Source organism: Gossypium hirsutum, chromosome A03, assembly GCF_007990345.1.
Source record: "Gossypium hirsutum isolate 1008001.06 chromosome A03, Gossypium_hirsutum_v2.1, whole genome shotgun sequence".
In the NCBI taxonomy this organism is placed as follows: Eukaryota; Viridiplantae; Streptophyta; class Magnoliopsida; order Malvales; family Malvaceae; genus Gossypium; species Gossypium hirsutum.
Genome location: NC_053426.1, coordinates 19,526,817 through 19,598,905, shown reverse-complemented (window position 1 = coordinate 19,598,905; position 72,089 = coordinate 19,526,817). Strand labels below are relative to the sequence as shown.

The 72,089-nt window shown below is 34.2% G+C and overlaps 2 protein-coding genes, 1 non-coding gene and 1 pseudogene across 3 annotated transcripts; 1 reads left to right on the top strand and 3 right to left on the bottom strand.

The window, feature by feature from the left end:
* Positions 1-976: 976 nt before the first annotated feature.
* Positions 977-1,083, bottom strand: LOC121226652 (small nucleolar RNA R71). Its single transcript, XR_005924393.1, has one exon. It is a non-coding gene; the product is annotated as a small nucleolar RNA R71 (small nucleolar RNA).
* A 31,548-nt stretch (positions 1,084-32,631) lies between these two features.
* Positions 32,632-33,057, bottom strand: LOC107887836 (uncharacterized). Its single transcript, XM_016812061.2, has one exon. It carries the CDS (start codon positions 33,055-33,057, stop codon positions 32,632-32,634), a length of 426 nt encoding a protein of 141 aa, XP_016667550.2.
* Positions 33,058-58,074: 25,017 nt separating this feature from the next.
* On the bottom strand, positions 58,075-62,168 carry LOC107887102 (chaperone protein ClpB1-like; annotated as a pseudogene).
* Positions 62,169-64,203: 2,035 nt separating this feature from the next.
* On the top strand, positions 64,204-67,471 carry LOC107887103 (uncharacterized protein At2g39795, mitochondrial). The gene is made up of 3 exons (XM_016811243.2): positions 64,204-64,590; positions 65,308-65,642; positions 67,044-67,471. Exons 1-3 carry the CDS (start codon positions 64,402-64,404, stop codon positions 67,204-67,206), a joined length of 687 nt encoding a protein of 228 aa, XP_016666732.2. The 5' UTR covers positions 64,204-64,401; the 3' UTR covers positions 67,207-67,471.
* Positions 67,472-72,089: the final 4,618 nt, after the last annotated feature.

Here is a 72,089-nt window from a genome sequence, read left to right as displayed (position 1 = left end):
AACTTTTCTCTTTACTTTAGTTTAATTAGTTAATTATTTTAGTTAATTAGTTTAATAAACAACCCCTCTTTATTTCTAGGTTAGATAATAAAAAGATAGTTATTACTAGTACTTTTGGTTCCCTTGGGTACGATATCCCGGACTTGCCATTACTATACTATTGTTCGATAGGTGCGCTTGCCTTTTCGTAATGATAATAGTTACTCTAGGTTTGATCTTCATTATAAATATTTATTACTTGTTATGAATCACGTGATCAAGTTTTTGGCACCGTTTTCGGGGAACTGAAATATTAGGAACGCTAAATTTTTATTACTTTAGCCATTTATTTTTCTTGCAATTTTATTTTATTTTATTATTTATTAATTTACTTTTTCTCTCTCTTGGCAAGTTTTTATAGTTTATGACTAGAAGAAACCCGTCGGGACCATTACTTTTTGACGAAGTAATCAATCGTATAATTCATAAAAATCAAAGAGAAATAAGGCGCAGCTTAAGATACACAGAGATCGAGCAAGAAGACAATATTCAACCTCCAACTGACGAGATGGCTGAAAACCAAGGCAATCAGCTACCTTCTGCAATTGCGACTAATCAAAATCCTACTCTACGTACTATGTATGATTATGCTAAACCTTCTTTAACAGGAACTGAATCTAGCATAGTTAGACCTACTGTAGCTGCAAATACTTTTGAACTAAAACCTAACACTATTCAGATGATACGGCAATTCGTTCAGTTTGATGGTTTGCAGGATGAAGATCCCAATGCTCACTTAGCAAATTTCCTGGAATTTTGCGATACATTCAAAATCAATGGCGTTTCTGATGATGCCATTCGTCTTCGATTATTTCCCTTTTCACTAAGAAACAAAGCTAAACAGTGGTTGAACTCGTTACCACGAGGGTCTATCACTACTTGGGGACAAATGACCGAGAAACTTTTACTAAAATATTTTTCGCCGGCTAAAATGGCTAAATTTTGTAATGATATCTCTTCTTTTGTGCAGATGGATTTAGAAACACTTTACGGTGCATGGGAGAGATACAAGGACTTACTGAGAAGGTGCCCTCACCATGGGTTACTGCTTTAGCTTCAAGTACAAACATTCCGCAATGGTCTGTATCCCTTTACTCGGTAAATGGTTGACGCAGCTGCTGGCAGAACCATCAACAATAAAACACTGGAAGATGCCTATGAATTTATAGATGAGATGTCACTGAATAACTATCAATGGCAAGTTATGAGGACAAAGCCAATGAAAACAGTCGGTGTTTATAACATCGATTCGATCACCATGCTCTCTAATCAGGTAGAACTTCTCAATAAAAAGATTGACGGTTTACTTGGTTCTATGCAGGTACATCTAGTAATGAGGTGTGACTCAAGTGCCGGAGGTGTGCAGATAGAATACCAACCCTTCAATCCTACAACCGAAGAAGAACAAGTCAACTATATGGGTAACAATAACTACCGATCTCAAAATAACCCATACAGTAATACTTATAATGCAGGTTGGAGGAACCACCCAAATTTCTCCTGTGTGGTCAAGGGAATCAAAAGCTACAAAATCCTCAGGGTTTTCAAGAGCCACCTTATCAACAAGAGAAGAAACCAAACCTTGAAGAGATGCTTTCTAAATTCATCTCGGTGTCAGAAACCCATTTCTAAAATACCGAGACAGCACTTAAGAATCAACAAGCATCGATCCAAGGGCTCGAAACTCAGATAGGCTAACTATCCAAACTAATCTCCGAACGGCCACAAGGTAGCTCACCAAGTAATACTGAACCTAATCCGAGGGAACGCCTCAATGCAATTAGTACTCAAAATAAGGAATGATTCATTGCACTGGAGCCAGAATTACAGCAAGACAACGCGATGAACAAAGGTCAAGAAGAGGTAAACGATAATGATCATAAACAGGTAAGTACGAATTATGAACCTCGTGTGCCATATCCTAAAGCGATGACAAAAGACGGAACAGAAGAACAATTCAATAAGTTTGTCAAACTCTTAAAGAAATTACATATTAACTTACCCTTTATTGAAGTTCTGTCGCAGATGCGCAACTCAGCAAAATTCTTAAAGGAACTTCTGACCAATAAAAGAAAATTAGACACTACATTGCATGTGGAACTTAATGCAGTCTGCTCAACTATTCTAAAGAATAAGCTACCTAACAAATTGAAAGATCTAGGGAGTTTTACAATTCCTTACTTAATTGGTAGTTTATCTGTGAATAATGCTTTAGATGATCTAGGGGCAAGTATAAATGTTATGCCGTATAAAATGTTTAAACGACTAGGTCTCGATAAACCCAAACAGACTAGGATGAGCATACAATTGGCTGACAAAACAATTTCCTAAGGGTATTATTGAAGATGTTCTCGTTAAAATTGATAAATTTATTTACCCAGTAGACTTTGTCGTCTTGGATATGGATGAGGATAACGAGGTACCTTTAATTTTAGGATGACCCTTTTTAACAACTACTAGAAACATTATTAACGTAGGTACATGAGAGCTAACACTTCGTGCAGGTGACGACGCAGTAACACTCCAAGCACGCGACTCAGTCAAAACATCTAAGACTCAAGATAATGCTATAAAACCTGTCGATGATATAACTAATATTCAATCATCTTTGCAGGAACCTCGTCGAACCAAGACAATAGAGACAGTGCACTACTATCATGTAGAGAACAAAGACGTCCATGAGGAACGACGGCTGCAAATAGAGGAGCTAGATGAATGGCGAACACATAAACTGAAAACACGCGATAAACTGAAATTACGCCAGAACAAGCTTGCTACCTCTCTAAATCAACTTTAAATTGGAGATAAAGTGTTGTTAGATGCCGTAGATCCCTACATTGTCACTACCACACTGAACAAAGAAATCCCTCTTACGATACTCAACATTTTCCCATTCGGTACAGTGGAGGTGAGTCATCCCAAGTTCGGCACTTTTTAGGCAAACAACACCCATTTAAAACCTTATTTTCAGATTGATAGCCAAAACTAGGAGTACAAACTCCTTGAACCACCATGATCATTCACTAGAGAGGTAAGTCGAGCTTAGACTATAAATAAGCGCTTCTCGGGAGGTAACCCAAACACTAACATATTTTGATTTCTTATTTATAACACTTTAAATAATTAAATTTATCTTTGAATTGCAAAGTTTTTCAGAACACATGGCCAGGCACACGGGCGTGCCTAAATTCGTAACAAAATAGGGGAAGAGACACGGCCGTGCGAGACGGTCGTGTGAAAGTAGGACATGATTTTCTCAAAACACGGGATGCGATAAATCCCCACGGCCGTGCGACATGGCCGTAGATGAACTTCATAGGAGACCATAGGCGTGAGACTGAAAAACACGGGCGTGCCAGGGGCAAGGCTCGATTCTGTTTCTTCGACACGGGCGCGCAACACGCCCGTGCCTTGAAGCCATGGACAATAATACACGGGCGTAGGACCCTAACACACGGGCGTGGGAGAAGCGAACAAAGCTAGGCACGGCCATACGACATGGCCGTGTGCCAGACACGCCCAAGACACACGGGCGTGGGATAGTAGCCGAGCACGACCTAAATTGCAAAATTCGAAAAACACGAGCTCACCCTCAAAGTACATGGACATGGCCCTAGGCCGTGTGACCCTCCCCTATATAAGCAAACTACTATTCATCTTCTTCCTCCTTTCAAAACCCTAGCCGAAATCTACCATTCCCTACTCCTTAATCCCTATTCCGGCCATCATTCCCCAGATTCTCACTTCCCCAACCCCCAAACCACCCTCAAATCCACTCCCCCTACATTAATCCTCATTTTGCCCTCTCTTTTCCCTCTATTTTTCCTCCACACGTCTGTTCACTCACGCCCCATGCCCGTGCTCGCCATCAACACGCCCGTACGTTGCCCTACAGCACTTTTGGTTCACTTTCTCAACTTTGTTTTTCCAATTTGTGTTACTACATTCGTATTCAATATGCCTTACAAAGATAGTATTAATGTTACCAATTTGTTCTGAATAAGTTAGAATTTTTTTTAGTATTTTTCTATATTTAAATTGTTTAAGCTACTAAATAACATATACTAGTTCTAGGATTCTTGCTTAACTGATGATGCATTTTTTTCTCAGTATATGTTTTTGAATAATCATATAAATTTTTCACCTCTCGCTTGATATCGATAAATGTTAACACACCTTGCACCTACTATATCAATGTTTATACATTTTTAGGACCATTATGTCATCATCGAGAGGTAAGAAGGCCGCGGTCCCATTTTCAAAGAGATGTAGGGGACAGGATTCTTCCTCGATACGTACTACAGCCGAAGTCTGGCACCCATTCCTTGAGTTTTCGCGAGCTTCACAGGAGGAGCTATTTCAGATACTACGCACGCGACCCCTCACTACAAGTCGCTGTATTGACTGGGCTGCCATAGAGCAAGTCCAGCTAACTGATGCCATCCGCGCCCTCCTATCTACAAACCCATGGGAACTGTTCTTCGTTATTATTGAGCCCACTTATTTAGAGCTAACTTTAGAATTATGCTCTACTTTTCATTTACAGGTGGTGATGACGAACAATGACGACCCAAGCACCATTCACTTCTGATTAGGTGGTCTAGTTCGCGCGATGAGTGTCCCAGAGTTTGGAGTCGCTCTGGGACTTTATACTGATGAGTTTATGGAGGAGGAGGACATGAGTGCCCTACCATGCAATATCCACATTTCTCCTTCCTTGTGCTGGAAGGCTTTGGCACCACTCTCTTCCACCTACGACCCCAGCCGCTCGAAGGCCTCAGCTCTCCCCCCTTCCCTACGATATCTCTATGCCATATTGGCACACACCTTGACTGGAAGGAGAGAGAGCACCGGCGTTGTCAACACCCACGACACCTACTATTTATGGTGAATGGCGAATACATACGTGACTGACTTAGCATACTTCATCGCCTTCACCATTCGCCATCAGATCGAGCGGCATCGGAAGGGAGTAATCTCTATCGACCCCTATGTGACGCGCCTTGCTAGACACTTCGACCTCCTCAACACTGTGGCCCAGTCATCAGCGCTTACACTGATAGGTCAGATGTCCCCACAGGGCATCACGATTATGTTACACGTGAGGATGATCGAGCGACGACGTGGGACCGATCCTCCTCAGTACCGTCTCACTCACGTCATTGACGATGAGGATCTTGAGGACATTCCTGATGATGTCCCCCTACAGCATGAGGAGGCTTCGACCACGCCACCTACGGAACGACCAGTTCATGCAGCTGCTTCATTGGCATACCTTTCCGACCGACTCGCTCACTTCGAGCAGTATTGCACTGCACAGTTCAAGATGATTCACGAGCAATATCAGCGACATGATAGACAGATGGACAACATGCAGGCCATGATGTAGCAGCTGTGCCAGCACTTTCACATCGCCATTCCAACGCTACCACCTGAGGGCCCCACTAACGAGGATCATCGAATCCTATTTTATTTTTATTTTTATTTTCATTTCAATTTTATTATTTTCTTTTGAAAGACATATCTATATTAGTAAATTTTACTTTCTTCATTTTTTTGGTATTTTTACCAAAGTAATCCCACTACGCTCTCTTCCACACCAACTCTTAATAAGCTCTTCATGATTCTACAGACTTTCAAGCAAAGCTGCTAGGAGTATTTTACGGAATGACGAAACAAATAGGGAACAATACAAAATGAATGCCATGTTCAACGACCCAATTTCTTCATCTAGCCAAGAACAATGGCAGCTACTACTTTCCCCAAACACTCCAGCCTCAGAATCAAGGTCCGCATCCATATACCATGGAGTTTCACCTCTTTTCCTCTTATAATTTTTCTTATTTTGAATAATCTATCTTTGTACATTAAGGGTAATGTACATCTTAAGTGTGGGGGTGAACATGAAACCTAACTTTTTACATTATTCTCAAATCCCTGAATTTGGTCTTGTGCTTAAGTGATTTTCTCATAATATTGACCGAACAAATTCTGATTGATCTATAATTATTGTTGATATGTCATGAATTAGACCATGGGAATTATGCATGATTATTTGATTATAGGACATTAGAGAATCGAGAATGATAAATTGATATTTTGAGAACTAAAATTTTTAAACTATTTTCCTAAATTGAGATATTATCTTGAAATCTTAAGTATACATGAATGACATCAAAAACCCAAATTTTTGGTGAGATTTTTGAGCCTTTTGAGCATATAGCTTTCTTTCTTGCTCACTTCTTTTGTGGTTTGAGTGTGTGAACATTGAATTGTTATTCTAGAACTTGTTTCGATTATACATGTCGAGATCACACGTATGATTTTATATACTGAGATGATAAAGGCACTTAGGATTTAACCTATTTACTCTATAAAAAGCCTTCCCACATAATTAAACCCTTAGTGAACCCCTTTTGAGCCTACTAACCTTTTTTATTGATTAACCTTCATCATTAACCCATTAACCTATTATTGTTGAAATCCTCTTACTTAATTTACCTTCTTTTTTTTATCGAGATTAAATTTAATACTATTACCTCACTATGTTCACCATTTTTTGTTACTGAATCATGAAGTATGATTTCTGTATTGTATTGACTTGATTTGCTCTTAAAAAAAACTCAGTATTGTTATTATAATTCTCAGCAAGCTAAAGTTGTCATGAGCTCACGTAATATAGTTCTAGATATTTGTTTGTGGTTTAGTAATTAAGTTTTTGACAGTGGGGTAATATATTGAAATTATCTCGATTCTAACCTTTGTCTCTTCAGCTTGTATCCATACCTATAACCTAAACCCCGTTACAACCATCCAAAGACCTTTTGATTAGTGTATCATATCATTTACAAGTGGTGGAGATTTGATTTTCATGCAAGCCTACGGTAATAACTTCTCATGTTAAACAATCGAGTGCTTAATCTTGAACCTTAAACAATTTGAGTGATTTGAATGAAGCTTTAGTGCGGATGTCATCTCTTGTATATTTAGGACTAAAGTTAATTACTTAGAGGAAGGAGATTACCTATGATTTTATTATCAAAATATTTAACTTAGATTGTTTGAGGCTTTTAATGTCCCTATAGTTGAATTCTCACTGTATGATTTTCTATGGAATAACTTGTAACATTATCAGTAATGATTATGTGATTGAAAGGAATAAATTCTACCAGTAAATGAGAGTTTTGCTTGAGGACAAGCAAATGCGTAAACGTGAGGGTATTTGATAAACGCCAAATTATACATAGTTTTACCCTAAATACTTAGCATATTTATGGATGTTTACTACTAGATTTGTAGATTTTGGTGCTCTTAATCCATTTATTTCATGTTTTATACTCAGGAGAGCACCAAGAGTCAAAAGGAGCCAAAAATAAGCTAAAAAGGGACAAAACGGACCAAATCAAGAAGATCACACGGCTTAAGCCTTGCCACACGAGCTGCTCACACGTCCGTGTCCTTCGAGGGTGTCGACCAAGGCTCTCACGATTCACACAGCCTGGCCATTGACCCACACAGTCGTGTGCAATTTAACGGATCAAAAACGGCCTGGCAAATACGTCACACGGTCGTGGCACACGGGTGTGTCCCTTTTTCAAAGAGTTGTATTTTACATAGAAAAGGGTACTTAGGGAGGAAGAAAGCCAATCCAAAGCCTATATAAACACCCTAAGTATGACCTAGAAAGGGGGGCCTCTTCCGGAACTTTTCTGGAATATAGAACCACACGTCAGGAATTACTTGAAGAAAGCCAGACGATTCATCCCAAAAGCCGGAGCTACTCCAAGACTGAAGATCTCTCTCAGAATTCCTTCACGGGTTTTAGAGTTTTCTTTATGTTTTGTTATTTTCTTACTTTTGAGATGTACTCTTATCTTATTATGAACTAAATCCCTTAGATACCTAAGGGGGTTGAAACCTATGATGGATCTTGTTATTATTATCTGAACTGTATGATAAATACTTGATTTGTTCTTAATTATGTGTTCTTAATGCTTGAGTTAATATTTCGGGTATTAATTCATGGTTTGATGTGCTTATGCAGAGGAGTAAAAGTCCCTGTCTAAGAGTAGATTTGGCATAATTAAGCGGAGTTGATCGAACGCCTAAAAATAGGGTTACGAGATTTTACCGAATTAGGGTGAAACCTAATATGGGAGTCCATAGAGTGATTTACTGCTTCCCTAGGGGTTTTAATTAAGAAAGAAATTTCGATTAATTCAACTAAGGGTTAGACGTTATTAGTCTCAAAAGGGATAATAACATAGGTTAGGGAGTCTCACAGATCAAGTCAAGTGAATAAATCGTCCGGTTCGGAGTCAGATAACAAGTGAAATCTAGGTGGATTCCTCCTTAGGTGTCGTCTTTATCAAATTAATTTTCTTTAAGTCTTTTTCGAACTTTTCTCTTTACTTTAGTTTAATTAGTTAATTAGTTTAGTTAATTAGTTTAATAAACAACCCCTCTTTATTTCTAGGTTAGATAATAAAAATATAGTTATTACTAATACTTTTGGTTCCCTTGGGTACGATATCCCAGTCTTGCCATTACTATACTATTGTTCGATAGGTGCGCTTGCCTTTTCGTATGATAATAGTTAGTCTAGGTTTGATCTTCATTATAAAGCGTCTATAGTAACCGACTAAGCCCAAAAAGCTTTTAACCTTGGTTACATTCTTCGGCGGTTTCCAATCGATGATAACAGAGATCTTGTTTGGATTAACTTGGATACCATCACCTGAAACAATGTGACCCAAAAACCCTACCTCACGAGCCAGAACTCACTCTTGCTGAACTTAGCGTAAAGTTACTTATCCCGTAGAGTCTGTAATACAGTTCTCAAGTGTTCCGTATGCTCTGACTCATCCTTGGAATAAATCAGGATATCATCAATAAACACTACAATGAACTTGTCCAAGTACAGTCGAAACACCCTATTCATTAAATCCATGAATACAACTGGGGCATTCGTTAGATCAAACGGCATGACCAAGAATACATAGTGACCATATCTTATCCTAAAGGTAGTCTTGGGCAGATCCGACTCTTTAACGCGCAATTGGTAGTAGCCGAACCTCATGTCTATTTTGGAAAACACAGTGGTCCCTTTCAACTGATCGAACAAATCATTAATCTTTGGCAATTGGTATTTGTTCTTAATGGTCACTTTGTTGAGTTGTCTGTAATCTATGCATAACCCCATTGATCTATGCTTCTTTTTAACAAACAAAATAGGAGCACCCCAAGGCGAAAAACTCAGCCTTGCAAAGCCTTTGTCAGTCAATTCTTGCAACTGTACCTTTAACTCTTTCAATTCAGTCAGTTCTATTCTATAAAGGGCAATAGAAATAGGCGCCGTTCCGAGTGCTAGCTCAATACCAAACTCTACCTTTCCAATAGGGGGTAACCCAGGTAACTCTTCGGGAAACACATCCAGATATTTTCGCACCACCGGTACCGACTCCATCTTCAATTCAGATTCTTTGGTATTCAAAACAATGGCTAAGTATGCTTCATACCCTTTCTTCAAATACCTTTGGGCTGTTATCAAGGAAATCATAACCAGTGATGAATCCGATTCACTTGAGTCAACCCGGAGAGTCTTACCGTTAGGACACGTCAATTCAACATACTTGCTACCACAATTTTCAATCACGTTATGGACGGTCAACCAGTCCATGCCAAGAAATACGTCGAACTCATCAAAAGGCAAGAGCATAAGGTTGGCTAGAAAACAATGACCTTGAATCATCAAGGGACAATTCTTACAAACTTTATCTACCAGAACAAACTTGCCTAGAGGGTACGACACACTAATTACAAATTCAGTGAGCTTTATAAACAAGTTCATACTAGACGCCAATTTTATGCAAATATATGAATGGGTTAATCCCGGATCGATCAAAGCATTAACACGAGTATTATAAAGAGAAAATATACCCGTTATGACATCAGGAGCAGATGCCTCCTCTCGAGCACGGATTGCATAGGTTCTTGCTGGAGCTCGGGCCTCTGATTTTGCAGTGGAGTTTCTGGCAACTGTTCGACTATCACTAGCATTTCCGGGAGGTCTAGGAGGTCTACCTCGAGAATTAGGAGGAATTGATTTCGGAGCTGGCTCAACTTCTCTATTCAATCTTTTTGGGCAATCTCTAAGGAAGTGGTCGAGAGAACAAAATCTATAATATGCCCCACTCTTCATTCGACATTCCTCGAAATGGAATTTGTTGCAACTCATACACTTTGGTCTTTGATCATCAACACTTCCCACACTTGTGGCCGAAGGAGAAGAAGACTTTGGGTTATGGCGCTTGGAACTCTTTGCCCTGCCCGATATCCGATGGATGAAGTGGAGCGGTCTTGACGACTCCTTGATTTCTTTATAGAAAAAGAATGCGCTTTGCTACTAGTCCTCTTACTTGATACCCGAGCCTTTCACTTGGCTTGATTCCTTTCATTGTTAAGCCCCTCGGCCTTCTTAGCCCGATCAGCTAAAGCGGCGAATTCTCGTATCTCAAAAATTTCGATCAACAACTTAATTTCTTCATTCAAACCCTCCTCAAAATGTTTGCACATTTCGACCTCTGTTTGGACCCATTCATTCGCATACTGGCTTAGTCTCACAAATTCCCTTTCATATTCCGACACGGTCCTGTCTCCTTGTTTGAGTTTCAGGAACTCCTTTTGTTTCTGATCTAAAACCCTTTGACTGGTGAATTTCTTTTTAAACTCGGTTTGGAAAAATTCTCATGTGATGATCTCTCTCTGTGCCACCGAAGATATGGTCTTCCACCAATTATAAACAGTATCCTTCAAAAGAGATATCGCACATTTCAAACTTTCTTTTGGAGTACATGACAAAGCATCGAGCACTCTCATAGTGTTTTCAAGCCAAAATTCTACACGTTCTGGGTCATCATCTAGGGTGGGTCTGAACTCTTCGGTTCCATATTTCCTAAGTTTGTCTACCAGAGCCTTTCCCAATCTCCCAAGTTCCACGACCTGTGGTGCTCCCTCAGGTTGGGTAACAGGTGGAGGGGGTCGGGGTATTTCAGGATAATTTCTCATATATTCCTCGAACCACTCGTCTATCATTTCAAAGAAGGCAGCTTCCGCCTCTTCTCAGCCCCCAGACACGGGTCTTCTACTACTACTAGAGTTATCTCTCTGAACTGAAGCTGGAGCATAGCTCTCGGCTCCCTCTGACTCATCTCGAGCTTGATCAGAAGACATTTTTTATATTCAAATATGGTTAAAAAGGTTAGGAGATGTCACACTATTATCACCTGTATAATAACATGCATAGCTAGATTCGATACATGCTAGTTAGTCTGAGGACCGACTAAATCGTAACTCTGATACCAATAAATGTAACACCTCTCGCCCGTATCCAACACCCGGACAGGGTTTGAGGTGCTACTGGACTTAACTCGAGCAAACACATATAAAATCGGGTCATGAACTTTCTTTTAGCTTAAAACTTCTCGTTCACATTCAATCTGTCCCTTAAACGAGCCTACGAGGCCCAAAACATACATTTAAGATAGTTCGGGACCAAACTGTGAGCTTAAGAAAAACTTGGAAAAATTTATGCTTTAAGGCTCCACATGCCCGTGTGGCTTGGGCAAGCCCATGCTCTTAGCCCGTGTGCAACACTGACTTCAACACACAGCCATGGCACACGCCCTTGTGGCCTACCCGTGTACGATACTGACTCTAAGAAACGGCCACGACACATGCCCGTGTGGCCAAAAGGAGGCCATTTCCAAGCCATTTTGTCACCCATTTTACACAACCTACACAAGATCATTTCAATACACAAATTTTTCCTCAATAGAAAACAATTCAACTATAGGAAGAACATTATATGCATTTAGCAAAATGAATAATAGTCATTAGTCTAGGCTTGATACAAAATGAAGGGCTTTTGACTTAGCCAAAATACATAACCAATTTCTTATTAAATCAAACATCCTAGTCTAGCCCTATACATGCCATTATGACAAAATAGAAGTTTTCTCAAATACCCAAAACAGGATTAGGTCGATAGTGTGATCAATGCTCCAACTGTTTTCCAATCCTCAAGAGTCCACGAGTACTGAAAAAATAGGGGGAAAATAAAAGGGGGTAAGCATTAATATGCTTAGTAAGTCCGACTAACTGGAAAGTAAACTTACCGATTATTTAGCATGTAACCATAATAAACAGTTCATCCAAACAAGTATAGAATAGATTTCCTATCACATGCACTCAACCACTAAGTTAGTCTCATGGTATGACAAGATAATAGTATATCTAGATGAGCTCATCACATCATTATTTCCAAATTTACATCTTATGTTGATCCCATTGAATTTCTTAGTTTTCCGATGGATATCTCATTTTCTGTTAATTCATACAAGTGATCATTTCGAGTATGCACTCCCGCAAACCTCGCATCTTATGGCGGAATTGCCAAATCAGGCTAAATTTCCCGTAATACAAAATCATAGAGTAAATGCCGGGATTACCAGTCTAGGCTAAATCCTCTTACAACGAAATATACTCTAATGAGATCGGATATGAATTACCAGTCCAGGCTAAATTCAGATCCTACCTCAGATTACCCATCCGGGCTAAATCCCTAAGGCACACATATACTTCGGGAGGCTAGATCACTTTAAGATCACCCGTCCGGGCTAGATCTCTTTCACTATTAATTCATTTTCGAGATATTCCATCGAGTAACCCTATTCATTCAATCGGGACATTCTTGTATGCAATTTGCTTATTTTATTACATCTCATAAATTAACTTGCAATAGGCAATTATTACATTTATGAAATCAAGAATATACATTTTAAGTACATTAGAGTCTACTTTGAGTTATTCGAACTTACTTGGTGATTGTTTTGGATTTGAGCTTTTATCAATCCGAAACCTTACGTTTCCCTCGGTCAACTTCCGGATTTGGCCTCTCGGGGTCTATATATAAGCAAAATAACTTTATCAATACACATTTTATTTCTTTTTAGTCCATACCTCATCTTAGGGCAAAATGACCAATTTGCCCTCAAATTTTGGTAACATTACGATTTTTCCCTTGGGCTCGTAATTCGATTTTCATTGCATTTTCCAATCATTCAAGCCTAGCCTAATAACATTCTTACCAATTTTGCAAACCTTGCAAAATGGTCCAATTAGGTGTTTTCATGTTAACACCTTTCATGAAAGTTGTTTATCTAACAACTAAGACTCATATTCTGCCACTAAAACTCAGCAAACCTTATAAACCCTTTCATGAAAGATTACTCCCTAGGACTTTTACCATTTTGCAAAATAGTCCCCTCATTAAAAAGCTCATGCAAAGGGGATTCCAAAAGTACAAAAATTATCAAGAAAATCACTTACTTGTGTGAGTAATGAGTTGCTGAAATTTAAAGTTTCAAAAACTCTTCTCTTGCTGAAAATTTCGGTGGAAAAATGGAGAAGATGAAGTATGATATCATATTTATTTTTATTTTATTTTATAATATTTCAAGTCAAATAAGCCCACCTAATCAACTAAACCAAAATTTTTGTATCCTATACTACTATGGATGGCCACCATTGTTTTTAAGGGGTTAATTGCTCTTTAAAAGCCTCCAAAATTAGTCCATAAGAATTTAACACTCTTTAGCCATCACTTTGGGACTTTTGCACATTATGCGATTTAGTCCTTTTTCGCAATTGGACTCAACATCGCTAAAATTAATTCATCAAAATTTTCATGTATCTATATAATCATGCTAGTACACCAAAATATTAATAAAATAATTTCTTAGCCTCGAATTCGTGGTCCTAAAACTATTATTCCGACTAGGCCCTATTTTGGGATGTTGCGTGAAGAGCCACGACCTTCAATAGAGATAGCAAGAGCAAAGCTCCTAGCTATAAAACTAAGATGCATAGGTAAAAATTTCCAAATATGAAATAGCTCACAGAATAAAAGAAAACCCAACATAAAGAAAACTAACCATAAATCAAAACTACTTTTATTTATTCAAAAAAGAGGAGTACAAGATCATTAGTCAAATACATTATCACCCCCACCCTGATCCTGATCAGTAGGAGCAACATCCTCAATAGTTAGGGAAGCAATGGTAACATCCTCAGTTACCGAATGAAAAACTAAAGTCACAGTATCACCAACAATAGATGGAACCAGGTATGCAGTACCAAAGCCCTCCCCCTCCTCCACAAAAGCTCTTATTTCCAAGTAAATACAAAGGAATCCTAAGCAAAAGTGAACATCAAAAGGGCTGTAAACAACCTAGGTATGAAGAAGCAGGTTCTTCTTGAACTTTTGAAGGGAGACCAAGATGTTGTGGGATGTTTATTGCTTGAAAGTTGTTATGGTCTCCTCCTACTTTGGAAAAATCCTATCCACCTGCTCTTGGCATTTATTAATAATCCTTTCTAACTCGGCGTAGTGCCTCTCAGTGACTTCTTTTAGCTCTACCTTCGGAGTTATACACCTCTCTTGTTTTATGGCGAGCTCAACTCCACAATCCTCCGATTTTGTCTCCATTATCGCTAGATGCTCAGTGAGGACCCCCTATTGTTCATTTATTATCTCACTTTCTTCCTTCACCTTGTTGTACAGCTTACGCACCCTCTCTGGCTCAACTCGAGTATCAGTGAGCTCCTTATCACGAGCCTTCGCGAACCTTAGGCCAAAAGCACCAACCTCAGACAATAGGTGACGTGGATATGATGAGAAGTCCTCTGATAAACTGTGATTCATACATATTTCTATCCCATGCTTAGCACATTTATAGATGGTTCTCCTTAGATTTGGTGAATTCGATGCTCCTAATCCTTTAATTTCATGTTTTATACTTAGGTGAGCATAGGAGAGTACAAAGAGCGAGAAACAGGCCGAAAACGGAGAAAATAAACCCACATGGGAAATCAACACGGCCTGGACTTCCTCACACGGGTGTGTCACATGGCCGTGTCTATTTGGAAGAATCGAAGCACAACTTACACGAGTAGACTACATGCCCGTCCCTATTCAACAGCCTTGACCATGGGCTAGAGTAATCGCACACGGGCTTGTCCTTGCCGAGCCCAAGTATAGCCCTATTCAGAAAAGGCCACTTTTGAGGGCTCTTAGGCATTCTAAACCTATTTAAACACTGGTGGAGGCATTTAGAAGAAGGACGCGGAGTAGAAAGCAAAGAATTACTCAAGGGAAGCCGATTGGTCCATCTCAGAAGCCGGATTCATCGTCAAGACTGAAGATCTCCCTTCAATTTCCATTCAGGGGTTTTGGGTTTTCTTTATGTTTTGCATTCATTATTCTTCTTAGATGTTTTCTTTTATAATTATTAACTAAACCCCCTAAATACCCAAGGGGAATGAAACCTAAGATAGATCTTGTTATTATTATCTGAATTGTATGATAAATATTTGACTTGTTCTTAATTATATGTTCTTAATTCTTGTTTTAATATTCCAGGATATTGATTCAAGTTAATGCTCTTATTCAGAGGAGGAAAAGACCCTATCTAAGAGTAAATTTCTCGTAATTAAGCGGAGTTCATTGCACGTCTAGAGATAGGGTGATAAGATTTTACCGGATTAGGGTGAAACCTAATAAGGGGATCCATAGATCAAGTTAATGCAACACTAGGGCATTAATTAAAAAGAGATTTCAATTAAATCAACCTAGGGTTAGACGTTATTAGTCTCAAGAGAGATAATAATATAACTTAGGGATTTCTACGGATCAAGTCAAATGAATAAATCGTCTGATTCAGAGTCAAATAACAAGTGAAGTCTAGGTGGATTTTTCATTGGGTATTGCCTTAATCAATCGAATTTTCCCAAAAGCTTTTTCCCAATTTCTCTCTGTGCACTCTTAGTTTCGTTAATTAGTTAGATAAACAAATCCCTTAATTTTTAGGCTAGATAATAAAAAGAAAGTAATTACTAGTACTCTTAGTTCCTTTGGCTTCGACAATCCAGTCTTGCTAAAGCTATACTACTGTCTGATAGGTACTCTTGCCTTCATCGTGATAATAGTTAGTTTCAAGAACGATTAATTATAAATTTTTAAAATCTGTCGCGAATATCACGTACCATCCTCCACAGCCTCAACAACACCCTTTCGATTACAGGAGCCACCAGAGAATTCTCACGAGCAGGGGGAAGGGGTGTCATCGTTGATGGTAATGGGTGAGCTTGCTTGGGCAATGGTTGGCAAGCTCACCAAAGGGGAAGAATGAATAAGGGTGACTACAGTAACAGGGCCTCCGCAATCAGCCCTTCTTTTTCGATGATGCTCTAGTTGAGAACCACTGTTTTCCTCATCACTAGAAGGGTTGATGTGTACAGACCCAACAGAAGTCCTGCGCCTCTTACGATCATTTTTTATTAAAGCATTGATATTCATGGCTTTATTGAGCTCGGGTGAGGTTTGTTGTCACTATCGCTTGAACTACCTCGGCTTCCCTAGTTTCCTCTTGCACCACGAAAAACCCGAGGATCAGTAGAAGTAATTAACAAGTGAATAATTCCTCCAACCCTCTTTTCTCGCTTGAACTTTAGAAAGGCAAAGGGATGGAGCTTCATCCAGCAATAATGGTAAAAAAAAGTTCGCAGGCTCCTCCAAGTGCCCCTTTAGTATCATCCCTAACTGGTTGAATGAGTCATGAGGTTAGATGCTCCTCACTGGTCGCCCACCAACTACCTGTACGACCTCCTAGTTGTCACCAACCCTTCAAACATTTAGGCTGAGATCCTTTAGACCAAATCTGAAGACATTCATTATGGCCAGAACCTCCTCCAGAGCCAATATGTAACCAATGCTCAACCTTTGAAATTGTGCGACAACCTCATCGATGGCGAGACTTCTCTGAAAGGTGTGTATATCTTCTCTAGGGAACTTGGATATACTTCACTCGTTTCAAATGAAGATTCTTGCACTGATTTTTGATAATTTTTCATGCCTTCTGAAAAAGGGAAAATAGTAAAACCCCACAGATCCCTCTACGTCAGTCCCTTTCAGTTGATACAAATGTTGGAGACAGAAAGCATAGGTGTAACAGTCCATTTTCAGTGAAATCGGAATAGTGGTTTTGGGACCACAAATTCGAAGTGGAAATAATTATTTTATTATTATTTTAAAGTCTACAACATGATAGTATGATTGTATAAAAGTTTTGCTAAGAAATTTTACCGTTTGCAGGTTTAATTCGATAAAAAGGATTACATTGCAAAAGGTGCAAAACTTGAGTTCAATAAGCTAAAGGGATTTAATAGGCATGAAATTAAATGTTTGGATAGTTTATATGATAAATAAACCATTAATATCATGAGTGGACTATTATTGACATTTTATAAGTGATTTTAAAGGTTATTAATTAAGGTTAATTTCGTAATTTAATAATTATATAATAGTCAAATGGGTAAAACAAAACCATCATTTTGTTTCTTCCTATCTACCATCAAAAATTAGACTTAGAAACTCCATGAGAAGAGCTTAAAGGTTCGGCCAACCTTACCTTGTGCATGCAAGTGTGTTTTCATCCCGTTTTTAATGATTTTTATGTTTTTGGAGTCGTTATAACTTAATCTGGCTAGCCCAGGGACTAATTTGCAAAATTATTGAGTTGTTTGAATTTTTTTTATTGATGAATGTTTATGTGTTTTGATGTTTGATGATTGAAAATAATTGTGCATTAAATGCTTTAATATTGCAATTTTGATGAATACGATTTCATGGAAATACTTGACGAAGATTTGGCGACGTATGAGATCCTGGTTGAACTTAGGAATAGATAGGATACCAATAACATGTCATTAGAGGTTACGGTGTTTTGGGTGCTAGTCTCGTACGTTCCACTGGTGGCTGATTTTTTTGGCATGTGTTGCGGTTACTCGTCAGGTGTGTGAGCAGCACCGTGTAGCTACGTCTTGACCATCATCTTGTGTGAGCAGACCCAGTGATACCTCGAGAGTGAACATATATATATATGAGATATGAGATAGAGATGGTTTTGACCATGTATTGGAACTTAGTGTGCGAGATAACCGAGTATCCGATATTATTCCAAATGGTTCAACGGACACAGTTATATTCCGCGAGTGTATGAGTTATAGATGAACAAGTACAGGTATGTACATGAATCATGTGAGAATTGAATCTATGAGATTTGTGATTTCATGTCTAACTTTGTGGATGAAAATGTCTTAGACTTATGGATTAAATTGAGTTGCATTAAGCTATGTTTATTTACTTATAATATGATTAAATGGTAAGCTAAGTTTCAGGTTATACGAACTTACTAAGCTTAATTGTTTACTTTGTTTACTTTTCTGTGTTTTATAGTGATTTAGAAGCTCGCTCGTTTTGGAAGTTGTCGAAGATTGCATCGCACTATCGAACTCTTATTTTAGTACATTTGGACTTTATGTATTGTAACACCCCCTAACCCTAAATCGTTACCAGAACAGAGTTACGGAGCATTACCGAACCTTTCAGACATATTACAAACATTATACAAATAAATAACATACATATTATAAAATATTCATAATGTCCCTTTTAAGGACCCTCGAGGCCCAAAATACGTGTTAGAAGTCATTTGGGACCAATTCAAGTGCTCAAGAAATTTTTCGTGAAATTCCAAAAATTTTCTCAAATACAGGGCTCACACGCCCGTGTGGACCAGGCCGTGTGGGCTTAATATAACCCATTTTTAATCATCTAGCTTACCCTGCAAACTTAAAACGTACCCAATTCAAACGAATATCACAAGCAATACAAATTTATATACAATTACACTTGAATCATATCAAAACATCAATCTATTAATTTACTGAAGGTATAATCATAAGAATTTTACATATAATATTCAAACTAATTTAGTTAATTTCATTAATTTCCATTTTTAAACTTTATATCAAAAGTACCATTTCATAGTCTTATCATTTCACATAACCATTCAATCACATCATTTACTGCCAATTCCAAAATGACTCATACATAACCTAGGTACATGCCACTTTTACCAAAAGAAATATACATCACCAAAGTTTTCTGAGACCAGGATTGGCTTTGGATGCTGGACCGGAATGTTTGGCTTCAACTAATCTGCGAATGGAAAACAATCGTACGCTGAGTATGGTTATACTCAGTGGTATTACTATAATTCAAATTACTTGATATAACATACAAATCATGCTTATTAAAATTTACAAATCAACAAAATATACTTATTCATTACATAACAACCATAGCCATTCTAAATATCTTTCTTTACTCATTTCATTCATCAATACACTATTGTCTATTCGTGAACAATGATTCATTCTATGCATGTAACACCCCTAACCCGTATCCATCGCCGGACTAAGGTAAAGGAGTATTACTGAACATATTTAAACATATCGCATTCATTTCCCAAACATCATAACATTAAAGTCACACATCATTATAGAGTCCCTTACAAAGGTCAACGAGACCTTAATCATGGTTTAGAAAGGGGTAGGGACTAAACCAAGCTCATACAAAATTTTTCTAAATTTAAACATTTTTGAAAGTTATAAAGGTCACACACCCGTATGAACAGGTCGTGTGCCTCACATGGCATTAGACACACCCGTGTGTCTAGGTCGTGGCAAAACAGGGCATACATACTGACTTTAACACACGGCCACAAGACACGCCGGTGTGTCTTGGCCGTGGTCAAATTTGACTTGGGTCACATGGCCGACCACACGCCCGTGTGTCTAGCCCGTGTACCCTTCCAAATGTCTACACACGCTCATATATCAAGGCTGTGTGCCTCACATGGCCACCAGACACGCCCGTGTGTCTAGGCCATGCTCGAGACTGACTTGATTAACTAAATTACAACAGACATACGGTCGAGACACCCGTGTGCTCAACCGTGTGGGGTGAAATTAGGCTTGGTTTAAGCCACATTTCCCACCTATCTCAAACACACCAAATCCACAACATTTTTGCATCATTTATAGGCAACCAAATCCACCATTTCATACATATTCCAAAACATCCAAATACCATCCAATGCACTGCTCAATTCATATCCTAAATATACCAAAATCATTAAAACCCACATAAGTTTCAAAAGTATAAACTCATCATCTTATCACCTATTTCATACCACAAATTTTACCACCTCAACATTTCACAATTAAACCATCATATAAGCAATATATATATCATATAACTTACTTAGCAAACACACCATTTAGGCCAACTTAAGAGATCGTAAATATCAACATCTACAAGCCAAATCTCATGACTAATATTCACAACACAAAACATATCAAAACGACACTAACCTATACATGCCATATACCATAAATACAGCTCTCAAAATGGTCTGACAATAGATGTACTATAGTATGATTGATGTCGCTGAAGATCCCCATATCCGAGCTAGCTTTATAACGTTGTAAAACAGAGAACATTTCACACAGTAAACTTTAAAGCTTAGTAAGTTCGTACCATAAATAATCATCAGTTTATAATATATGAAACATCAACTAATAAACACTTAGTAATTCACAATTCATCCATCAATTCTATTTTATCTCATTTAATATGTTCATACGAATTCGTTAAGCTTAAGACACATAGTATCATCTACCACATAGGAGTCGAACATACCTGACCTTTCCCGTATTTATTCATTTCATTCTCACCTCTCGTTCAAATACATTAATTCATTCGAAAGTCTTTCCATGCTTTAAGAATTCGCACACTTAGTGCATCAGTGATTTTCTGAAATTGTAACAATCTCGCACACTTACTGTCATTTCAATAAATCAAAGCTATCTCAGTATCGCTCACTTAGTGCCTCATATAGCCGAAGCTATTCCAACTTGCACACTTAGTGCCATTTGTAGCCGAAGCTATTTCGAACCGTACACTTAGTGCAAAAATAGTCGATTATCATCATGTTCAAACCGTAATCAAATATCTATACAATTTATGCATTATCAAAGCATTAAAACATAACTATAACATCATTTATCACGTACGACCTTACCTCGTACTCAGAATTGACGATTTGGATCATTTACTCGATAATCTTCGATTTTTCTTGATCTAAATCTGAATCCTCTTTTCTTGATCTATATGTATTCAAAATTAACCCTTTTTAATCACCAACACATTCAATTTAATACACAAACACATCTTTTGGAATTTTTTCACTTTAGCCCCTAAAATTACACATTTTGACATTTTAGTCCTTATTACAGAAAACACCAAATATATAAAATTCATCAAAACCATACCTTAGCCAAATTTTCCTATTGTCCTTATCAGCCCATATTTATCATTTATTTCACATTTCAACCCCTCAATTTATAATTTTTTCGATTTAATCCCTAATATGCATTTTTACTCAAAAATCACTTTACAAAACATGTGTATCAAGCACCAAGCTTTCATAATCCATTATTAAACATCATAAACCACATGAATTCATCAATGGAATCTTTAAAAATCATAATCAAAATCAGAAATTTAGGCATGGGCTTGATAGAACACAAAGCCGAATGTATGGAAGCTCAAAACATTTAATCATAAATCACAAAAACGTAAAAATCATCAAAAATCGAACAAAAACGAACCTTTAATCAAGCTTGGACTAAAGCCAAATATATGGAAGCTCAAAAGCTTTATTTTTTTTTCTTTCAATCGGTTAAAACAAGATGAATGAAACATAAATTTAATTTTTTTATTAAACATTAACTTAATTAACAAATACCATATTTAACCTTTTTAATTACATTAAAATCCTACTAACTATTGCCCATACTTGTTCATTCATTAAACAAATGGTCCATTTACAACATAAGGACCTCACCTTTAATAAACCATAGCAATTGAGCACTTTTAAAAAATAAATAGTCACTTTTACATTTTATACGATTAAGTCCTTTTTATCAATTCGGCATGTAAACGATAAAATTTTCACACGAAACTTTCACACATGTCAATTCACATATTATAAGCATGAAAAATAATACTAAAATATTTTTTGACTCAGATTTGTGGTTTCGAAACCTCTATTCTGACTAGGGTCTAAACCGCGCTGTTACAACTCTCCTCCTTAGGGATTTTCATCCCCGAAAATCTTACTAATGAATAGGTTTGGATATTGCTTTCTCATAGCATCCTCGGGTTCCCACATATCTCCTTCAACCCCGTGTCGATGCCACAACACTTTCACTAACGCTATTCTTTTATTTCTTAGGTCTTTGATCTTACGAGCTAAAATTGTATCGGTTTTTCTTCATAAGACATATCAGGTTGAATTTCAACCTCATTCGAGGAATAACATGAGAAGGATCTGATCTGTATCTTCGTAGCATTGACAAGTGAAATACGTTGTGCATCTTTTCTAGCTCAAGTGGTAATAACAATCTATACGCGACTGGCCCAACACGCTCTATGATTTCATACGGTCCGATGAACCTCGGATTTAATTTGTCTTTACGACTGAATCAAAGTATTTTCTTCCACGGAGATACTTTCAAAAACACTTAATCCTCAATCTGATACTCAATATCTTTTCTTTTTAAATCTGCATACGATTTCTGACGATCCAATGCTGCTTTCAGACTATCACATATTACTTTCACTTTTTGTTCATTCTCTTTGATCAAATCGACCCCGTGTATCTTATTCTCACTGAGCTCAGTCCAATACAAAGGTGTTCAACATTTGCGACCGTACAAAGCCTCGTAAAGATCCATTTTGATACTCAATTGAAAGCTATTATTATATGCAAATTCAATCAATGGCAAGTATCATTCTCACGTACCTTCAAACTCAAGAATACAACATCTCAATGTATCCTCGAGTATCTAAATAATCCGTTCGGATTGACCATCCGTCTTTGGGTGAAGAGCAATGCTAAAGTGTAGTTTCATACCTAACTCATCTTGCAGTTTTTTCCAAAAGCATGATGTGAACCTCAGATCTCTATCTGAAACAATAGAAATAGGTACTCAATAAAATCTTACAATCTAAGAAATGTACAACTCAGCAAGCTTATCTAGTGAATAATCTGTACGAACCGGAATAAAATGAGCCGATTTAATTAATCTATCAACCACAACCCAGATTGCATCTTTCTTACTCGGTGACAGAGGTAATCCCGACACAAAATCCATCGTGATTCTGTCCCATTTCCACTCTGAAATCATAATCATCTGTAACAAACCAAATGACACCTGATGTTCAACTTTAACTTCCTAACAGATTAAACATCTCGAAACAAAATTGGAGATATCTCTTTTCATTCCAGACCACCAATAATGTTGTTTTAAATCATTATACATTTTTGTATTATCGGATGTACAGATAAACGACTGTTGTTAGCTTCGTTCAAAATCATCAGAATCAACTTTGAATTTCTAGGAACACAAATACGATCTCAAAATCTCAAGCAATCATCATTATCAACTCGAAATTCAAAACCAGAATTCAAATCACACTGAGCTCGTTTTGCTATTATCTCATTGATACGTGATATTCGTGACAGGTTTTAAATATTTATAATGAATCGTTCTTGAAACTAACTATTATCACGATGAAGGCAAGTGTACCTATCGAACAGTAGTATAGCTTTAGCAAGACCGGATTGTCGAACCCAAAGGAACTAAAAGTACTAGTAATGACTATCTTTTTATTATCTAGCCTGAGAATAATGGGGTTTGTTTTAACTAACTAATTAACTAAACTAAGAATTCACAGAAAATAGAAATCCGTAGAAATCCCTAAGTTATATTATTATCCCTCTCGAGACTAACAACATCTAACCCTAGGTTGAATAATTGAAATCTCTTTCTAATTAACTCCCTAGGGTTGCATTAACTTGATCTATGGATCCCCTTATTAGGTTTCACCCTAATCCAGCAAAATCTTGTCACCTTATCTCTAGGCGCGCAATCAACTCTGCTTAATTATGACAAATGTACTCTTAGATAGGGTCTATTCCTCCTCTGAATAAGAGCTTAACTTGAATCAATATCCTGGAATATCAAAACAAGAATTAAGAACACATAATTAAGAACAAGTCAAATATTTATCATGCAATTCAGATAATAATAACAAGATCTGTCTTAGGTTTCATTCTCCTTAGGTATTTAGGGGTTTTAGTTCATAACTAATCTATTGTAAAAACAACGGTCTCGCTTTCAATTTAGCTAAAATCGAACCATCATCAGACAAAGCTAAATGAGCATTCATCACACACAATGCAAATAGTGATTTCCGACTCAAAGCATCAACAACAACATTAGCCTTTCTCGAATGATAATCAATGACAAGCTCGTAGTCTTTAGTAATTCTAGCCATCTTCTTTATCGTAGATTCAAATATTTCTGAGTCATCAGATATTTTAAGCTTTTGTGATCGGAATATACGTGACATTTTTCACCAAACAGATAATAACACCAAACCTTCAAAGCAAACACAATAGCTGCCAATTCCAGATCATGTGTCAGATGGTTTTTTTTGTGAGGCTTCAACTGTCTCGAGGCATAAGCTATGACTTTGCCTTCTTGTATCAAAATGCAACCTAATCCATTCAACGAAGCATCACTGTAGATCACAAATTCTTTACCCGGTTTTGGTTGTACTAACACTGAAGCTTCAGTCAATAAGAATTTCAACTGATCAAAGCTTTTCTAACACTTTTCAGATCATTCAAATTTCACATCTTTCTGAAGCAATTTTGTCAACGGTGTCACAATCATAGAAAAGCATTTTAAGAACCGTCGATAATAACCAGCAAATCTCAAAAAACTGCGGACTTTAAAAACATTTCTCGGAGGCTTCCAATCCAAAATAGCCGAAATCTTGCTTGGATCAACTCAGATACCAGATGGCGACACAAGATGTCCCAGAAAATCGACTTCTCATAACCAGAATTCACAGTTACTAAACTTCGCATACAGTTGTTTATCTTGCAAAGTCTGTAACACTATTCTCAGATGTTCGGCATGTTCAGTTTCATCATGTGAATAAATCAAAATGTCATCAATGAATACGACTGTCGAAACTATTTTTTTGAAAAAACGTGAATCGACTTAGATTTTGGAAACGAAAAGAATGAGAGTCGCCACCAATCCTTTTTGATGAGGTGTGATTGGGTCACCTTAAATTAATCATTTTAATAAAAGTTAAGATTCACTAAAACGATAATTTTTTTTTGGTCTACGAAAATCAAAAAATGAGTTCGGGAGTCAGTTACGTACGAGGAAGGATTAGCATCCTCGTGACGCCCAAAAATTGGTACCTAGTTGATTAATTAGTGTCTTAGTGTCGAAACTTTGAAAACTTGAAAGATTTTAAAATATGATCCCTCTTTTTGTAGAAACACTTGAATGTTAAAGACCTTCTCGTCTCGAAATAATAAAATGTCACATCCAGTAAGTTAGGACACAACACCTTGAATTTTCTAGAACGAGCTTGCCTTTTATTTAAAATTTGTGTATTTTAACCCTTTTTGAAAGGATATTCTATTATTTATGGTAAACGAGGAAAATCAAAACCCAGTAAGTTAGGGCACGATCTCTCGATCTTCCAAATACCGAATATTGCCTTTGTTTGCAAAAATCTTATCTCGAGGTAACAAGATGTCATATCCGGTAAGTTGGGGCACGACACCTCGAACCTTAAAGAGTAAGCATTTTATTCAAAACTCGTATTGCAATTTAAAAGAATGTTCCGTTATTTAGGTTAAATGAGAAAAATCGAAATCCAGTAAGTTAGGGCAAGATTTTCTCGGATTTTCAAATACGGGACATTGCCTTTATAAAAGAATCAATTTTGGGGTCGAGTAAATGTTAATATAACATAAGTTGCAATAAAATGAGATAATAAAGAATGCGTGAATAAATTCAAATTTCGATATTGACAGGCATAATAGAATAAACATAGAAGCAAGTGTGAATGATAATGACAAGAGCTGAAATAAAATAAATGAAGAAACGAATAAAAATAGAAAAGGAAATAATAATTAAGCTAAAAATATTTGAAATTAAAAAAGAACTAGTAGTAAATAGATAAATATTATGTAAAACTATTTTTTTTAAATGATAGTAATAATAATACTATTAATGGTAATAATACAAACAATAAATATTTTAAAGTTTGAAATGATATAAAAAGATATATAAATAAATAATATATAATGTGAGTGAAAAATAAGAATAAAATGAGTGTATTTAAAGAGTAATAGTAAAAATAATATAATAATAAAAACATAATAGTGATACTAACAATATAATAATAGTAGTAATAGCAATAAACATAATAGTAATAAAAATAAAAATAATAATAATAATAATAATAATAACCGTAATGGTAGTAAAAATATAATAGTAATAATAATGATAATAAATATTAGCAGTAAAAAATATTAATAGGAATAATAATGATAATAATAATAATAATAATAATAGTAAAAAAGATAATAAGAATAGTAGCAACAATAATGGTAATAACGATAATAAATAATAGTAGTAAATAAATAAAGATTATATAAAACTATGAAAAAAAGATAGTAATAGTAAAGATAATAATAATAATGCGAAAAATATAACAAAAGTAAAATGATGATATCAATTCATAAACATAAATAACGATATAATACCTAAAATATAATAATAACAAAAAATACAAGTGGGCAAGCAATATAGACAAATGAAAATTAGATAAATAATAAGAAAACAAATATAGGTGAAAATATAATAGTAATAATAATAATAATAATAATAAGGGTAATAATAGTATATTGAATGGTAGAAGAAATACTAGCAACAGTAATTAAAAATGATAATTGTAATAATAATAATAATATAAATAATAGTAAAATAATGATAGTAATAATAATGATAGTAATAATATAAATAAATATGGAGAGAATATATATAATATAATAATAACAATAATATAAATAATAATATATACATGAAAAAATATATATAAATAATACCAAAAATAATAAATTTAACTAATTTAACAGTAAAATAGCTAAACAATTAAAAAGGGCTTAAATTGAATTTGAAACAGAAAGTTTGGGGCGAATTCGAAACAAATAATGAAAAAAATGGACCGCATTGAAAGAGTGAATAACAAGGAGGGGCTAAAGGGGAAAATATCCCCGCTCTCCAAAACGCATCACTTTACGTGGGACAAAATTGAAATCGAAACAAAATTCCAAGGTAAATTTAGAAATAACGAAAGACTCAATTACAAAACTATAAAAAAGAGGAAGGACTTGCAGCGCAATTAACCCCAAAAATAAAAACACGTGGATCCTCCTAGCAGGTCGGGTCAATACGCGGATCCTGGGCTTAAAACGACGTCGTTTTGGTGCCTAAAGGGGCTGCCCAAAACGACGTCGTTTTGGGGGCCTATTTAAGGCAAAATTTTGGGAAAAAAATCATTTTCAGCTTGTTTAAAAAAAACCATTTTTGTTTTCTCTGAGTGCTTGAGAGTCCGACGAGAATTTCAGTCAGCTATCATCGCACCAGCCACCGCTCGCCGACGCTGGAGCCTTTGCCGGCCACCGCACACGGTGGCCGAAAAATCAAAAGTATGTTTTTTTGTTTTTTTAATATATATATGTGTATATGTATAGAAAATAGTTTGGGAAAAATAAGAAGAGGAAAATAAAGACGAAACAAAGATATACTCCCTTTTTTTGAACTTGATTTTTTGTTTGATTTCTCTCCTTTTTTGTATTTTCTTTGTATTTGAACGCTTTTTGATTTTTTGCTTGAATCTCTTCTCTTTTTTACTTTTAAAATCTTGTTTTTTGTATTCAAAAACAAAACCAGTCCCTTTTACATTGTTTTTGTTCGGCTTATATAGCCGATTTGGTTACATTGTTTGCTACTGTCAATTTCCTATTTTGGCGCTGCTGTTGCGTGTTTTTCTCTTCATTTGCAGGTAGGAGCAGTTGGAGTGGTTGATGCTAGGGGCGGTGGCTGACGGCTAGGGTTAGGGTTAGGTTTTTTTTACTGAAAATGATTTAGGTTGTAGGCCATTTGGGCCCTTAGGTTTTTTAATTTATTTGGGCCTTTTCATTTAATTGTTAGGCCGGGCAAAAGTGGGATGGTACAACGACAACAAATCAATCTAAATACGGTCTAAAAATTCTGTTCATCAAATCCAAAAACACAGCAGGTGCATTTGTTAATCCGCAAGGCATAAGTAAAAACTCATAGTGACCGTACCTCATTCGGAAAGTAGTTTTCAGAATATCTGAATCTTTTACTCTCAACTGATAGTATCCCGATCTCAAATCTAGCTTTGAAAACATGGTAGCTCATTTTAACTGATCAAACAAATCATCAATCTGGGGCAGAGGATATTTGTTCTTGATTGTCACTTAATTCAACTTACGATAATCAATACACATTCTCATTGTGTCGTCTTTCTTTTTCACAAACAGAACAGGAGCACCCCATGGTGAAAAACTCGGTCTTGCGAATCCTCTATCGGTCAACTCTTGCAACTGAGGCTTTAATTCTTTTAACTCGGTCGGTGTCATTCTATACGGAGCTATCGAAATCAGAGTAGTCCCTAGCATTAATTCAATACCAAATTCAACTTCTCGGATCAGAGGTAAACTCGGTAACTCATCAGGAAACACATCTGAATATTCGGAAACAACTGGCACTGATTCAATCTTCTTTTCAGTCACTTTCGTGTCGAGCACATAAGCTAAATAAGCTTCGCAACCTTTTCTCACATATTTCTGAGATAACATTATTGAAATCACAGCTGGCAATCCATTCAAAACATCTGATTCAATTCGAATAATCTCATTACTCTGACATCTCAAATCAATCATCTTTCGTTTGCAATTTACAATAGCATCATGCAACGTTAACCAGTCCATACCCAGGATTATGTCAAACTCGTCAAACGGTAACAACATCAAATTGGTCGAAAAGCAATTACCCCGAATCATCAATGGACAATTCTTGCACACTTTATCAATCAAAACACACTTGCCTAAGAGGTTCAATACTCTAATTACAAATTCAGTAGACTCTACAGGCAAAGTCTTACTGTTCACTAAATTCATGCATATATAAGAATGCATTGATCCAGGATCTGTCAATGCAATCACAAAAGTGTCATAGAGAGTCAAAGTACCAGTAATAACATCTGGAGATGACGCTTCTTCACGTGCTCGAATAGCGTAGACTCGTGCAGGTGCTCTAACATCAGATCTAGCTGTAGTGTCTCGTGTCACACCTCTACCACCACTCGCATTTCTTCTGTTTCTTGGTGGTCTACCTCTAACTGCAGTGTTACTCGGCTTCATGTTTTGAGCATTATCTTTTTCAGCTAACTCTGGGCAATCTTTTATAAAGTGATCTCGTGAACCACAACTGTCACAAGCTCTGTTATTACTTTTCCCCCAGCAATCTCCAAAATGTCGTCTTCTACATTGTTTACACTCAGGCTTTACATCCTTTGAGTTACCAACGCTCGATACTAAGGTAGTTTGAGCTTTAGGGTTGGTATACTGCTTTCCACGATCTCTATTCTGATATCGAGCTAAAGCTATCGATCGATCAATAAAATCTCTAGATTTCTTTGACGAGGAATGATAAGATTTATTCAGTGACCTCTTTCTCGAATCTCTAGCTTCTGAATCAGCTTTTCTCTTTTCTTTGCCGAGATCTTTAACTTTACAGGCCCTCTCAACCAATACTATGAATTCTTTCAATTCAAGTATCTCGACTTATAGTTTTATATCTTCGTTCAATCCATCAACAAATCTTTTGCACATGTTCTCTTCAATAGGCACATGATCTCTTCAATAGACATATTCTCGAGCATACTTGCTCAAACGTACAAATTCTTTTTCATACTCAGTAACGGTCATCCGACCTTATTTCAATTTCAGAAATTCTTTATTTTTTTGATCGAGGAATCTCTGGCTTACGTACTTTTTTCGGAACTCAGTCTGAAATAATTCCCAAGTAACTCGTTCTTTAAGAACCACTGATATCAATGTTTTCCACCAGTGATATACATTATCTCTAATCAAAGATGCTACACATTTTATACATTCATCTGGAATACAGGACAATTCATCAAATACTCGGATAGTTTTTTCAAGCTAGAACTCAGCTCTCTTAGTATCATCATCAACTGTAGCCCGAAACTCTTCAATCTCGGGTTTATGAATCTGATCAACAGGTGGCTTACTCAATCGAATCGGATCTATTACTGGTGGCACAACCAGGACTTGTTGAGGAACAGGTGGGGGTGGAGGTTGTTGAGCAACCAGATTCGTTCGTACGAATTCTGTGAACCACTCAGTCATTATTTGAAAGAAGGCTTGCTTAGCCTCTCTTCCCTGACTACTAGATATCGGCCTAGACTCGACCGGCGCTACCCCTTGAGCAGGAGTGGGCGCATTGCTCTCAACATTATCAGCTATCGCTCGTTCATTCATTCATTCATCAATATCACTATTGTCTACTCGTGAACAATGATGCATACTATGCATTTTCATAATCTCATTTCATTGATTCATCAATCATTCTCTGAACCTTTGGTTCATTCATTCATTCTCATTTCTCAATTTCAATTTCTTATTTCATTTCTCAATCAAGGTTATTTACTTTCATTCAATTTTACCATTTCATTCGTTACCCCTATTAATAAGACCCGGACTTCAACGGATACACAGATCCAACCAAACACTCCAGTATGACACCCAATGCCTTATCGGATAGTTCGAAGCAAATAATTGACACCCAGTGTCTCGTCAGCCAAGCCGAAATAAGTTGGTACTCAATACCTCATCGAATCTATCTGAAGTAATATAGTGACACCCAGTGTCTCATTGACTCGAGGTCTAATTATCTCTAAACACTTCCAATCCTATGGCATGCCAACTATATCCTACTCAGCCCGACTAGTTAATAGGGTATTATATCACATATAACCGCAATTCAATCACAATTTCTCACATTTTCAATTCAATCATTTTTCCACCTTTCAATCAATATTCAATCCACATATTCAAACATTTTCACAATTCAATACATTTTCATTCAATTCAATATCAATACTCACCTTAGTTTCTCTTACCATGCATATTAATCACTATTCACAATTAATAAATAATAAATTCGAATTATAGTAATACAAACCAGAATTTCTCTTGAGTTACTCTCTGGCAATCTTTTCCTTTCCCTTTTGAGTCGATGTCTACAGTTCGGTGTTAGCTACGAAAATTAAAATAATTTACAATTATTAATACAAAAATTATTCACATCAAATACTTGAATTTCCTATTTAACTTCAACCTTAATTCCAATTTAATCCTTAACCAAAATCATCTATTTTGCCATCCCAATTCATACCTTATTTATATTCAATTTTCAACCAAACTTAAAATTAATTCTCTAATTTTCATCATACATACCTAATTTCAAATTTCTTGCAATTTAGTCCCTATTATACAAAATTTATAGCCTATTCTACAATTTAATTTAGTCCCTATGACACAATTTATAGTCTATTCTACAATTTAATCCTTCTCCTAATTCTAATGAGAAATTCTATTAATTCAATCTCTAATTCACACTTTTACTCAACAAAATTAGTATCTAAAAATCTAATAACTTCCAAAATTTCAACATATACTTAGTAGTATTTTGTTCTAGGATCATAGAAACTCAAAAATTACAAGAAAATGACTTAAATTAACTTACCAATTAAACTTCAAACTTTAAAATCCCTAATTTTTTCTTTCTTTCTTTCTCTTTCTTTCCTTCTTTTCTTCTCTGTTTTCGTCCCCCAATTCTGTTCTTTATTTTTTTTATTTGTTTCATTTATTTTAATTTAAGTCCTTTGTTTATTAATTTAATAATAATATATTATAATAATATAAATATCTTTTACTTATATAATAAGTAAATGTACATATATTTATTATTACTATTACACATGTATGGTTTCATTACCATACATTTGTCTCTATTTATTTTATTTAATAATAATAATATAATATAAAATAATAATAATAATAATAACAATAATTTAATAATATATTTTAACACATAAAAATCTTAGATTTTTATGCTTATGCCGCCTTAAATTTGGCAATTGGCATAATTTCCTATTTAGTCCTCTTTATTTTCTTTAATCTTTAATTAAAATTTCACACCTATTTCAATTTAGTCCTTTTTACTAATTATTCTTAATTCGAACTAATTCACCTAACCAAACCTAATTAAACACACAACAAACTTCGTAAATATTTTTAATAAATATTTACAAATCTGTTTTACTAAAATGAAGGCCCAATAACACACTTTTTCGATGCCCGTGAATTTTGGGTCACTACATTTCTTCCCCCTAAATAAATTTTGTCCTCGAAATTTACCTGAAAAGAGATGGGGGTACTAAGCTTTTATTGTTTCTTCTGGTTCCCAAGTTGCTTCCTCCACATTATGACTTCTCCACAATATTTTCACTAAAGGAACCCGTTTATTTCTTAACTCTTTTAATTCTCGGGCTAATATTTGAACCGGTTATTCTTCATAAGATAAATCAGGTCGAATTTCTATATCTTTAGTAGAAATGACATGGGAATGATCCGATCTATATCTTCGTAGGATATAAACATGAAAAACATTATGGATTTTCTGTAGTTCCAAAGGTACAGCTAACCGATAAGCAACTGGTTCAATTCTTTCCACGAACCCATATGGCCCAATAAAACGACGGCTCAATTTTCCTTTCCGACCAAACATCAAGATTTTTTTCCAATGCGACACCTTAAGAAACACCTTATCACCGACAAAGTATTCAATGTCTCGACGTTTCAAATCAGCGTTTGAATTTTGTCTGTCAAAGGCTGCCTTCAATCTTCCTTGAATCCTTTTAACCATCTCCTCTGTTTCTTGAATTAACTCCGGCCCAATTATTATCCTTTCATTCAGTTCCATCCAACACATAGACGATCGACATATTCGACCATATAAAGCTTCATACGAAGCCATTTGAATACTTGATTGGAAACTATTATTATAGACAAACTCTGTCAACGGTAAATAACGTCCCAACCTGATTCAAAATCGATGATACAAGCTCATAGTATGTCTTCTAGAATCTGAATCACCAGTTCAGACTACTCGTCAGTTTGCAAATGGAAAGCTGTACTGAAATTAAGTCGAGTACCCAAAGACTCATGCAGTTGTTTTTAAAACCTCGATATGAATCATGGATCCTGATCAGAAATTATAGATAAAGGAATACCATGTAATCTCACAACCTCCTAAATATAAACTTCAGCAAGCTTCTGAAGTGATCAATCAGTCCTGACTGCTATAAAATGAGTCGAATTTGTAAGCCGATCAACAATCACCCAGATGACATTTTTTTTACTTGCTGATAATAGTAGCCTTACACAAAATAAATTGTAATACAGTCCCATTTCCACTCAGGAATATTAATATGCTGTAATAATCTAGTAGGAACCTGATACTCTACCTTTACTCATTGACAAGTCAAACACTTACTAACATACTCAACTATATCTCTTTTCATTCCTGCTACCAATACAACTCCTGCAAATTCTGGTACATTTTTGTTCCTCCGAGGTGTAAAGCAAATGCGCTATCATGTACTGCTCAGAGAATCAAATCTTTTAACTCAGAAACAGCTGGAACACAAATCTAATTTCGAAACCTTAAGCAATCATGTTCATCAATGCTGAGATTTTCTACCATGCTATTCTGTACCACTTCTCTTTTATTTATCAACTTGTCATCTTCTAGCTGTGCTGCTCTAATCTCATCAAACATCACTGGTTTAACTCTCAAATCAGCCAACAGACTCCAATCATTACTGATACTGAGATGTGCAAACATTGCTCGCAATTCAACTGAAGCTTTCCTACTCAAGGCATCAGCTACCACATTTACCTTTCCAGGATGATAATCTATAACACAATCATAATCTTTCAAAAGCTCAATCCATCATCTTTGTCTCAAGTTCAACTCCTTTGAGATAAAAGATATTTGAGACTTTTATGATTAGTATAAATGTAGTATTTCTTATCGTATAGATAATGTCTCCAGATCTTCAATGCAAAAATTACAGCAGCTAACTCTAGATCATGTGTCGGGTAATTATGCTCGTGTGGTTGCAGTTGACGAGATGCATAAGCTATTATCTTTCCGTCTTGCACCAATACACAACCTAGACCACTCAAAGAAGCATCACTATACACAATAAAATCTTTTCCCGATTTTGGTAATGTCAAAACCAGTGCCTCAGTCAACATTTGTTTCAACATCTCAAAACTTTTCTAACACTGATCATCCCATATAAAAGAAACATTCTTTTGTAACAGCTTCGTCATCAGCAATGCTATCTTCGAAAACCCATTTACAAATCTTCTGTAATATCCAGCCAATCCAAGGAAACTATGTACCTCAGATACATTTCTCGGTGTTTTCCACTAAAAAATTACTTCAATCTTCTTCGGATCAACTGTGATTCCATCTGCAGACACAACATGTCCCAAAAATACCACCTCCAATAACCAAAATTCACATTTGCTAAGTTTCTCATATAACTGTTTCTCTCGTAAAATTTGTAGTACAATTCTGAAATGCTGGTCGTGTTCAGATTCTGATTTCGAATAAACCAATATGTCATCAATAAAGACCACCACAAACTGATCTAAATATGGTTGGAAAATACGATTCTTGAGATCCATGAAAGTAGCTGGGGCATTAGTCAATCCGAAAGGCATTACTAAGAATTCATAATATCCATATCGTGTACAAAAAGCTGTCTTCGGTACATTACTTTCTTTCACCTTCAACTGATAGTAGCCTGATCTCAAATCAATCTTCGAAAACACAAAATTTCTTTTCAACTGATCGAATAAATCATCAATGTTATTCTTGATCGTCACCTTATTTAACTGCCGATAGTCAATACAAAGTCGCATCAAATTGTCTTTCTTTTTAACAAACAATACTGGAGCTCCCCACGGTGAAATACTCGGTCGAATGAAGCCACGATCTAGCAAATCTTGCAACTATACCTTCAACTCTTTTAATTCTGTGGGTGACATACAATATGAAGGTAAAGATAATGGAGCTGTACCAGAATAAACTTCAATGGAAAACTCAATTTCTCTATCTGGTGGCAAACCCAGTAATTCTTTAGGAAAAACATCAGGAAACTCACAAACAGTTCGAATCTTACTGCATTAGCTTTCAACAGAATCAGAATTAATAACATAAGCCAAATAAGCTGCGCAGCCCTGCTGAAGTAATTTATTTGCCTGAATCACTGAAATGATACGTGTTGACCCACCAGTATGAATACCATTTACCTCAATCTTGCCTCCGTCTTCAGTTTGAATAATAAACTTCTTTTTATGGCAATCTAAAACCACCTATGCTCAGACAACCAATCCATTCCTAGAATTATATCAAAATCACTGAATGGCATTATCAGCAAGTCAACAGAGAAAATTCTATTTTGTATCATTAACGGGCATCTTCTACATATTTGATCTATGAACATTGTTTGTTCCAACGGGCTAGACACATCTATAGATACTCTAGACATCTCAGATTCTAACTTTCCCGACTCAACTAGTTTTGAATTAATGAATGAGTGTGAAGACCTAGGGTTAATAAAAGCATAAACAGGTTCTGAATACAGTAAAAATATACCTGTTACCACGTCACGAGCATCGCCTTCTTCTCGAGTCTGGACACATATGCTCTAGCTGGTACTGTAACGACCCGAATTTTAAGGTTATTAGAAAAATGTATCTTCGGGTCTCCGTTTCTGAAAAATGGATTAGAAAATATTTATTAAAAACCATTTCGAAGTTAATTGAGTAATTAACTAGGCTTTAATTAAGTGAATTTAGCTTAATTAAGAGAAATTAGGAAAAATGACTAAATTGAATAAAGGATGAAAGTTGAATTGTAGATTAAAAGAAAGTAAAAAAGATTAAAATGGCAATTAAGCCATTGACAATAGATGAGGCGGCATACATGTAATTAAAATATAAGATTTTTCTTAAGTCATATATAAATATATGATAATTATTATTACGGTTTATATATTAGTTGTTGTTATTATTATTATTATTATTATTATTAAATAAATTGAAATAAAGACAAATGTATGATGATAAAATTGTACAAGTGCAATATATGTATTTGAACACTTGGAATATAATTGTATATTTACTTAATTTTAGAATAAAAGATATTTATTAATTAAATAATTAAATAATGAGATTTTTGTTTGATAAATAAATTAAAAAATGACAATTGTAATAAATTTATTGGTACAAATGTGAAAATATAAGTGTGTACAATTGTAATATTAGTATTTGATATTAAATAAGATATTTATTATTTAGTAAAAGATATTTATTAATTAAATAATTAAATAATATATTAAATTATGACAAATGTATGGTAAAATTTGTGAAATGTGTAATAATAAAAATGTATACAAATGTAAAATAAATATTGATTATTAAATAGATATTTATTAACTTATTATATTATATATATATATATATAAAACAAAACAAAGTAAATGAAAGAAATAAAAAGGAAAGAAATAGAATAGGCAAACATGAAACAGGGAAGAAAGAAGGAGAACAAGAAAGGAAAGAAAGAAAAGGGAAAATTTAAGGTTTGAAGCTTTAAAGTTTAATTGCTAAGTCAATATAGCCCTTTTCACTTAATTTTGATGTTTTAAAAGCTTTAGAACAAAGTTTTGATGAAATTAAATTAATATTTGAAAGTTATTAGATTTCTAAATATTGTTCATGTTGAATAAAAAGATGAATTAGGGGTGAGATTGATAGGAATTCAAGTTAGAAATGAAATAAGGATTGAATTGTAAAGTAATTCATAAGTTTTATGTTGTAGGGACTAAATTGATGAAATTTTGAAATTAGAAAAATATGCTGGAAATTTAATAGTTAAGTATGAGTTTGGACAAAATTTGAATAGAAAAATTAAAGTAGAAATTGTATTAATTAGATATAAATTAGTAGTGAATTAATGAATATGAATTATTTTAATTCCTGTAGCTAATGTTGTCTCGGAAAATCTCAACTAAGCAAGGAAAAATGGCAAAGACAACGGGAGTTAGCTCAAGAAAATACGGTTTGTATTTCTATAATCCGAACTTAGTCATTATTTGTTATATTTATATACATATGGAAATTGTTAGTGTTAGAATTATGATATTTTACAATTGAAATGGATTGGATTTGGTATGCGATGAATTTATTGAATTTATATTGATTGAAATTATATTGATTGAATTATATAATATACATGATTTATGTAAAAATTTGAATATTGAATGAATGTTATATTGAAAAATATATTGATTGGAAATATAAGGAAATTGATATGAATATATGAGATTTGTGATATTTGAATATTTGATATTGAAAAGTGAATTGAATTGTATTGAATTATGAATTAATATGAATAATTGAAATATATTTGTTGAATTGAATGAAAATGTATGAAATTATGAAAATGTGTGAATATATGTGATTATTAGAATGGTATATTGATGAAAGAATTATTGAATTGAAAAAGTGAATCAAATACCCTATTAACAATATCGGATTAGGTCGGATAAATTTGGCATGCCATAGGATTGGAAGAGTTTAGGGATACTTCGACCTCGAGTCGATGAGACACTGGGTGTCATTATATTTCTTCAGATAGATTCGATGAAGTACTCGGTACCAACTTTCTTCGACTAGGCCGATGAGACACTGGGTGTCAACTTTGCTTCGAATTATCCGATGAGGCTCTGGGTGCCAAACTGGTGTGATTGGTTGGATCCGTGTATCCGCCAAGGTCCGAGTCTTGTTAATAGGGGTAAATAAGTGAAAAGATAAATCGAATAAATTTGATTGATCAAGCTATTGAAATGAAACGATAAATTGAATTGAGAATTGAAAATTGAGATATGAGATTGAAAACATGAATCAAAGGTTCATGAAATTATTGGAGTTCGAATTGATGATATATGATGCCACTTGATGAATTGAAATGTGATTTGAGATATATGAATTGTATGTATATAGTTAAAGCAATCAGGGATAGTAAGTTGATATGATATAAATGAAATTGACTATTATTGAAATGGATTAAAATGGAATATGATTGATAAGTGCATAGTTGAATATAGTTTATTGATATTGAATTGTGAATAAATTAAGGAAAGCTATACCGATTAGTAAGTGAAATAATGGAATAAATTATAATGGATTTATTTAAGAATTGAACAATTATGTTATTGTATTTATTATATGATTTTTATAGAATTTAGATAGTAAGTAGTTGAAATTTATTATGAAATAAATAATTGAATAATTGTAAATGTTATTATGATCTTAAGTATTTTTTATATTATTAAATATTCGGATTATAGAAATACCACTGAGTATACCTATACCCAACGTACGGTTTGTTTCCGTGCGCAGGTTAAGTAAAGATAGAACGTTGAATCAGCATCCCAAGCTGATCCCAAATTCAATAAGGTAAAGCGTGTTAATTATTGGTAATGGCATGTACCTAGGGTGTCTTATGTGTGTGTTATTTTGAAATTGTAAATGTAAGGATGAAATAAATAGATTTAGGTTTGGTTATGATTTATAATAGAATTTGGTTAATTTGGTATGAAATTGATTTATTTGATGATATTTGATATTTGAATAGAATTAAATATTGGATAATATATAAATGTTTAAATTTGGCAAATTATGAGTGTATCCGGTTGTGTTAGTATTTATGTGTATATTAATTGTAGATGTCCGATAGGTTCGGTAATGCTCCGTAACCCTGTTTCGAGGACGATTTGGGATTAGGGGGTGTTACAGGTACTCTAGCCTGTGACTGTTGAGTAACTATATCGCTCCCTCTCATTGTACCTCCTTCTCTAGAAACTGAATCACATCTACCCGATCCTCTTCCTCTAGTAGTAGATACTGACCTTTGTGATGTCACGGGTGCAACACTTTCACCTTTCGGGCAATCTCTAATAAAATGATCTGTAGACCAACATAGGAAACAGCCTTTAGTTAATTTCCAGCATTCATCTCTATGTTTCTTCCCGCAATGCTCACAATCCAAAATTTTAATGTCCCGGGATAGACCTCTCACGCTACCAGTGGAGACTATCATCTACTTTCCCCAACTTCTATCACCTCTGTCTGATCTAAAGCTTGGTCTCCAACCACCATGAAATTCTTTTGATCTTTTCAGTTGAGGATTTGAACTAGTAGTTCCAGTGCGTTTTCCAGTCGATCTAGCAATTTCAGAATTTTTATTGAAGCCAGAACTGTTCTACCATCTTGGCTCTTTCAACTAGGTTTACAAATTCTATAATCCGATGAGATACCAGCTGTACCCTTAATTCATCTCACAAACCCCGCAAAAATGATTTACAACTGTCAGCTTCTATCGGTACAAATTCTAAGGCATATCTGCTAAGTCTGGAAAATTCCCGTTCACAATCAACCACTAACATCTCGCCTTGTTTCAGCATTAAAAACTCTTGCTTTTTATCTTCTATGTACAGTTCTCCAACATATTTCTTCTGAAATTCTTTCTAAAATAAATCCCAAGTTACTTGCTCTGTCGGTAAATGCTGGATCACCGATTCCCACTATAAGTACGATTCCCCTTGTAATAATGAGACAACACACAGCAAACTTTCCCAGGGGTATATTTTAACTGTTGCAAAACTCTTTTTGTTGACTCCATCCAATTTTTAGTTGTGGATAGATCAACTCCTTTCAGAGCCAAAAATTCAGTGGCACTGTATTTACGTAATTCTTTGATTGGGGCTCGTCTAGTAAAAGGAGTAGATGTCATAGCAGGTGTAGTCTTCGTTACTCGTTGCAAGGCATCAGCTATAACTTTCAGTAAATGGGATTCATCTCTGTCTCTAACATTTTCCCGTTCTATATTAGGAGGTTGATTACCTAATGAATTTACGCTCGGTGTATCTGATTCTGTTTCATCTAATTCTCTATCTCCGGTGTACATTTCTTGATCTACATCGTCCATATGTTCATCCGACATTTTAACTATAAAACAAAATAAATAATTATATCAGCATCCAAATCCTGACTCAGTTTCGACTCAACAATGGCATGTACCTCTAGACTCATTTACGAGCTTGATTTAGTTCGAAAATAGGCTAAACCTGAATAGCTCTGATACCAACAAATGTAACACCCTTAACCCTAAATCGTTACTGGAACAGGGTTACGGAGCATATCGAACATTTCAGACATATTACGAACATTATACAAAAAAAAATAACATACATATTGTAAAATATTCATAATGTCCATTTTAAGGACCCTCGAGGCCAAAAATACGTGTTAGAAGGGATTCGGGACCAATTTGAGTGCTCAAGAAATTTTTCGTGAAATTCCAAAATTTTTCTCAAATACAAGGCTCACATGCCGATGTAGGCCAGGCCTTGTGGGCTCAATATAACCCCTTTTTAATCATCTAGCCAACCCTGCAAACTTAAAACGTACCCAATTCAAACTAATATCAAAACCAGTAAAATTTTATATACAATTACACTTGAATCATATCAAAACATCAATCTATTAATTTACTCAAGGTATAATCATAAGAATTTTACATATAATATTCAAACTAATTTAGTTAATTTCATTAATTTCCATTTTTAAAGTTTATATTAAAAGTATCATTTCATAGTCTTATCATTTCACGTAATCATTCAATCATATCATTTACTACCAATTCCAAAATGACTCATACATAACCTAGGTACATGCCACTTTTACCAAAAGAAATATACATCACCAAAGTTTTTTGAGATCAGGATTGGATTTCGATGCTAGACCGAAACGTTTAGCTTCCACTAATATGCGCATGGAAAAAAAGCATACGCTGAGTATGGTTATACTCAGTGGTATTACTATAATTCAAATTACCTGATATAACATACAAATCATGCTTATTAAAATTTACAAATCAACAAAATATACTTATTCATTACATAACAACTATAGCCATTCTAAATAGCTTTTCTTTACTCATTTCATTCATCAATACACTATTGTCTATTCGTGAACAATGATTCATACTATGCATTTTCATAATCTCATTTCATTAATTCAACAATCATTCCCTGAACCTTTGGTTCATTCATTCATTCTCATTTCTCAATTTCAATTTCTTATTTCATTTCTCAATCAAGGTCATTTACTTTCATTCAATTTTACCATTCTATTCGTTACCCCTATTAACAAGACCCGGACTTTGGCAGATACAAGGATCCAACCAAACACTCCAGTATCGCACCCAGTGCCTCATCGGATAGTTCGAAGCAAATAATTGACACCCAGTGTCTCATCGGCCAAGCCGAAGTAAGTTGGTACTCAATACCTCATCGAATCTATCCGAAGAAATATAGTGACACCCAATGTCTCATCGACTCGAGGTCTAATTATCCCTGAACACTTCCAATCCTATGGCATGCCAACTATATCCGACTCAGCCTGACTAGTTAACAGGGTATTTAAATCACATATAACCTCAATTCAATCACAATTTCTCACATTTTCAATTCAATCATTTTTCCACATTTCAATCAATATTCAATCCATATATTCACACATTTTCACAATTCAATACATTTTCATTCAATTCAATATCAATACTCACCTTAGTTTCTCTTACCATGCATATTAATCACTATTCACAATTAATAAATAATAAATTCGAATTATAGTAATACAAACTAGAATTTCTCCTGAGTTACTCTCCGAGAATCTTTTCCTTTCCCTTCTAAGCTGATGTCTCGGTTCGATGTTAGCTACGAAAATTAAAATAATTTACAATTATTAATACAACAATTATTCACATCAAATACTTGAATTTCCTATTTAACTTCTACCTTAATTCCAATTTAATCTTTAACCAAAATCATCTAGTTTTCCATCCCAATTCATACCTTATTTATATTCAATTTTCAACCAAACTTAAAATTAACTCTCTAATTTACAGCATAAATACCTAATTTCAAATTTCTTTCAATTTAGTCCCTATGGCACAAAATTTATAGCCTCTTCTACAATTTAATCCTTTTCCCAATTCTAATGAGAAATTTTATTAATTCAATCTCTAATTCACACTTTTACTCAACAAAATTAGTATCTAAAAATCTAATAACTTCCAAAATTTCAACATATACTTAGTAGTATTTTGTTCTAGGATCATAGAAACTCAAAAATTACAAGAAAATGACATAAATTGACTTACCAATTAAACTTCAAACTTTAAAATCCCTAATTTCATTTTTTTTCTTTCTTTCCCTTTCTTTCCTTCTTTCTTCTCTGTTTTCGTCCCCCAATTCTGTTCTTTATTTCTTTTTATTCATTTGTTTCATTTATTTTACTTTAATTCCTTTGTTTATTAATTTAATAATAATATATTATAATAATATAAATATCTTTTACTTATATAATAAGTAAATGTACATATATTTATTATTACTATTACACATGTATGGTTTCATTACCATACATTTGTCTCTATTTATTTTATTTAATAATAATATAATTTAAAATAATAATAATAATAATCTAATAATATATTTTAACACATAAAAATCTTAGATTTTTATGCTTATGCTGCCTTAAATTTGGCAATTGGCATAATTTCCTATTTAGTCCTTTTTATTTTCTTTAATTTGTAATTAAACTTTCACACCTATTTCAATTTAGTCCTTGTTCCTAATTATTCTTAATTCTAGCTAATTCACCTAAACAAAACCTAATTAAACACACAACTAACTTCGTAAATATTTTTAACAAATATTTATGAATTTGTTTTACTAAAATGAAGGCTCGATAACACACTTTTTCGATGCTCGTGAATTTTGGGTCATTACATGTATTTTGGTTATATGGCATGTATAGGTCATTTGGTTAATGGAAGCCTATATGTTTTGTTCTGTATTTAGCCAAAATATTTGGCTTGAAAATGGTTTTTTTTTATATGTAAATAAGTGTAAACGGTCTTATGATATGTGGTGTATAATTGTTATGTGAATGTCTTGTTTTGTGAATTAGTATTTAAGGTACTAAATGGTTGGAATTGAGAATGTGAATTCATGCTAAGATAGGCACAATGCATCATGTATGTAATATGAAATTTAAGTAGAAATTGGAAGTATTCTTGGTATGTTTTAAAAATGGTCAAATGAATAAATTTGTGGACATCATGTTGTATGTGTGAATAATACATGATATAAACTTGATACTGGTTGATTTTAAGTGCCTATTTGTGTCAAGCTTGTATGTGCTTTGTTGAGTCTAGGTGTGTACCACATTGGGTGATAAATAAGGCTTGGAAAATGGCCAATTTTTGTCTATACGGGCGTGTATCTTAGCCGTGTGTGACACATAGTTGTGTGACACATTTCCAGTTTACACAACCATGTGTCCCCTGATACTTCTTTAGAAATCAAGTCAATAGCTTCACACGACCTAGAACATAGGCGTGTGGCTTGGTCGTGTGGCACAAATCAGTATACCCTCAAGTTTTCACAAGGCCTGGCACACAGATGTGTGAAGCCATTTTGAAGGGTACACAGCCTAGCACACGGGCGTGTAGTCTGGTAGTGTGACCCAAGTCAGTGAGTTACATGGGGCCAGACACGGGCTGGGACACGGCCATGAGATCCCATTTCAAATGCCCACATGACCGGTGACACGGGCGTGTCATTGGCCATGTGAGGGTCGGGGAGGAGAGGCCAAGAAGCCTTCTTTCAAATGATGAATTAGTGGTTTTCTGAGTTTGTCTGAACGAATCTGACTGCTCAATAACCTTCACCCCCAACTATTTCCCAATCGATTCCCGTAGTTTCTCAAGTCCTGAAACCCGTACGTTCAAGCAAACCACTTGTGGATAAAATTCGAAAGAACGAGGCCGGAGAGTTAGAGCTACAATTGAGGATGATCCTAAGAGAGTTGAGTTTTGGCTTGAGAATACGATCCGATTTATTGATGAGTTGTCTTGTACACTATATGAATGTGTTAAATGTGATGTGTCTCTTCTGAGAGATTCAGCTTATCAGTGGTGGAATACCTTGATATCTGTTGTACCAAGAGAACGGGTCACGTGAGAATTCTTTTAGACTGAGTTCCAGAGTATAAGTCAGCAATTTCTTGATCAAAAGTGTAAAGAATTTCTAGAGTTGAAACAGGGTCGTTTCACTGTAATCGAGTATGAAAGAGAATTCATGAGACTGAGTAAGTATGCTCAAGAATATGTCTCCACTGAAGAAATTATGTGTAAGTGGTTCGAAGACGGGTTGAATGAGGATATCAAGTTTTTAGTTAGAATTTTGGAATTGAAAGAATTTTTTGTTTTGGTCGATAGAGCTTGGAAAGCCGGGGAGCTCAGCAAAGAAAAGAGAAGAGTCGATTTTGAGGCTAAAGATTCGAGAAAGAGGCTAATGGGTAAATCATATTATTCATCGTCAAATAAATCAAGGGATTCTTATAACCATTCGACTACTTTAGTGGGGTATTCCAACAGAGATCGTGGAAAAAAACATACGAGTCTAAAAACTCAAGTCACTTCAGTATCGAGTATTAGTAGCATCAAAGTTGTTAACCTGAGTGTTAATAATGTAGAAGATGGCATTTTGGAAATTTTTAGATGATTATAAATCTTGTTTCAGATGTGGCTCGTAAGAGTATTTTATTCGCGATTGTCCTGAGTTATCCAAGAAAGATAAATTTTTGACTACAAGGCCGAGTAATAAAGTTGCCAGGGGAAGATCACCTCGAAATACTAGAAATATGAATAGTAGAAAATGTGCAACAAAGGATTCTACTATGAGATCCGAGGCTCGAGCGCCAGCCAAAGCTTACACTATTCATGCTTATGAGGATGCATCGGCATCGGATGTTATCACTGGGACTTTTTCTCTTTATGGCACTGATGTAATTGCTTTGATTGATTCTAGACCAACCCATTCATATGTCTATACGAATTTAGTGTCTAGTAAGAGTTTACCTATTGATTCCACTGAATTCATGATTAAAGTATCAAACCCTTTAGGCCAGTATGTCCTAGTTAATAAAGCTTGTAAGAATTGTCCTTTGATGACACGGGGTTACTTTTTTTTGGTTGATTTGAAGCTTTTACCGTTTGATAAATTCGATGTGATATTGGGTATGGATTGGTTGACTCTACATAATGCTGTTGTAAATTGTAGACAAAAGACTATTGAGTTGAAATGTCAGAATAGTGAAATTATTCGTATTGAATCTGATGAGTCGAGTGGGTTATCTATTGTGATATAGGTTATGCTAGCACAGAAATATGTAAGAAAAGGTTGTAATGCTTACCTTGCTTATGTACTGGATACTAAAGTGTCTGAATCGAAGATTGAATCAGTGCCAGTGGTTTGCGAATCTCCAGATGTGTTTCCAGAAGAGTTACCTGGGTTGCCACCAGTCAAAGAAGTTTAATTTGCTATTGAGTTAGTACCGAGAACATCACTGATATCAATAGCTCCGTACAGAATAGCTCCTATAGTGTTAAAAGAGTTGAAATCTCAATTGTAAGAATTAACAGATAGAGGATTTGCATGACTTAGTTTCTCGCCTTGGGGTGCACCAGTTTTTTTCGTCAAGAATAAAGATGGATCGATGAGATTATGTATCAATTATCGACACCTCAACAAAGTTACGATTAAGAACAAGTATCCATTTTACAAATTGATGATTTATTTGATCAGTTGAAGGGAGCAACAGTATTTTCAAAGATTGATTTATGATCTGGTTATTATCAGCTACGGGTTAAAGATTTAGATGTACCGAAAACTGCATTTAAGACCAGGTACGGACACTATGAATTTGTTGTGATGCCATTTGGGTTAACTAACACTCCTGCAGTATTTATGGACTTGATGAATAGAATTTTCATACCGTATTTAAAGAGATTCATAGTTGCATTCATTGATGGTATTCTGATCTATTCCCGGAATGAGTCTGAATACACTGAACATTTGAAGATTGTGTTACCAACATTGAGAGATAAACAACTATTTTTTAAATTCAACAAATGTGAGTTTTGGCTCCGGTAAGTTGGATTTTTAGGACACATTGTTTCAACGGAAGGCATCCGACTTGATCCGAGTAAGATTTTAGCAGTTGTTGAATGGAAACCACCAAGAAACATATCCAAGGTCAGAATTTTTCTGGGATTACCTAGCTATTATCGACATTTTGTAAAAGGGTTCTTGATGATTGCTACACCGATGACTCGATTGTTACAGAAAGATGTGAAATTTGAGTGGCCTGACAAATGTCAACAGAGTTTTAATTAGTTGAAAGCACTGTTAATCGAAGCACCAGTTTTTGTTCAGCCTGAGCCGGGTAAAGAGTTTGTAATTTCTAGTGATGTATCATTAAAAGGCTTGAGATGTGTTTTAATACAAGAAGGAAAAGTGATAGCTTATACTTCCAGACAGTTAAAACTGCATGAAAAGAATTACCTGACATACGACTTAGAGTTGGCCGCTATTGTATTCGCATTGAAAATTTGGCGACATTATTTGTTCGGTGAAAATGTCACATATTTATTGATCACAAGAGTTTGAAGCATCTGATGTCACAAAAAGATCTGAATTTGAGACAGCGAAGATGGCTCGAACTGTTAAAAGATTATGAGTTAATAATTGATTATCACCCGGGTAAAGCAAATGTTGTCGCAGATGCTTTGAGTAGAAAGTATTTCTTTGAGAGTGATGAATACAGGGTTAACTTTTTCTGATAGTGGCTCGATTTTAGCTAAATTAAAAGCTAAACCGATGTTTCTCCAACAAATCTGTGAAGCTCAGAAATGTGACAGTGAATTAAAAGCTAAACGAGTACAGTGTGAGTCGACTACTGATTTAGAGTTTTAGATCAGATTCGATGATTGTTTGCTGTTTTGAGGTAAAGTTTGTGTGCCAAGAAATCCCGAGCTTATACAGAAAATTTTACATGAAGCACATCGTGGTTTCTTGTCTGTTCATCCGGGAAGTACTAAGATGTATAGTGATCTGAAACAGATGTATTGGTGGTCGGGCATGAAACGTGACATTTCAAATTTGTGTCGAGATGCTTGATTTTTCAATAGGTTAAAGTCGAACATCAAGTACCTTCGGGACCATTACAGCCAATAATGATACCTGAGTGGAAGTGGGATAGAGTTATGATAGATTTCGTATCGGGATTACCCCTATCTCCGAAAAAGAAAAATGTTATATGGGTTATTGTTGATCGTTTGACGAAGTCTGCACACTTTATTCCAGTATGTACCGACTTTTCACTTAACAGATTAGCTTAATTGTACATTTCAGAGATTGTTAGATTGCATGGAGTGCCAGTTTCCACTATTTCAGATAGAGATCCGTGGTTTACATCACAATTTTGGAAGAAGTTTCAAGAAGCTTTGGGTACGCGGTTGTATTTTAGTACCACATTTCATCCTCAAATAGATGGTCAGTCTGAAAGAGTAATTCATATTCTTGAAAATATGCTTTGTTATTGTATTTTAGAGTTTGAAGGCAACTGGGAAAAATATTTACTGTTGGCTGAGTTTGCATATAATAATAGTTTCCATCTAAGTATAAAGATGACACCATATGAAGCTTTATAGGGTCGTAAATGCCAAACTTCATTGTACTGGACTGAGCTTAGTGAGGGGTTGATTTGATTAAAGAGGCTGAAGAAAAAGTGAAAGTAATTCGCAACTGTTTAAAAGTAGCTTCAGATCGACAAAAATCGTATGCAGATTTGAAACGTAAAGATATTGAATTTCAAATCGGCGATGGAGTGTTTTCAAAAGTATCACCATGGAAGAATATCCTTCGATTTGGTCACAAAGGGAAATTGAGTCCTCGGTTTATTTGGCCGTATGAAATTATAAAGAGAATAGGGCCAGTGGTATATTGACTTAAATTACCGTCAGAATTAGAAAGGATTCATAATATGTTTCATGTATCCATGTTACGATGGTATAGATTAGATCCTTCGCATATAATTTCTCTGACAAAGGTTAAGATTCAGCCCGATATGTCGTATAGTGAAAAATCGATCAGAATTATAGCACGAGAGATTAAAGAGTTAAGAAACAAAAGCATAACTTTAGTAAAGGTTCTTTCGAAACGTTATGACATTGAAGAGGTTACGTAGGAACCCGAGGAAACTATGAGGAAATAGTACCCTAACCTATTTTCTGGTAAGATTTTCGGGGACGAAAATTCCTAAGGGGGAAAGTTGTAACAGTCTGTTTTCAGTGAAATCAGAATAGTGGTTTCAGGACTACAAATCCAAAGTGAAAATAATTATTTTATTATTATTTTGAGGTCTACAGCATGATAGTATGATTGTATAAAGTTTCGTTAAGAAATTTTACCGTTTGCATGTTTAATTCAAAAAAAAGGATTACATTGCAAAAGGTGCAAAACTTGAGTTTAATAAGCTAAAGGGATTTAATAGCTATGAAATTAATTTTTTAGAAGGTTTATATTGTAAATAAACTATTAATATCATAATTGGACTATTATGGACATTTTATAAATGATTTTAAAGGTTATTAATTAAGGTTAATTTAGTAATTTAATAATTACATAATAGTAAAATGGGTAAAACAAAGTCATCATCTTGTTTCTTCCTATCTACCACCGAAAATTAGACTTAGAAACTCCATGGTGGGAGCTTAAAGGTTCAAACAACCTTACCTTGTGCATGTAAGTGTGTTTTCGTCTCGTTTTTAATGATCTTCATGTTTATGGAGTCGTTGTTGCTTAATCTAGCTAGCCTAGGGACTAATTTGCAAAACTATTGAGTTGTTTGAATTTTTCCTTTGTTGAATGTATATGTGTTTTGATGTTTGATGATAGAAATGAATGGTTGTTGTTAGATAAATAAGTTTTGTAAAGGGATTTTGGTTGAAAATGTCAAATTAGGATTTATTTGTAAAATGTGAAAATTTATGGTGAAATGTGCGAAATAATGAAATGTGTGGGCTACTATGAACATAGATGAAATTTGACTAGCATGGGTGTGGATTAAATTGCATGAATTTGCATTTTTATGATCTAGGGACTAAATTGTAAAGAAGTTAAATATTTAGGGGCAAAATAGTAATTTTTCATAACAGGAATTTTTGGATTGAATTGAATAGAATGAGACTTAAAGTAGTTAAATTTGATTATATAGATTAAGAAAAGCCACGTTCAGATTTAGATCGAGGCAAAGATAAAGTAGTAGATTGATCGATAGATTTTCTCCATACTAATTCGAGGCAAGTTCATATGTTAATAAGCATTAAATAATTGTGCGTTGATGAATACGATTTCATGGAATACTTGATGAAGATTTGGCAACGTATGAGACCCCGGTTGAACTTAGGAATAGATAGGATACGAATGACATGCCATTAGAGGTTACGTGTTTTGGGTGCTAGTCTCATACGTTCTACCCATGGCTGAGTTTTTCGGCATGTGTTGCGGTTACTCGTCAGCCTCTGTAAGCAGCACCGTGTAGCTACGTCTTGACCGTCAGCTTGTGTGAGCAAACCCAGTGATAGCTTGAGAGTGAGCATATATATATGAGATATCTGACCATGTATTGGCACTTAGTGTGCGAGATAACCGAGTATCCAATATTATTCCAAATGGTTTAACGGACACAGTTATATTCCAATAGTGTATGAGTTATAGATGAACAAGTATAGGTATGTACGTGAATCTTGTGAGAATTGAATCTATGAGATTTGTGATTTCATGTCTAACTTTGTGGATGAATATGTGTTAGACTTATAGATTAAATTGAGTTGCATTAAGCTATGTTTATTTACTTATAATATGATTAAATGGTAAGCTAAGTTTTAGGTTATACGAACTTACTAAGCTTAATTTCTTACTTTGTTTACTTTTTCGTGTTTTATAGTGATTTAGAAGCTCGCTCGTTTTAGAAGTTGTCGAAGATTGCATCGTACTATCGAACTCTTATTTTGGTACTTTTGGACTTTATGTATTTTGGTTATATGGCATGTATAGGTCATTTGGTTAATGGAGGCCTATATGTTTTGTTGTGTATTTAGCCAAATGATTTGGCTTGAAAATGGCATTTGTTTTGATATGTAAATAGGTGTAAATGGTTTTACGATATGTGGTGTATAATTGCTATGTGAATGTCTTGTTTTGTTAATTGGTATTAAGGTACTAAATGGTTGGAATTGAGAATGTGAATTCATGCTAAGATAGGCACAATGTATCATGTATGTCATATGATATTTAAGTAGCAATTGGAAGTATTCTTGGTATGTTTTAAAAGTGGTCAAATGAATGAATTTGTGGACATCATGTTGTATGTGTGGATAATACATGATATAAACTTGATATTTGTTGATTTTAAGTGCCTATTTGTGTCATGGTTGTATGTGCATTGTTGAGTTTAGGTTGGTACCACATTGCGGGAGAAATAAGGCTTGCAAAATGGCCTATTTTTGTCCAGACGGACAGAGACACGGGCGTGTGTCTCAGCTGTGTATGACACATGGCCAGGTGACACGGCCGTGTGTCCCCTGATACTTCTTTAGAAATCAAGTCAGTAGCTTCACACGGCCTAGCACATAGGCGTGTGGCTTGGCTGTATGGCACAAGTCAGTATACCCTCAAGTTTTCACACGGCCTAGCACACAAGTGTGTGAGACCATTTCGAAGGGTACACGGCCAAGCACACGGGCGTGTGGTCTAGCTGTGTGACCCAAGTCATGAAGTTACATAGGGCCAGACACAGGCTGGGACACAGCCATGTGATCCCATCTCGAATGTCCACACGACCAGTGACACGGGCGTGTTTATTAGCTGTGTGAGACACACGGGCATGTGTCCCCTACACTTTAAAAATTTTCTATATTTTCCTAAAAATTTCTTAAGTACTCGGTTTAGTTCCGAACTAGTTTTAATGTCTATTTTGGGACTCGAGGGCTCGTATTAGGAACTATATGAATAATTATGAATGGTTTTTGTTTTGTAATGATAATTGTTTATGAAATGTTTAATTATAAGTCCGATAATGCCCCGTAACTCTATTCTGGCGTTAGATACAGGTTAGGGGTGTCACAGTAGGGACCTCGCTACCCTGGCAGCTGTTAAAAAAGTACACCTTGGCAAGACACTAGGAGAAACTAGAAAGTTGGCCTAGAGCAATACGATAGTCATTGAAGAGTCTATAGCAAAAAGGATGCAGAGGGAGGTAGAAGCCCATCTCCAAAACATGCAACAGAAGAAGGAAGCTATCCTCTATTACCTCACACACGTGGTGCGACCCCGAAAGAATGGAAAACTCGTAAGAAAAATGAGGAAGTTGGATCCCCATACGGCTAAAGTCTGCTTCATCTCCTTCGGTATGGTGGTACAAGTATAGGGCTTTTCAGTCATAACGACTGAAGTTGGACTAGCCGAGACGATCTGGCTGTGAGCTCCTTTCATATTCACCATATTTCAAATAAAAGAAGAAATAAAATAGATATTGGAGTAAAGAAGCAGAAAAATTTGTGAGATTTACCTCGATTCTGATTTGCAAAAAAGCCAAACAATAAAGAAACCTAAAACCCCAACTATCCCCTTTTAAAGGAAGATTCCTTAAACCGCTCGGATAACCAAAAAAATGAACCAACGACCTAGATGCGATCAAAGAAAAACGATTCATATCTCATTGGCCAGATGTGCACGCCCAATGTCTGGATTCACGCATAGTAAGGAAATTGTCATACACTATGGCCCTACGGCGTGCCTAGCAAGCTGCGTATGAGATAGACCTAAGGCCCGCCACTTTATATTGTCCCTTAGGCCCACTAAAGAGGGATTGGATTGTTAGGATTTAGGAACTGACAGCCTAAGTGACTGATAGGATCTAGATCTCCGACCCGAATGAACCTAACTCGGAAGAAGAATGTTTGCCTATAGGTATAATTAGCTGAGGACCTCACGGGATACAAGATGTTTGCAAAGATAGCTTGCGCAAGAATCCCGCAATGGGAGCTCACGTAAGCCTCACAGGAATGAGGTCACAAGAGGAGAGCTCGCATAAGCCTTGTAGGGATGAGGCTGCGAGTTATGCCAGCAAAAAGGATTGCGAGCTCTGCAAGGGATCCCCGCTCATGACTGACAGGTGTGAGGTTCGCTAGGGGAGTCAGTCTCTGGATCAGAAAGAACCACGTGCTTCATAGACAAGCGTCCAATAAGCAAAAGGATGCCCAGAGAATGTCAGTACCATCAGCCCAAAGGCCAAGACAAAATGTGAGCTATTATGGTAGTAGTAGGAACATGTATAAATACCCCATGTGCTTCCCTTAATACGATACAAGAAAATATTACTAAACAACATTTTTAATAGAAAAAATCAATTTGCTTTTTGATCTAACGTACAAGGGCTAATTTGTTCATTTTTTTGAAAAAAAGAGCAAAATGCAATTTAACTTGTAGTATAAGGCCTCCATGGTACTTTTGCCTAAATGTTCTCACATGTTTTATTGTCTGAATTTAATCATGTTTGGATTGTGGTGGTATTCATTAACTTTTTTAAAAAAGGAAATTCATTAATTCATTCAATGAATGAGACCATACAATTTGGGGGATAACAAACACTCATTATAGGCGGTGAAGGACAAGCTCAACCAACACAACAAAAGCTTCAGCCTTAACATCAATAGGACATTATAGCACATTGGCAATTGGCTCTGTCACAACTCAAATACGACATATTTGGAGTGATTGCAAGCACTTAATATAATAAGAAAATTAACCCTGAATAGTTTAAAGCAGTAAGCAAAAATTGGCAGAAGAATCAAGCATCCACCAAACTAAAAAGGAATGCGGCAAAACCAAATCTTAAATACCTTGCAAAGGCAAGACTACATGCATAAGCAATACTAAATAACGTGCTACAAGAGCAAACAAAAACTTCTAAAAGTGAAGACTTGTTAAAAAATGGAAAAACAAACAAAAAATATATAAAATTTAAAACAACATGGGTCCAAATCGACTTGTAAAATCATTTATTATTTTTAAATACTCTCAAAACATAAATGGATTAAGACGCTAATGAAGAGCCACCCAATTTACAAGAGAAATTGTTGGTGGTCGATGGAGTTTCAACAATGACAAGCACCGACATCTGTCCATCACAACTTATGAAGACAACAAAGATATCCATAAAATAGATTGGCAAACTAAAAAGAAAGAAGATGCATAGAATGAATGAGAAGAATAAGAAGAAGAAAAAAAAAGAGGGTTGGTGAAAGGGAGAAAAAGGCAGACGATAATCAACTTTAAGGCTAATATTGGCGCTAAGCAAAATAAAAAATAGCAAGCAAACGGTTTGGAGAAAAAAAAGATTTTAGGATTTCACGTTAAAATAAAGCTACCTTGATAAGCATGAAGTTTAATGTTAGATAAAATGATAAAATATTATAATTATAATAGATAATTTTTTTTCTAACAGGTGTTAGATAAAATATCATGATATTTATAATAATTTGTTTAATTAAATAACATTTTATATAATTACACAATATTATGTATAATTGGTTAATACTTTATATAATTATACAAAACATTCAAAAGTTATATTAATTTATATAATGGAGTAGGGTTTTGTGTAATTGAAAAATATGTGAAAAATATTTAAAAAAACCTTTTGATAAATTATATAATTGAGTATATAAAATGGATAGTGAACCTATTTTATAAAGTTGACCTCAAAACTTATAATAATTTTATATTAATGTTTTAACTCAAATCTAAAAGAAATTTTTAAAAGAAATTGTAATAATTCATTTTTCAATAATGTTAGAAATAGTGGTTTTGGAATCCCAATTCTGATGTTCGAGTTCGTAAATATTACAAGGTTAGTATTAAGGTTAATTAAATTTTTGTCTCTTAGTTTTGTTAATTAGATAGTTAATTAAGGTACAATTACTAAATTGCAAAAATAGTAAAAGTTAATCGCTATAAATTTTTATTTACTTAAGGACCAATTAAGCAATTGGACCATTCTAAATGTGCCAAAGATATTAGTTGGAATCCACCAAATTACTTGTAACTTTTGTTAATTAAACAAAGATTAATTAAGTTAATTTTTAATTATTTAACATTAAACAACTATATAAGACCAAATTTAAAAGAAACAAAACAATGTTCATCTTTTTATTCTCTTCTCCACCTGAAACTAAGATGAAAGAATAGGATTTATGCTTTTCAACCTTTGGTCCTTCAATTTGGTAAGTATTTAAGTATTTTTCTTGTAATTTTTATATTTTTACATTAATGTTCTAACTCTTGTTCGAGCATGAAATGTAACAAGTAATACAAACAATGTTTTATCACAAGAAACCTTGAGCTAATCAAACATGGGCTTCAAGCAACTTTCATGTCTCAGCTGGTTTGAGCATGAAAACATGGTCCTTTAATGTCAATAATGCCAACCTAAAAGAACTTTGATTAAAACATGCACCTATTCTAACATAGGTTCAAACAATCCATAAGACATCAAGAGATAGTCTGATTCCACAACTTGTTCTAACACACCATGGAACAATCAAAAGTTCCAACATTCTCAATTCCTTTATGCCTCTTCTTGGAAATACCCATGGAGTTTAGCTCAAAGAAACCTTTGCTAGCTTGTAACTTTCAATATTGTTGGATAGTAGGTAGAGAATCCTTTTTTATCCTTATATGTCAACAATATTTCTCCTCTCGATGGTATACCAGGGGGTTAGAAGAAAATAAATAAGTGTTTGTTGCTTCATTTATGAAATTACAAATAAGAGGAATGGTGAGCCTCTACCACATCATTTTGATCCCAACATCTAGATATAGCATTATAATGCTAGTCATGAGAGGCATCTTCTCTTCTTGCTCATAATGATGACAGCTGTATCATTTAGAAGGTAAAGAAATAATTTTTTGTTTGCTTCCTATAGATGACATCAATTGTTATAAAAATCAAGTTATAACAAATGTATAATAGTACAACGGTGGCAGTTCTGATTATAGAGGGCGTGGAGAGCTATTAAAAAAAAGGTGGTTCACAATATAGATAATGTAAAAAAAACCACTAAAAATGTTGGTTTTGAGGTGTTGAGGTTGTGTTTGAATAAAGTGTTTGCTATATAGGCAATGTGAAATATTTATCTCCTTTTTGCCTTGGTGCTGAAAAAATATATTTATAAAGGGAAGTTGGCTTAACATAAATCTTAGCCATTAAGGTCTCCACTCTATTAGTGCGAGTGGTAAATTAGGGGATATCAATTGAGAGTATAGTTGGAGTCAATTTAAAGAGACTAAGGGCTAGTTTAGTATTGTTTCTAAGAAGCATTTTTGGGGAGAAGCTAAAATTTGTTGCTTTTATCAAAAACACTTTGGGGCCAATTTTTGAGGTTTAAAAAGTATTTTTTTTTCTCTAAAAAATATCTTGTTTTGCAATACTTTTATCTCAAAAGTATTTTTTGTCTTAAAAGTTTTTCTTAAAAGTAATGTTAAATTGACCATTAATTTTTTATTAAGTTTGGAGATATAATAGATTGACAGGTGCTATTAGGTGTTAGGAACTCTTTCTCGTATATTTTTGTATAAATCCATCGAGTATAACAGTGATGTTTAGGCAAAGCATTCTCAAAATAAGAACTAACCTCTTGATGAAGCCATAAAGTTGACCTTCGCATTAAATGTGAGTATGACAATCTAACTAAATAATCTTTAGTGGTGAAATTACAATAAAAAAATCAAAATTTGATTATAAAACATTTAGAAAATAAAAAATAAATGTCATTTAATTTTAAAAACAATCCACTCTTTTAAAAAACTAATCCACTAAAATATTTTTTTTCTTTTTATCTATAAAATTGAAATAATTTTTTCTATAATAATTTTATATGTTATTTTTTAAAGGTAATATTTTTTTCTTTTAAAAATTATTACTAACGATTGTCATTATTTTTTAAACTTATTATTTTCACTACTTCTAGTATATATACATGTATTTATCACATGTATTTATTTTGTCCACATATTCCATATTTGATGCGATCTTGGTCGCATCATGTTTTGAAACAATTCAACGACATTGAGATTAGCCCAAACTCGAGGGGTCTAAGTGCAAAATGAAACTTTTAATTCCAGTTTGTTAATTTGGTTGCTATAATAAGGACTAAATTTTTTTTATTTTAGTTACTTTAGTTATTATAATGAGTCTTTAATTATGTCTTGTTTATTAAATGCATGTTTAATTAATGTCTTGTATTATTAATCTACATCTTTTAATTATGACATGCTTTATGTGTTCTGCATTTAATAAAGCCATGCATTATGTAACTCCCATGTTAATTAAAGTTTGCGTCTTTTAATGAAGTCATGCATTAAGTAATTCATTGATCATTTAGTTTACATCTTAATTAAACTAAGCATTTAAGCATCTTAGTTGTTAAATATGTTTTGAGTTTGTTTATATAAGTATGTTATTTAATTTGGCTGTTATTTTTTTTAATGCTTAAGTTATAGTGTTTTTAATTTTTCTTAAATAAATTGATTGTGTGGTTGTTGTAGGAAAGTCCAAAAGGCTAGTCACATAGCTACAAAAGGGCTGTTCGTTTGCCAAGAAGAATCAAATGCTGTCACATTTAATTGGCTGTCTAGTTTTGGCATAAAAGAGTGTACATCTGGTCACTTAATTGCTGGTGCATATTTGGAACCTTTTTTTGTGGGTATTGAAACACTCAAAGCTCATTATGGTGACTTTTCAAATAGACCAAGAGTGACTCTTCAAGTCTGATCGGTTTCATACACACAAACTAGTTATGGTGAAAATTAAGAGATGAATACACAAGTATTAAGGCATTTGGTTAAGGGGAAAATGAAGGACATCAAGCAGCATATTTAATGGACCATTAAGTCTTCATCAAGTGAAGAGGCATGACTTTTCAGCTATGCATGAATCAAGTGAAAAGACATGACTCTTTGGCTACCCATTAAGAGTTATAATCGAATTTTAATATTTAGTTAATAGTTTGTATGAATGTTGAATTTAAATACTCATAATAATGCTTATAAATAGTTTGTAAGAAAACATTATTTTGGGAGACTATTTTTTTACCAAATTTATGAAATATTTAGAACTTGTGAGAGTTCAAATCTCCTTGTTCTTTTTGGGACTGATCTGACTTATCAAGCTAGGCTTGTGGCGTCTTATCCTTCCTTTGTTTTTCCGAACTTATCACTGCAAAGTGTGGCGTTTGTTATACCTTTGGTTCCTATCTTGTTAGATAGTGGATCAAGGTTTATTTGCTGATTTTACCTTTCATTATCCATTTAAGTGCTTGTAAGTCTTGGGTCGACAATCTCTATATTGTTGGTTCAGCCTTTGCCTTAGCCGAGTTTCCTTTATCCATCTTCCAAGCTCTTGTTATCCACCTTAAGTGTTATTATAAGTTTCGGGTCAATACTGTCCTATAGTATTGGTTTACTCTTCAACCTTAAGCCTAAGCTATTCCATTCGAATTACCAACTTCAAAATATCCCTATCTTTGCCTTAGATAAATCTATCCATTTTTTTTCTAAACATTCTTTGAACCTATCTTCAGCCTTTTTCTTGTAACAAATCAAACTTACTCAATTTCTCGATTGGGCAACTAATACGACTCAAATCCTCACCAAACTGAGTTCGTATCAATATTGCTATAAATTCCTTTCATTAAATAAAATAGTCATCAAATTTAAGGTTTTTTAACTCATTAAGACAATTAAATCAACTAAAAATTAATATTTTATTATTTAATTTTTAAATATATTTGATAAAAGATAAATGCTAATTCTTTTTAAAAACAATTAGAAAATAATAAATAGATAAAAGAAACTCTTATTACTTCAAATAAATTCTTTTATTTTTTTTTCTTTTACTGTATTTCATTTAAGAGGACCTGCAAAGATCAACTTAACTTGAATCAATAAAAGTATTTACCAACTTCCAACCCAATCTCCAAAGAAAAACAGTCATAGTCCCGGTCACTTGTAATAACAACAAAATCATTTTTCAAAACAAACCAACTCGATTATTCATTGTATATACAATTTTCATTTTAACAAATGCCCTATGAAATTACTTACAATCACAATAGTGCTCGTTCCAGCCTTCCACTATTCAATATTCAACATGACTTACTGTACTAAAAAGCAAATAAATCGGTTCAAGAGTCCATTTCATCTTTATCATCTATCTTCTCAACCTTCATCTTCTTCACTGCTTGTGCAGCATCACTTCTTCTTGTTCCGTTCGGGATTCGAATCAATACATCCGCTTTTTGCCCAGTCTCTGCATTGACTAACCCTCCATTCTTCTCAACCCAATACACTCACTCACTTCCATTCAGAGCATCGATGTAAACTGTCGAGTTCTCATCGATTTCTTCCTTCACAAGCATCCTTGATAGCTCGGTCACAACTTTCTTCTCAAGCCATCTCCTAATAGGTCTTGCACCATAAACCTATATCAAAAGTTAAAAAAAGAGAGACAATGTAACTATTCAACCATACCCTCAATGATATCTGAATATGTATAAGATATAAATGTTAATACTTACTGGATCACAACTCTCAGCAAGAATATAGTCCAATGCTGAATCTTCTACAGCCAATGCAATACCCCTTTCACCAAGGCGGCTTGTAACATCCATCATTTGCAATCTAGCAACTTTCCTCAATTGGTCATGTGATAGAGGGTCAAAAACGGCGATCTCATCGAGCCTGTTGAGAAACTCTGGTCTAAAATGTCGCCTTACCTGTCAAACAATCAAAATCATTATGTTAATACTACTGCTTCAACAACATTATATGACAAGGGTATATGGTGCCAGAAATAGGTCATTTAACTACCTCTTGCATGACTCGATCACGAGCAACGTGCATTGTACATTTCCCACTAAGTCCTGAAAGAAGATGTTCTGCTCCAAGGTTTGATGTCATGATGATCACGGTATTTCTGAAGTCCACAGTGCGGCCCTGGCCATCAGTTAACCGGCCATCATCCAAGACTTGAAGTAGTGTGTTGAAAACAGAGGTGTGTGCTTTCTCAACTTCATCAAAGAGTACAACACTGTTAAGGCCTCCTCCTCACTGCCTCCGTAAGCTGCCCTCCTTCCTCGTGGCCAACATACCCAGGTGGTGCCCCAATAAGTCGAACCACTGAATGTTGCTCCATGTACTCAGACATATCGATCCTGATCAGCAGATTCTCATCATCAAAGAGTTGTTCCGCTAGTGACTTAGCAAGCTCCGTCTTGCCAACACCAGTTGGACCCAAGAAAAGGAATGAGCCAGTTGGTTGTTGTGGCCTTCCTAATCCAGCTCTCGACCTCAAAACAGCTTCTGCAACAGCATCAACGGCCTGGTTTTGTCCCACCACTCTTTGATGCAACCTCTCTGCAAGCACAATCAACCTCTCCTTCTCATTCTGTCCAAGCCTCGTGACGGGAATGCCAGTCCAGCGGCTTACAACCTCGGCAATGTGTTCAGGTCCAACTGTTTCGGTTAACATTATGTTCTCATCTGCTGTGCCTTCGATCTGGGCTAGTGCAGATTCCACTTCCTGAATCGCCCCATATCTCAAATCAGCAGCTCTTGCCAAATCATATCTCCTTTCAGCCTCCTGTAAAGCAAGCATGAGTTCTTCTCTCTTCTGCTTCAATCTTCGAATCTCATCAACCCTTTCTTTCTCCTTTCAATATTTCATCATCAATGGCAGAAGCTTGTCCCTTAAATCATCAAGTTCTTTCCGGACCTAAACAAAACAAAACGAAAGAAAAGAAAAAGTTATAGATCCAACAAAAGTAAGAACATAAAATTTATCCATCACTTTTTGAGAGTCAAAACTTACTTCAACCAGTCGAGCTTTGCTAGCCTTATCCTTCTCTTTCTCCAATGCATGAAGCTCAACTTCTAGTTGCTTTCTTTTCCTTTCAAGATTATCAATTTCTTCAGGCTGACTATCAAGCTGAACTCTCACATTTGCACAAGCTTCATCAACCAAATCGATTGCTTTATCAGGAAGATGACGTCCTGAAGCAAAATACCAATGAATATCATTTAGAACTCAGCAAAGAAATTCAAATCCATGCTTTAAATAGATATCATTAAAACTTGATCAAGCATCTCTAAAGAAGAAATATGGCATACCAGTAATATATCGACTTGACAGTTGAGCTGCAATCACCAAAGCACGGTCTTGAATCCTAACACCATGATGACCCTCGTATTTTTCCTTTAATCCTCGAAGGATGCTAACGGTGTCCAGTACACTAGGCTCAGCAACATAAACCTGTTGAAACCTTCTCTCAAATGCAGCATCTTTTTCAACATACTTTCTATATTCTTCCAACGTAGTAGCAGCAATGCACCTAAGTTGACCCCTAGCAAGCATAGGTTTAAAGAGGTTGGCTGCATCCATGGAACCCTCGGTTCGACCAGCACCAAGTACTAAGTGGATTTCATCAATGAAGAGAATCACTTTCCCTTCAGCTTCCTCAACTTCTTTCAAAACCGCTTTCAATCTTTCTTCAAACTCTCCTCTATATTTCGCTCCTGCAATCAGTGCACACATATCCAACGCAACGAGCCGAACATCGGCAAGATTACTAGGCACATCTCCCCTCACAATTCTTTGAGCCAAACCCTCTACCACAGCAGTTTTACCAACACCTGGTTCTCCAATTAGAACTGGGTTGTTTTTAGTTCTTCTAGACAGGATCCTAATGACCCTTCTAATTTCTTCATCTCGGCCTATTACAGGATCAAGCTTCCCTGCTTGCTCAACAAGGTCAGTCCCATATGATTTTAATGCTTGAAATGTAGTGTCCCCTGATGCACTCTCCACCTTTTTCCCTTCTTTTCCTCGAAGCTTTTCAAGCTCGGATTTCACTTTTGCTGGTGTAACCCCTGCTTCTTTCAACAGACCCGTAATCTGAGAATCCTCAAGGAGGCCTAGAATCAATTGATCGACCGCCAAATGGGTATCCCCGCGAGACTTTTGGGCGGCTTGGGCGCGACGGACTGCCTTAACAAGAGAAGAACTAGCAGAGACTTGATCTGGTGGAGGTGACTGTGCTGGAAGCTTTTTCAAGGCTTGATTGAATACCCTATAGACGGATTGTGCGACACCATCACCTCCGGCGTTGGAGATTGCTTGATAAAAGATGCCTTGGGAGTCGGATATTAAAGCTACCGCAAGATGGAGGGGAGTGAATTGGGCATGGCCATTGCTCGTTGCTAGCTCATGAGCCCCGGCAAGAGCCTCATTCGTCTTGTGAGTGAATTTATCGGGATTCATTCTCTTTACTTATTATAAAAACCTGCAAAAAAAAAATCCAAAAACTAAACCCATTCAGTAAATAACCAAATGCTTTGGAACAATGTAAATTGAAAAAAACTTTATTTTATATTTTTTCGAATATCTAATTTTCAGAAAATGCATCTTCTTTGATTTACATTTTCAAATATCATAAAAACAAGAAAAATAATAGAAAAGAAAGAAAGAACTCATTTCATACAATTCAAAGCTATCTAACACACAAACACACAAATATAGAGACATAAAAAAGGAAGATTTTTGCTTCTCACCTGTTGATAAGAAATAAACAAACGGAAAATTCGTCTATCCGATAGGTGAAAAACAGAGAGTTGTCTGCGTTGCTCTGTTTCTTGTTGTTAGTCTTTCTTGTCCCGGAAAAGGGAAAAAAAGCTTGCTTTGTTTGATATGTGAGAATGGTGGATTGAAAACAGTGAAGGATTACTTACATTTCGCTGGTGAAATTGCGATGGAGGAAGGAGGTGAAGACTGGGTTTTTGTTGAGGAAAGCGAAAATTCACGAAACATGTAGAAGTTTTTCATTAGAAACAGAAATTTCTACACATTTTTTTCTTTTCTAACGTCCGAGTTTGACAGATTTGTGCCCCACGCGCTTTTTTTAATCATTAATGGTTAAAATCTGCCATAGATCCTTGTGTTGTTCATAAATTTGGAATTTAATCCATGCACTTTTATTTTCATGATTTTAGTCCCTATTTTTAAGATTTTAAAATTCAGGTCTAATTGGTAACATTGTTAAATTTTTTAGTGTAAAATACTGAAATTAAAAAATTCACTTGATAACCATGTAACTAAAAAAATTGATATTATAATTAATCTAAATTTTAAAATATTAAAAATAGAGGAACTAAATTCATAAAAAAAAAGAAGTATAGGGTGTTATAACATATTTTAACATTAAAAAGGATAAGGATAACTCTTAAAATCACATGTATTATTTAAAATATTTGTTAAGTTCCAATCTCAATTGAAATATTATTAAAAACTTATTTATTTTATAAAAATAGTTTATTATGCATGAGATTACAATTTTAAATTTAAATTTGTTTTTAAATACTGTATTTCGAATAATGGATATTAGTGCAAAATAATATTCCTTATTAAAACTATTGAATAAAAAAATATTAATTGATCTAGTAATTCAAATATATATAATAGAATCATTATTAAAGTATTTGCAAAAACTAAAAAAATGATATATTATAAATTATCTTGTGATAGCGCAACAACATTGTGCGATACTTTCTACAATGAGGACTCTAAAAGCTCGACAAGGTACCATGTGGCTCAAGGGATATCTATGAGTACACCTGCTAGTAAAAGTAATATGACTCATCCCATGAAAAATCAATAGAATACCTATCTAAAAGTGTATATAAAACTTAAAATATCACTCTCGACACTTTACACTATAAATCTTTTATATCATATCCCATTTTCTCTCCTATCTTTTCCATCTTCACTTTCCACCGCAACAAAGAGTAAAGAGAAGATTCTAAAAGCTAAATTTTTGTGTAAGAAAGATACATTCATGGTTGAAAGATAGAATCCTCAAGGTTGGAAACAAAGCGAAGACAATGACAATTTTAATCATTTCCTCCATTTCACTTAGGGTTTTTAAAAGCTTACAATTTCTAGTTATAAATATTCCTCCATAAAATATATAATTCCAAACACATAAAATCTAGTCGTAAAAAAATATCTCAAAAGAATTTCCTCTTTGATCTTTCTCATTCTCAAAATTTCACCTAGAATTTTATCATTGCACAAAGGATATATTTTATGACTATATTTTTATATCTAAGTTTTTTTGAATTTATATATATTATTTGTTTTATAAATTTTAATTTATATATATTTTATGAATTGTGTATATTTTCTATTTTTTATAAGTTATGAAAAGTTATATATTTAATAAAAGAAATTTTATATATATCTGATAAAAGAATGCCAAGTGACGGGTTTTAATTGGCTAAAATTACTTGAACTGTTATTTTTTTTAAGAATTTTAAAAGTTTGGACCAAAACTTATAAAAAAATTAATACTTTAGGTACAAAAAATGGACAAAAAAAAATTTAGGTGTGAAAATAGAAAATTAAATATACTTTAAAAAAATTGGACCAAAACCTATAAAAAAATATTATATGTACAAAAATGATAAAGAAAATTGTTTAAGTATGAGAATGAGAAAATAGGTATATTTCAAAGGTGAAATGTAAATTAAACTATAAAAAACTATTTATATAATTAAACTTGCACCCAAATTATAGCTTTTTTTTACCACTTATATACCTAAACTTTGGTTTATTGCCACTTTTAGTTTATTTGTTTTATTAAAAATATATCAGAACCGCTTAATATTTTTATTTATTTTTAACTTTATTAAGGGTGTGGTCTAACATATTGGAATTGAAAAAATAAAAAAAATGCATTTTTTAAAAAATTGATAAAAAAATCTGAAAAAGTGAAAAAAGAAATATTTCTCACAATCGTTACTTTTAGCTTTTAATTGAAAGAGCATCTCTAGATTTTAGGCAAATATGGTAGAAGAAATGAGAAGATATTTGTTAGCAACATTAGCTAGTAATATGAAAATACAATTAAGTGACATAATTTTCAATCTGCTTTTTAATTTTAAAATTTCAACTTGGAGCAATTTACATAACGAAATTATAAAATCCGGGTATAGGTTTTATTCACCCGCCTCTTTACAATATCCAAATTCCCACTTCAACTTTTCAACTCAAGCTGCAGCGAAAGTAGAAGCCGAAGTAAAACGATAGCGAAAACACAGCCATCATGTGGAGAAGAGCCCTGATGGATAGCAAAGCTTGCCAATCATGGCGCCTCATAGCAAAAAGAGGCGCGGCTGCCGGAAATGGAAAGCACGCCTCTACGTCGGCCTCAGCGGCGGCGGCCGTTAATTCACTATTGCTCCGTTCCCTCAAAGAACACTATCTTGAAGTCTCCAAAATGAATCCCCCTCCTGTATGTTTTATTCTTCATCTCTCTAACAGTAAAATTTTTTCATCTTCAAAAAAAATATTATTGTTAAACCTCTGTAAAACTCTATATGGTAGAAAGCTAGGGTTTTGGATAGGTGTTCAGATGTTGATGAATATATATGTATACAAAAGTGTTTTTTTTTTTGGGGGGGGGGAGGGGTTTATTATTTGTATGAGATTTAGGGAGGTTCTGCGAGAGTTTTATAGACACAGATATAGGTTCAGTTTCGAATTTGTACGAGTGAGTGGTTGAAAATTGAAATAGATATGAGAAGTGAAGTAATGCATTTCTGTCTATGAAAACCAAATCTTTAATCTTAATATTGTTCTATTTTTGTTTCAACTGCCCATTGGAAACAAATTTAACTACCAAATGTCTTATATACCCCATATGTTTTATGATAGAGAAATAATATCGTTCAGCACTTTTTCTGGTAATTACTTTCATTTAGATCTGAAAGTTAGCTTACTTCGACTTCTGTTTCTTTCGGGGATGAAACCAATATGGTAAAAGTCATCAATCAAAGTTTCTCTTGCTGTGGGAAATCTGTTTGTTGGGTTGATTTTATGGTAAATCTAATGTGGTACATTGAAGGGACTTTCTGCTAGTGTGCATGTTCAAGCTCTCATTGATTCTATTTTATGTACACATGATGTTTTAATCGGCTTGTCTAATAGTGTAAATGTATCATGTTGACAGAAAGTTAGCCCTCCTTCACCATTTACGATTATCAAAGGTGCACTTGATTCTAATGGCCCTGTTCTCAAGCGGACGTATGGCAAGGAGGAAATTAGCATCTTTGTGATGCGGTTAGCTAATATTATTCGTGGGGAAGGTGATGATCCTGAGGACGATGGAATTAATCAGTTATTCCTACATGTAGATGTATCAAAACCTGGACAGGAAGACTCCTTACAGTTTCTATGCGGATTGTATCCTGATGCTCTTGGAATTCACTCTGTTTCAATGAGGCCAAAAGATGAGTCTTCACTGGATGTTGTGCCTCCATCTAAGTATAACGGCCCTGTTTTTCAGTGAGTCATCAACACATCATATTCAATATGCTTAAGTCTTAAATTTGATTATTTGATGCGTCTTGATTGAGCTTTCCTCATAAATTGCTGTGATGATTGGTGTGTAAATGACTAAATCGTCAAGAGAGGAGTTGAAATCATGGGTGTTTTCCTCCTTGAACCTATAATCTTCCCCCATTATCTTGAAAGTGGGAGCATATATTACAATTAGGTAACCCCAGTATCCATTGTCAATTTATCATCAAACTACTTGCTGAAAAAAATTTCAAGTTTTAGCTTGAAAATAAATTTGTAAAACTTGGGTTCCTCAAAGCAGTTTAAGTTTTAGCATATCTGTAACCAAAGAGCAGTGATGCTGCAAAAGAATGTGCAGTGATGGCTTTGGTTTTGGGGGCATTTGTTTTAGGTAATGTAATATAATGTGCATAAACCTGAGGTAAGAGACAAAAGAGAGGTACATTTAAGCTGTTCTTGGATGATAAGAATTAGAGCTGTAGAATGAGAATTAGTCTTGGATTTTCATGTGATTAGAGCATGTTGCCTGGACTTGGATTTGAGCGTTGGATACGGGTATCACTCCGACATGGATATGCTTCAGCTTTTTCTAGGTTTTTTCATGTATTTGGAGGATACTCATATCCATGTCTTAATATGTGTTGAACACAAGTGCTGAACATGGGTACTTGAGGAAAAATGAAGCGTTTGGTTAGCATATGCATGATTGGTTGTACAGTTGATTATATATTTAGATTTACCTCCAGAATCCCACCAGAGATGCATTTGGTTGTATAAATATTTGATTTTATAGGATAAAATCCGAAACTCCAAGTAGAAGATTTCCATGAGTGGAATGGACAAAATATTCTTATTCTCTAAAGGCTTTTAAGAAACTTCTTCTTCAACTGTGCTTTAAACCTCTAGCCAGGCCCGATAGGCTCTTGTTCTGAATTAGATCTTCAAATTTTTACTTGAACAAGTAAAGTTAACGTGTTTCTCAGGTTATTAGTTACATTACTTTCATAAACGCTTCATTAGTCTTTTTTATAACTTTGATTTGCTTAAAACCGAATTTTTTCAGCCATGAAAATAAATTAGGTAGATACACTCTACTTTCATTATAGATGCTTTGTAGCCACTATGCAATGATAAATAAAGCTTATTTGCTTCTTATTATTTTTCTTTTGGTACAAAGCAGGATTTATCCTAGAGATAGGGGAAGAGGTCGCTGATTTTGTGATTTGAATTCTAGATTTGTAGAATGTCACCTCATTCGGCTGACTAAATGAACTAATTGTGTTAAGCCCTCAATTCATCTTAATCTTCTTTTAGTCATCATTATATAACCCGCTGCTCATTTCTTATGTTTGCTTATTACTAAGCCATCTCTATGCATTTGGGCAGAGATCTTGATGAAAAGATGAGGGATGCATTTCATAGTTTCATAGAGGAACGAGGGGTGAATGAAAGTCTCTTTCCATTTCTACAAGCATGGCTGTATGTAAAGGATCACCGGAATTTGTTGCGTTGGTTCAAATCGGTAGGCACATTCATTACTGAAAAATAAAATTTGGAGTTGATGATGCAAAGCATTGATCAAGTAATTTTATGAAATAGAGTCATCTTTCTACTTTTCAAAATGGTAGATAAAATCTTTGAGGATCAATGCATCATTCCTGCTGGTTTAGATGATGTTTTAGTTTACATATAAGATTCCTTCCTTAGCAAATGGAATTTAGCATTAAGACTCCTTCAGGCTGTCTCTTTTATGTTTCATATTGGAAGTATGGCCTGTTTTTGTGTTCAATATAAGTAAAACTTTTCTCATTTAATTTATTCTAATGCTTTAAGTGCTCTTTTTGGCTTGTTTTCGATGTTCATTTTATTTATACGAATGCATTGTCTATAAAACATGAAATTTGGGAAATGGATAAGCTTAGACATTCTTCAGCACTTGTGTGGGTAGGGAGCTCTGTTTCATTACTTTGTCGAAGCAGAAACTATGCCTGCTTCAAAACCGCTTCTCCTTTGGGTATAGTTAAGATTCTTTACTTTCCTCATTGGTCCAAACTTTTTTACATTCATAGTTACCTGTTGTTGTTTTAAATCATTCATTAATTAAGCCACTTTCAGTTTGTTCTCTCTGTTGCATTGTAAAGTTTGAGCAGTTCTACAATTGTTCCTTGTTTCATTCAAGTTATTTCAATACTCGATAGCATCATCTGTAATGTCTGAAACTCACTGCTTAAAACTGGCTGATGTTGCATTAGCGAAAAGAATTAAAGCTACTTTCAGTTTTTCTGCACTTTTTCAGTAATCCATTCATTAATGCGCATGTCAATTTTCTCTTTTTGGGTAAAAGAATTTGTTTGGGGGAGATTAATATTTAGTTCTGTTTGAAATTTCGGTTGGCGTTCTAATGGGGTTGCAAGGTGTTTGCGAGAAGAAGAAGATCGAAATTTAATAAAAAAAATAAAAAATTTAAAAAATTCAAAATATTATTTAAAAATTAATAACAGTAATCCAATCCTCAAGAAGGTACAAAATATTCATTAATAATTCATATCAATAGTAGATGGTAGAAGTAGCAATTAGATTGCACTTGGGATATATTAGTTAATAAAGTAAAATTGCATACTAGCAAAGATTTTTCGGTTTTCTTAGGAATAAGATGTAACTCATGTAATAAATTAAGACATTGCAAAAGGATGTGCTTTGGTAATGTAATAGAGATTGACATTGGTTGAACTCTGGGAGATACTTGATAATAGCAATGGATGCTTGTTCTGGAAATATGTTTATCGTACATGACCTGCTACGAGAACCCTACTTGGTAAAATCAATTAAGTGTATTGTGTTTTGATTCATTACGAAAACGGTCCTTTTATATAGAGAAAAATTATCAGATTCCTGGTTGAACAGGAGGTTTGTGTCCTTAGTGCGGTGATTTAATAATGACTAGTAATTTTCTTTTTGAGGTTTTTGAACAAATAAAATTATCAGATGTTCATTTAATTAATATTTGTATGTTTGTTTTCAATGGTGTTCTTTTAAGAAAAGCAAAGTGTATAAGAAAATATAAGTTACTTGATTATCAAAGTTTTTATTAATATTAACTCCAATTTATATGAATGGAAGTTAACTTACATTAGTAGGTAATTTAAATTGTTCATTGCCCGTAGAACTAAGTAAATGATTAAAATAATTGGGGATTATTATGTTGTCTATGAGGCTTATCGGGGAGATGATTTGTCTTAGCTATTGGAGCATAATTGACTCTAATAATTGCAGACACACATATATTGAAAACCTATGCTCTTATGGTAGTAGGTCGAAAGTTTGTGTTTGGGTATAGATCTGATCATAGGGCGGGTCAAGTTAATGTAATTTTTTAGGCCTATTTTATATACCTAGTCACAACTCATGCCCAGAAAATAGACTTAAAATTTTGTCCAAGCCCAACCTAGATAGAAAATACTAAACCTGAACTCAGCCCGACCTGTTTGTATTAAAAAAATTATATTATTTTTTATATAAAAATAAATTTAAAAAATATAATACATCAAATACATTGAAAACGTTAAACTAAATGTTTCCCAACACTTTGAAAATATATTAAAAAATTATACTTAAATAACACTACGATAGTTGCAACTTAGCAAGCAAATGTTCCTAAAATAGTAGCAAAATTAAAAATAGAAAAAAGAGTTTTACAATATCCAAACAATAACAACAAAATAGTAACAATATAATAACAAAATGACAATAAAACAACATCAAAATAGTAGCACAAAACAGTGAAAAAAAACTAGGCAAATTTAGGCTGGTCTTGGGCCAAAAATCTTACTTGAGGCTCGACCCATTTAGAAAAGGGTCTTGTTTTTTTATCCAAGCCCATTTTTCGGGTCTATGTTTTTGCTCAAACTCTCCTACTTTTTGGACGAGCTTTCTGGCCTAGGCGGGTGACCTGACCTATAATCAAGTCTAGTAAGGTACATTACTTATGCATGACATGAGTCCACTCACAATAATGGAGTTATAACTCAAATTGAAAAAAAAAAGTCATATTAAAATATTGTTGGCAATATTACTAAAGTTCGTGTTTGAACGCATAAACTTATACTTAAAAACCTGTAACGCCCTTAACCTATATCCGTCGCCAAAATAAGGTTTCGGAACATTACTAAAGCTTATCGATTAAACACATCCAAATCATATCAAAACATACATTCTAGGTGCCTAACCAATGTACCCTCATTGGTACCACAATTATATCATCAAAGTAAACATGTCAAAATAACTATTAATAAGACACCCTAGGTACATGTCGATACAAAAAGATAAACATCACCACGTTTGAGTTTAGGACCGTTGTTGCATGCTGAATCAATGATCAAAATTAAGTACCTAACATGTGTACAGAAAACAAAACCGTACACTAAGTAAAAATTTAGTGGTATTTCTATAATTCGAATATTTAAAGATAAGAAATTACAAATGTACAATTGAAATATAAAAACATATTAATATTTATTTATTAGAGCAACCATATCATATTTCATTTGTTTCACAAATATCTCAATTCACATACTTCCTATATAAATAGCTTTTCACAATTTATTTTACATTTCTTTATACAATTGCATTATCCTTTCAATATTCATTTCATGACTATATAACTCATATATTTTATATATTTGCAACATATTTCACATTCTATTTTCTATTCACTATTTCGCTTCTATTTCTCATACCATACTATTTCAATATCAATCATAAAACTTTATTATTCATTTACCCTATTAACACGACTCGGACTCGGACAGATACACGGATCTAACCCAGTGCCTCATCGGATAATTCGAAGTAATAATTTGACACCTAGTGTCTCATCGGCTAACCCGAAGTAACTTGGCACCCAGTGCCTCTTCGAATTAATCCAAAGTAGTAAATTGCTACCTAGTATCTCATCAACTCGAAGTTGAAGAAATCCCTGAACTCTTCTAATCATATGGCATGCCATCTATATCCGGCTCAGCCCGAAACAGTTAATAGGGTTTAATTTCACTTTTCAAATATAATCAATATCCAATACTAATTTTTCATATAATCACATAATTACATATATATTAATTTCAATTCAAAAATCAATCCATTTAATATATATATATCTACTAATTCAATTCATTCAATCAATTATCAAAATATCAAATACTCACATTAACATTTACCATATACATTAAATAAAAATTACAACAATTAATAACTAGCTTCGGATTATAGAAATATAAACCAGAAATTCATAGCTATTCCTCGTCGACTTTATCTTTTTCTTTTTTAGTCGAGGATTCTAGTACGACGTTAGTTACGAAAGTAAAACAATTAAAAAAATCATCAATACAACACAATTCAATCTCATAATTAATATTTCAATTTTTATTCCATATTTTTCTAAATTTCAATTTAGTCCCTAAATTGAGACTATTTTTTTTCTTCACATTTAATTCTATATTTTCATTCAAATTCTACTTTAAACTAAATTTAACTCCCTAATTTAACCTAAATCCCTAAATTTTAAAATTTTCACAATTTAGTCTCTATTACTCAAAATTTACAATTTATTCTACAATTCAATCCTTTTTCATTTCTAGCTTAAAAACCTATCAATTTAATCCCAATACTAAAATTATTCAACATTAATAACACCTAAAAGCTCAATAATTTCTAAAATTTCGGCATAGGTTAGGTAATATTTAACACTGAAATTTCAAAAACATAAAAATTATAAGAAAAAGAATTAAATTGACTATCCATTTGAAAAATTATAAGAAAAAGAATTAAATTGACTATCCATTTGAGCTTGAAACTTTGAAACCCCTTAACTTTGATCTTTCTCATTTTCTTTCTTTTTTCCCTACTGTTTCGTTTGTTCTTTTTTCTTTATCTTTTATTTATTTATTTATTCATTCTTTATTTATTTGTTTTATTATAATATAATATAATATAATATAATATAATATAATATAATATAATATAATATAATATAATATAATATAATATATATACTTAATTCTTAATGTAAATATTATAATATATATATTTTAACTTAAAATTTTATAATATTTTCATCCTTATGCCGCCTCATTTAAAGGCAATAGCATAATTGTTTCTTTGGTCCCTTTAATTTTTTTTAATTTATAATTTAACTTTTATACAATTTAGTCTTTTTACCTAATTACTCTTAATTCATGCAAATTCACTTAACTAAAACCTAATTAACCACACAACTAACTTTGTAAATATTTCTAATAAATATTTACGAGTCTGATTTATGAAAACAGAGTCTTGAAAATGCATTTTTGACACCCGTAGCTATCGAGTTGTTACAAAACCATTTCAAGTCAAAATAGTAGAAAAAATAATATACTTGATTTGTTAATTTACTAGTTC

Bases quoted from the DNA above. Each gene is read 5' to 3' on its own strand.
- LOC107887103 (XM_016811243.2), top strand. From the start codon at position 64,402: ATGTGGAGAAGAGCCCTGATGGATAGCAAAGCTTGCCAATCATGGCGC. The intron at 64,591-65,307 runs GTATGTTTTATT...TCATGTTGACAG, and splicing joins CCAAAATGAATCCCCCTCCT to AAAGTTAGCCCTCCTTCACC. The intron at 65,643-67,043 runs GTGAGTCATCAA...GCATTTGGGCAG, and splicing joins TATAACGGCCCTGTTTTTCA to AGATCTTGATGAAAAGATGA.
- LOC107887836 (XM_016812061.2), bottom strand. From the start codon at position 33,057: ATGTGTTGGATGGAACTGAATGAAAGGATAATAATTGGGCCGGAGTTA.